Source organism: Paramisgurnus dabryanus, chromosome 8 (assembly GCF_030506205.2).
Source record: "Paramisgurnus dabryanus chromosome 8, PD_genome_1.1, whole genome shotgun sequence".
Classification (NCBI taxonomy): domain Eukaryota; kingdom Metazoa; phylum Chordata; class Actinopteri; order Cypriniformes; family Cobitidae; genus Paramisgurnus; species Paramisgurnus dabryanus.
In genome coordinates this window covers 38,574,565-38,646,653 of record NC_133344.1, presented here as the reverse complement: position 1 = coordinate 38,646,653, position 72,089 = coordinate 38,574,565, and the positions used below count along the sequence as shown (strand labels likewise).

Sequence of the window (72,089 nt, the reverse complement as noted above, 5' to 3'; positions counted from 1 at the left end):
CCACCTCTTTTAGCCAGATGAGCGGGCGGGGAAAACTGCTTACGGTGGGTTCCTCAGAACCTCCGGGATGGAGGAACGAAAAAAGCCATAGCAGGATGCCCTCAGCAAGGGGCAGGCCGAGGTGCTGATGATGCAGAGGGCAGCTAGTCTCTGACGTGGCATAATGGCCTCATTCTGCTCTTGGGTGGCCAACTGTTGGATGACACTCTCAGCCGCGTCGCTGAAATGGCTGGTATGGGAAACTGGAGCATTCAGGAGATGATTCTTGTTGACCTCCTTCATGTCCAAGAGCCAGAGATACCATTCCTGGGCCACCAGAGTGGACATTGCATGTCTGACAGCTTGTGCGGTTACCGTGGTCTCTCTTAATGCCAGGTCAGTGGGCGCACAGTGTTCTTTGAAGGCCACTGGATTGTGACCTCCCCTGTGTCGATCTCTCAGTGCCTTAGCCTGGTGGACTCATGAGGGAAGGTGAGTCACATGGGATGCCAGCGTAACCCTTTAGCAGCTCAGTTGTCAAGAGACTTTTAACCATCAAGTCTCGAGTCAAGTTTCAAGTCACAGTTAATAAATCAGTCAAGTCAAGGGTCCACCCTAAGCAAGTCAAGTTGAGTCCTGATAAGTTTCAAGTCATGTCAAGTCACAGTACTAAAATAAATAGGGGTACATTTTTTTGATAGGTCTAAAATTAGCATTAGGGACAGAAATCGAATCAAATGAATAATAACACTGTGTTTATTGTATGAATTAAATATAATTATAATTGTTTAGAGCTACAGAATAGATTTTCTCTTTGTATTGGGTTGTGTGACACAGAATAAAGTGTCACAATCTCGGTCTGATCGACCACTTTGATTTGGGATTTGTTATGTGTCTGTGTGTTTTGACAGTTTTCACGTGCGCGTCTGTCACTTGGGTGCTCCTCCTCCTGCTTCATTCCTTTCACCTGCGCCCCACACCTGTTGTCAATTTTCTCTCCCACGGTTTGCTATTTAGTTCTCTTCCTCCCTTTGTTTCCCTGCGAGTTCGTTGTTATGTGCTTCGCCGCCCAGTCTTGTCCAGTTTTGTTTTTTGTTCTTTATTCTAGTTTTATTTTTGGTAGTTTATTTTTTCATCTGTGCGCTCTGCTGTGTCGTTCTGTGCTGCCTGGTGTGCTCTGTGTGTTCTCTCTGCCCTCAGGATTACTTCACCACGGGCTCTCGCTGCTTCTGACCTTCTCTCTGCCTCTTCAGTACTGTCTCTGTCCAGCGGTGTATGCTGACCATCTGTGGCGTGTTATACAAACTACTCAACTTGCTTTGCTGTCATCATCGCACCCTGTCATCGTACAGCCGTAACATCACTCTGTCATCGTACAGTGGAATCATCACCCTTTCTACGTACAGTGGAGCCTCTCTCAGTCTACACACAGCGAAGGTCACATCTTGTCATCGCCTCACAGAATTTTCACCCTGTCTTTGTGCGGCGGAAACTTCACCCTGTCTACGTACAGCGGACATCTCGTCTAGACTCTAAGCAGCGGGTTTTGCCCGACGATACTCTCACCCTGTCACCAAGCAGCGGAACTCTTACCCTTTCACCAAGCAGCGGAACACACATCCTGCTATCTACAGTAGCAGTGAAACTCTCACCTTGTCACCAAGCAGTGGAACTCTCACCCTGTCACCAAGCAGTGGATCTCTTTCTGTCTTCTATCAGCATTCTCATCTCTCTCTCCTTACTGTGCTATATAAAAGTCATATCTGCATTTGGATCTGTGTTTGTATTTCTTACCCTGACAGACAAACTCGCCAGTTATGGATCCAGCGGATGTGGACTCGGTCTGCAATGCTCTCGCACAACAAGGAGCTTGGCTGGGACAGCAGGATTCAGAGATCTCTTCCACCACTCATGAGGTCGAATGTCTCTCTGCTCGTCTCACTGAAATGAAGACCCAGTTGGAATGGATACGTTTGGGGTCTCTGGAATCTCGTCGCTCGATTGAGCCTGAACCTCACATCACTGATCCTCCCACTTACGATGGCGATCCAGGTTCGTGTCGCTCCTACCTCTCTCAATGCTCGTTAGTGTTTTCTCTGCAGCCATGGAGATATATGGCCGAAGATACGTGTGTGGCTTTTGTCATCACCCTACTGACCGGTAGGGCCAGAGAGTGGGCCCTGGCAGTTTGGGACGCGCGATCACTGTTTTGTCGATCGTTTGAGGATTTCAAGGCAGAAATGATGAGACTCTTCGATCGTTCAACGCAGGGGGAGGCGGCTGCAGCCCGACTGATCTGTCTGACTCAAGGTAACCGTTCTGTTACTGATTTCTCTGTTGAGTTTCAGACACTATCAGCAGTTTGTGGATGGAACGATGCAGCTCGTGCGCAGAGTTCCTGGAAGGATTAAGAGACGACATCCAAGATGAGAGTACCACACACAATATTCCTCGCACCATGGATTCTTTGGTGGAGCTTGCACTCAGAATTGAGAGCCGTATGGTGATTCGCCGCCAGCGCCGTTCCCTACGTCATCGGGTCTTTTCAGATGAGACGGTCGGTACACATGCACACCCTCCTCCTTCCTCTCCTGCTGTCCCCAGCGAGCCCATGTAACTGGGCAGGATGCGTCTCACACCTGAGGAGAGAGGAGATTAGTTAATGGTCTATGTCTGTACTGTGGAAAGTCTGGACATCTGGCTAAGAACTGTCTGTTAAAAGCCAATGCTCACTAGTAGTTCCGGGAGTTCTGGTGGGCACTGCTGTGTGTGAAATCTCACTGCTGTGTGTGAAATCTCCCCTCCGTCTTCTACTGATTTACCGGTCACTTTAACTTATGGTGGCATTGAACACTCCTCTAAGGCTCTTGTGGACTCCGAGCTGAAGGAAATGTTCTGGACTACAACACTGCTCGGGAGTGGGGCATTCCTGCTGTTGCACTCAAAGTACCTCTAGCTGTATGGACACTTAAGGGACAGCTGACTGCACAGGTCACTCACTGCACCCCACCCGTAAGTCTTTTTATTTCAGGCAATCACTGTGAGGAGATTGTGCTGTACCTCTTGCATGCCTCAATTATTTTGGGGCATGCTTAGTTGGCACAGCACAATTCTCTTGTGGATTAGAGGCGTAATGTTATTTTAAGTTGGTCCCCATCGTGTCACATGTAGGGGTGTGACGGTCATTATATAACCGTGAGACCGACGGTTATAGTTGAACACCGTCATTTCAACTCTATAACCGCCAAAACCGTGTTATTAAAATATATATTTTTTAAAATTTATCATAAAGAATTTTTAAATACTAATTAAAAACAACTGTTAACAGTCTGTGTTACACGCCCCCTCACGTTCTCACGCAGTGAAAAATACAGAGCGGAACAACACTGACAACGCGCTGACATACAGGACAGACCAGGTTACTTTTCGGTTACTTTTTAGATTTAACATATTAAACAAAGTCTCACCTTTCAAATCATCTCTTCCTTCTAGTTAATTTATAGCATCAAATAAACATGAATGACCATGAGAAGGAACGTTGTTTTAACCGCGGAAAGGCGTTAGTACACTCCGCTTTTCAAGTTCAAATCCTCCCATGCTAATCTACTAACTCTCTTGAATGCACATTCACTGCTAGTTGTCTTGCTGTTAATTTTAAAGAAACGTAGAGCAAGTAGCTAATCAGTGTCTAGTTTATTCAAACGCCGGGTGAGCACTGTGCAGCGCGTCTGCGGAGAGCGTTTGCTGCGCGTGGCCATTGTGCTTTTACACCGGCTGCGTTTAATAACAATCTCAAGTTCACATTACTTTCTTTTACCTGCATTTATGAGCAAAACCTCTTCAATACGCTTTTTATCCACATTGTTTTCGTGCTGTTCTGGTCCGTGTAATGACAGATATAGACACAATTACAGACATAAAAAGCCCAATGCCCAAATCTGTTTCTCTGAAGATTATTAAAATAGATGATAGATAGAGGATTAATTTATGCTGGGCAGAGAGTGACAGCGCAGTTTTCTGGCAACAGTGTGTTTTTTTTTAAATATTTCATTGCTTTCTGTTAAATTGTTCAAAGTTATTACTGTTTAAAACACACTTGGCATCACATTCATGATTTTATGGTAAAATGCCACTTTCCCGTCAATCCACGAGCATTTAAACGAGCAAAACGCCCCCCACCGACGGTTATGTGACGAACCATCACATTTGACTCCCGTCATAACCGTCATCACCAATTCTGAAACCGGCACACCCCTAGTCACATGTCTTATCTTGGTGCTGCTGTTTTGGGCTCTTCTTCTGTTTTTCCGGTTCCAGCGGCCGATCTTACCGGGGTCCTGGTGGAGTACGCAGATCTCTCTCAGGTGTTCAGTAAAGCCTGGGCCATTTCTCTTCCTCCCCACCAGTCATACGATTGTGCTATCGATCTCCTCCCAGGCACTTTTCCGCCTTAAGGTAGACTATTTTCTTTGTCTGCTCCTGAAAGAGAGGCTATGGATAGCCATCTCATCCAACCCTCTACCTCTCCAGCTGGAGCGGGGTTCCTTTTTGTTAAAAAGAAGGACGGCTCCTTGCGACCATGCAGTTATTACAGAGGTTTAAATTACATTACTGTTAAAAATAGGTACCCCCTACCTTTAATGTCAACAGCCTTTGAATTGCTGCAGGGAGCGTGTGTCTTCACCAAATTAGACCTACGCAATGCTTATCATCTTGTGCGTATAAGAGAGGGAGATGAATGGAAGACAGCATTTAATACTCCGTCCGGACATTTTGAATATTCCGTTTTACCGTTCGGGCTTTGTAAAGCCCCTTCTGTCTTCCAGGCTCTGGTTAACGATGTGTTGAGAGACATGATAAATAAATTTGTCTTTGTGTATCTAGATTATATTCTCATCTTTTCTCCCTCCTTACAGATACACACTCAGCACATCCGCAGGGTTTTACGACGCCTTCTTGATAACCAGTTATTTGTTAAGGCGGAGAAGTGCGATTTTCATAAGGAGCCTGTTTCATTCTTGGGTTTTGTTATTGCCTACGGAGAGATACGTCCTAACCCAGCTAAGATCATAGCGGTTGTCGAGTGGCCAGTCCCCGACTCTCTTAAGGAATCCAAAACCGCTTACAGCACTCACCTCCCCTAAGGAGAGTTTTTCCTGGAACCGATCCCTTTCTGGTCTGGACGGATCATAAAAACCTTGAGTATATCCTTTCAGCCAGGAGGTTGAACTCGCGACAGGCTCGCTGGGCGCTCTTCTTTGACCGGTTTAACTTTACCCTCTCGTAGGGAAGTGTGGTTGGTGCTCTCCACTAGGGAATCGAATAACAGGTGAGGGAGGCCGGACGAGGGGTGAAAGTGCCAGAGAAGTGCCCGGCGGGTCTGCTGTGGGTTCCGGTTGCGACCCGTTCCGAGGTCATCCGGTGGTGTCATGAGTCCAAGTTTGTCTGCCATCACGAATTTCGGAGATCGTTGGCTACCGTCTGTCAACGATTTTGGTGGCCCTCTATGGGTCAGGATGTCATTCAGTTTGTATTAACATGTCAGATATGCACACGCAGTAAAGCCTCTCATCAGTGGATGGGTCTCCTGCTTACACTGTGAAGAGATTACTAGATATGCGCCGTCGGGGTAGAGGTTTCCAATATCTACTTGACTGGGAGGGTTATGGTCTGGAGGAGAGTTGTTGGGTACCACCCCAGGACATCCTGGACCCTGGTCTGATCGAGAATCTCCGTCGGTAACGAGGTGAGCCCCCTCCTTGACTGCCAGGTGGCGGTCGTAGGGGGGATGTACTGTCATGATCTCCTGTGTCATGTTTTGTCCTGTGTTTTGTGTTTTGAAAGCTTTCACGTGCGGGTCTGTCACTCGGGTGCTCCTTCTCTTGCTTTATTTCTTTTACCTAAGTCCCACACCTGATGTTAATTTTTCTCTCCCATGGTTTGCTATTTAAGTTCTCTTCCCCCCTCTGTTCCTTGCGAGTTTGTTATGTTTTGTGCGTCGCCGTTTGAGTCGTGTCCAGTCTTGTTTTTATTTATTAGTCCAGTTTTCTTTTTATTAGTTTTTATTGTTATCTATGCGCTCTGCTGTCTCGCTTTGTGCTGCCTAGAGTGCTCTGTGTGTGTTCTCTGCCCTCAGGATTATTTTACCGTGGGCTCACTCTGCTTCGAACATTCTCTCCGCCTCTTCAGTACTGTTGCTGTCCAGCGGTGTAAGCTGACCCTCATCTGCGGAATCATCACCCTGTCTTCGTACAGCGGATTCATCACCTTGTCTCTGTACAGTGGAATCATCACCCTGTCTGCGTACAGTGGAAATTCTCTCTGTCTTTACCCAGCGGAGGTCACGCCCTGTCATCGCACCACGGAATCTTCATCCTGTCTACGTACAGCAGACACCACGTCTAGACTCTAAGCAGCGGGTATTTCACCCTGTCTTTGCCCGGCGGAACTCTCACCCTGTCACCAAGCAGTGGAAGTCTCACCCTGTCACCAAGCAGTGGATCTCTTCCTTTCTTCTATCAGCATTCTCCTCTCTCCTTATTTTAAATAAATATTTTTCATCTGCATTTGGATCTGTGTTTGTGTTTCTTACCCTGACACTCATTGCTACTCGTTGTTCTGGATTTACCAATAAATAAATACTTAATTTGTGTTAAAATGGTGATATTTGTTATTTAAAAGCAAAAATATATGGTTGATAATAAAAGCAAAATATTTAATTTACTTATTACCTAGGCAAAAGTATAACATTCAAATTCCAAACGAAACACCAGTGCAAATTTTATATCGTGTTTCATACCAAGTGAAGCATGATAAGATAAAATGTACAGCAATGAAGAAAGGAACATTACACCCATCATGTTAAAGCTATTAAAAAACATTAAAATGCAAAAAGAAACTTAATGTAAAATTAGATAAAGTAGTTAATGATATTGCACAAATACTCTTGATCTCTTCAAAGGTCTTCGCAAATTAGCGGTTTGTTATAAGACTCAGTTATACATCACGTCTCTTCTGATTGCACAGAAAAAAAATGAATCAAATGATGCGCGTTTGGGTCGGATTTTTATGAGGAATATGTGACCGTTTATGTATTAAAGCGGAGATATCAATCTGTGTTCTATGACGGATCACAGGCAAAGGACAATGTAAATTGTTAATTATTTTTCATTGCTTTTGCTTTGTACTGGAAGACATGTTAACCTTGGCATGACACAGCCACCGTACGAATTATAACGCGCTCCGAATGGGGGGGGGCTAGAAAGTAATATTCAGTTGGTTATCATATAGAATTTAACCGTTAGATGGGAGTAGATCCTACACAGTGTAGCTTTAAAGTTGTATTTCCTTAGAGAACGATTGAGATGTCTGAGATCTAAAATCATCCAAAGCCCAAAACCATCTTGTGTCCCTGCTGCCAAAAATACTCTTCTTCTTTTAATAGCTGCAAAACCAAGTCCTATTTAATTTGCCATACTGGAACTTGAAATAGGACTTGGTTTTGCTGACATATGAAACAAAGAAGAATATTTTTGGCAGTAGGAACACAATATGGTTTTGGTGCACACATGGATTTAAAAGTGCTCCATGTCCACAGTTAAAAATACTGCTAGATCTCCATTGTTTTGAACCTACTTTTATACCAGAGGTCCTTAACATCTTATTCAGACACATGGCTTCATGTATTATATCAAATATATATATCAAAAACCTGACTTGTTCTGCTAGAAAACCAAGACATTGGTTCAAAACAAACATCAAAGTAAATAAAAAATGGATCCCTGACACAAAATCAAGGAACTGCCATAGCCATTCCAGTTCCCTCACCTGAACCATACAGAAAATGACTAAAGAGAGCAGCAACAAATGAAGGGTCTGGAAAAATTCTGAATGGAGGAATAATCTAAGATCACCTGCCATGAATTCTTCAACCTCATCAGACATTATAAAAGATAACTCTGAGCTGCAGTGGTGGGCCGTCAGGACCAGCAGGGCCTTCTCTGCTGGCCCTATAAAAAAAATAGTATGTTTTTCTTTAGTATGCTATTTATTTTTTTTCATTGGTGTAATGTCCGCAAAATTCGTTAGTTTTGTTGAGGTTGAACCGGAGTACCCTCAAAAATTCACATAAAAATCAGTCTTAGTGAGTCTTAGTGAGTGACTGTGTTCTCTTTTTGGGACGGCGAGAATTATCAGGGGACACGATGAAAATTACTTGGAATTATTAGCGGAGCATGATGCTGACTTGCGACATCATCTTGCCACGGCCACAGTTTTTACAGGACCGTCAGGTAAAAATCAAAACGATATAATAAATGCAGTGTCAGAAGTGTTAAATGATCACATCAAAGAAGAAATTAAACAAACAAATTTTGTGGCAGTTATGGTGGATGAGACGACTGACTTCAGTAACACAGCGCAGGTCTCATGTCCTCGGGTATGTGACTGAAAAGTGAAGGTTTGTATCTGATAATAAGCCTTATTAAGGGCTTATGCACATTGTTATTGAGTGGTTCGTGTTGCACTAATAGTAGCCTGTAGCATGTGGATGTGACACTATGCACACAGTGTGCATAGGGGGATTACATGATACATGCAGTGAAATTTAGTCTGAGTTCAACCCACCCTTACCTAGCATACTGTTTTAGGCTAATTGTTGATCAGCTGTCATGTTGCGGAGTGCCTGTATGTGCGGCCGAATATGCGCATTATTTGCATATGGGTGCGGTAGCTGTAACAGATGAGTATGTATGTGGTTTACATGCTTACTGAAGGCCCTGACTGAAACCCCACGGCACGCCACTGCTGAGCTGGTGTTCTTGCAAATTGAGGAGGCAAATAGGATTAAATAAAGAGGTGCCCATATTTATGCCCAGTGAGTATTAGAGAAAATGATTTATTTCGTAATGTAATTTCTCCTTCACTTTCTATTGTTTTAAAGCTTAAAAGAAGAAACATCATAGATTATTTTTTATAGCTTTCTTTGCTCATATTTACCAAGGGTGCCCAAACTTTCGAGCCCCACTGTAAGTGTTTATCTTTTTCTTTAACTCTTTCCCCGCCATTAAGAGAAAACTCTGCCAATGACGAGTTTTTACAGCAATCCATATTTCCGTTATTACCCACCAGGTGGCGCTCTTACCCTATTTTCTAAAACCCTGTTAGCATCCACTTGAAAATGCAATCGTCATTCAAAATGTTGTATTTTTGAAGAGACCTAACCATATTTAAGAGGTGATAAAAAGAGAAAAAATTAAGATAGGAAGGAAGTTTTTTTAAAGTGCCCATCTTATGACTGTTAAATAGGTGTATGAGTTCCATAAAACATGTTTCAAAAGTTGTTTGCTTGGAATAGCTTGTAGGAAAAGATTGTTACCCATCTCTAGTAGCCTCTGTTTCAGTGCATTTCTGATTGTGCCGTTTTGAGGTGGTCATTACATATTTATGCGCTGCTGCCCCTTTGGCCACGCACCACTACTAACGTCATGTGCGCATGCGCAATTTTATCGCGAGCAGTACAGACTGCATTATTATTTTTAAATATTATATATTATTATTAACAGTTTATGTATTGCCAACAGACAAATCAAGCAAAAAAGTATCACAAAAAAGTACATTCCAGGAGAAGAAACTCATTACACATACTGATTCGAGTGTAAATTGTGATGTAGCAGCCTCAACAATACACTCGTTTTGCCCTGGACAACGCCAGCATATTCCCATTATAAAACATTTTTAAACATATTATTTTTGCAAATTACAGAAATTAAGACCTGGCGGGGGATGTATACTGCTTGTGGACAGCATGCTAATTGCTAGAAGCTAGCGGGAGGTCTGCCGTATCTTGGGAAAGTGATAGACACTCGGGGGTACGTTAGGCTCGTCGGAAAAGCCGGGTAGGTAAGGCCCGGTCTTGGTTAGTTTGGAAAAAGACTTTTAGTTTGGCAAAACACTATTACTTAGTTAGTTCATGTAGAATTGTAAAATAAAGCAGTTAAACATTTCTTTTAACTTTCGAAAACTACGGTAGCTGGTCACTGGCTTTGCAGGAGAAACCAACACGTAGCAAACTAACCAGCATAGCGGTTTGCCACCTTGTTGTTCTCAATGACAAATGACTGATAAAACACACACACAAGTTCACCCCCTCGACGTGCACCAATTCATGGGCGAGATGATGTCAGTTTTTTAATGCTGCTAACAATATCTATATAGCCTACTGTCTAAAAATTTATAATATTAACATTACTATACATTGTTTAAAAGGTATAACTTACGGGTTTAGCATCAGTGTATGGTCTCTTTATTGAGATACAGATGCTCTTGCATCAAATGTAGTATTTTGTGACAGAAGTCCAGATGACAACATGCAGAATATAAACGTGACTTCTTACCTTTGTGTTGGTATAATGAACACAAATCGAATTTTGTCTGTTTCAGATGTGTGAATAATCCATGAAAGTCCAATAAAATACATTCAATGACCATTTTTGTCCACAAATGCGTATAATCTGTGAAATATAGATAGTCTGCTGTTTACATCAGATTTCACATGAATATCTTGTAATAGAATATAATATAGCCTACAATCTGAGGACTATTTACGTCGTAACACACTGTATATGAGATTACACTTTAGGTTCCAATAAACACGCGTTAAAACTGTCTTTTTAAAAGTATAATACATAATATCCAAATAGCACTGTTATTTCAGTGAGACATGATGACAGTATAGAGGATATTAGCGAAGTGACTGCTCTCTAGCTACCTGGTGGGTGGAGACCTGGGTAGTGGGGTGGTGGGCGGGAAAATTCAAACTAAATGTGATGAAAACGCTAGTTAAGTCACAACGGAGCTGAATTTGAAACCGTGCAATCTGAGACTCAAGGCAGAGAACATTCAGAAACCCGTATCTCACTCAAAACACCCTGGATGGATTTTTTTCCAAGTTTGTATGCGTGTGGAAGCACCAGCGACACAAAAGAACACCCCAAAACCCAGGAAAAGTGAGTTTTTCATAATATTGGGCACTGTCAAAAAGATCACATCTCTAGCTGATGTGATCTCTGTTGGGTCTATTCTTTCATTTGATATATTGTATGTCTATATATTTAAAGAAGAACATTTTCTGGAAGGCATTAAACTTGTGTGAAAACTTATGAACATCATAAAAATGGTGGCACTGGCTGGCAACTTTTTTTTAAACGCTGGCAGGGAAAGAGTTAATGCCTGACAAATTCAACTGATTCAATGTCTCTGCATTGCTACCATAGGTGACATAAAATGACCAATAGCTTGTGCCGTTCCCTTAGTAGCACGAAAAGATCCTCCGCCTGTCTGATCTAGTTTAATAATTCTGTGTCCACTGGCTCGCTCTCTTTTATTTGCCCCAGCAGGTCAGCCTGGTATGCCTGAAGAAAACTCAGTGTGCAGGCATGCACCAGTCCAACCTGCCGCCATATGTTCTTTACCTTTTAAACTTGATGTTACTTGAGAGTTAGCAATAAGATTGTTAGAGGGTAGTTAAGGCAAATCATTTGGGCAATACTTGGGCCAAGCCAAAAAATATTATTTAATAAAATAGAAAGTCATTAAACATGATATTGCTGACTCTAAAAATGGCATTGTCCACTGTGATGCAAGCACTGCCTACAATACTGCGGCAAACGCTTCCACTATATGAGAAAAACAACAGCAGCATGACAAATTCACCACTTGTCACGAACCGCGTGAATAACTTAGTGTAATTGGAATCCAAATCACCAAATTTGACTTGGATTAGTTATGACAGGCAAGGCAAGGCAAGTTTATTTGTAAAGGTCATTCAAAGTGCTTTACATAGAAATGAGAAAACAATGTATAAGAGAGAAAAAGCATATAGAAATAAGAGACATAAAAAATCATACATGAGACTTTAAGACAGGGGTCGGCAACAGGCGGCCCGCGGGCCAAAAGTGGCCCGCCAGTAATATTTTATGGCCCGTCGGATTAATTTGAAATCCGTTTTTTTTTTTTTAATCACACTTTTTTATTTTAAAATAACAGTTTACAAAAATGGCCCCGTGTATCATTCCTTCATTCGTTTTTTCAAATCAAAACCAAAAAATAGAAAGAAAGAAAAACGACTTGTTTTTCTATTATTTATTTCCTGAACTAAAATCAAACGACTTGTTTTCTGAATGTGCGCTCAGATCAAAAATAACAAAAATGAATGAAAACGGGTTCGGACAAATTTTAATTGAACACCTTAGCAGACATATACCAATGAAATATATTTAAACAGATCAGGTAGCCTACTTACAGATTACATTTTAATAAGGGTTTGAATAAGGGTTTGAATAGAAACCTTTCCGGTAAGTCTCATTCGCTTACAGTCCGACTTTTGAACTTTTTTCATTATTATTTATTCGCGTATAACACACTGACAAATAATATGTATTACCTGCTAAAAAAATATTTGCGTCGTGGACAAGTTGCCACCGGCTCGCAAGAATGTCCTGAAAAAAATGCGTATAATAGCTAGTTTAATCTTAACCGGCCGCTCTTTCTCGTTCTCTTTCTCTACCAGCGCATCCGCGATCATAACTGTCATTAGATTTTGAACATACTTCTAAAACACAATCAATCAAATAATTGCAGAGGTTTGACTTCATGAATCATTTGCAAATTTACCTCGTAAATCATGTCAATGCGTCACGCGTGAAGACGTTAAACTCCGTGACATTGCAAATTACTGAAAAGTAATTGCAGGCATTTAGAAACCACTACACAAAATATGATAAAATAAACTCTTTTACTGCAGTAATATTTTAACTATTACACTTTTAACGTAGGAATCTACTGTTCTGTTCTGTTACTTGAACTTGGGGCTCAAACCCGACCTTAGGTTCCACAGCAAGTCAGGTTCGTTTACCGTTAATTATTAAGACTAAATGGGCAGGTAAATTCGTTAAAAAATGAAAGTAATCCGCCAAAATATGGTTTTCATGTCTATTAAAATAAAGCCATTATTAATTTTCCTAACGCATAGTTCTTTGATCTTTACCTCCTTTTAAAAATAAATTTGGCAAAGGAGGATTTTCAGCAATTTGTTTGAACAGCAACTCTGCAACCAATGGTTTCGGTTTGAGTGAGAGGCTTTGTCCAATTTAATTTATTATTTATATTTCATTATTTTTTCTGTGACATTTTTTCTCTGCTAACAATACAATGTTAAAATAATATTTATATTGGCACGAACACAATTTTTGTATAACATTTATAATTGTTATAGGCTACTTCATCTCTCTTTTTTCGTTAGAGACATTGAATTTGAGATTCTGGGAACGAGATCTAACGTTAAGTTTTGCGGACCCGTCAGGTCGGGAAATAAAGCGGGTGAAAACAGAGTGTATTTTAAGCGGTTTACTGAATAGAACCTTGTCGGAGCTGGACAAAAAGCGGAGACCTCCTTAAACCTAGGTGTGTATGTGTGTGTCCCGGATAAATATTAATAAAAAAAGGAATACAGTTCAAAAGTCGGACTGTAAGAGTCTTTCATGAGAGCATAAATGCCTGTAATGTTACCACTAATAGTACTTGATCTGTTTAAAATGATTTCATTTATATATTATGCCTATAAAGGTGTTAAATAAAAAAATTGTCTAATCCAGTAATTAATTTTTTATCTGAGCACACAATCAGAAAACCCGTGGTGGTTAATTTTTTCATTTTTGTTTTTAATTAAAAAAACGATTGAACGAATGATACACAGACCCATAACCATGTTTTTAGCCATTTTTAATGCCGTCTTTCGTATTTTAAATAGGAAATAAAGACAATGTTTCTTGACAAAAGATCAGATAGCCTATACTAGACTAATTCAAAATAAGACGTAAGTGTGCCAACAGCAGTTGGCCCGCCATCTACTGGCTAAAAAAAATATTGGCCCGCGGCCAAAGTTACTTGCCGACCCCTGCTTTAAGATATCAATTAAAAGAAAATAAATGTGATTTTAATAAAAACAGTTTATATGTGTAAAAAAAGAATAAAACAGGAATAAAAGTATAAAAACAAGAGAAATAAAAAGATTTAAAATAGTGCATATAAAATATAGTGCAATTAGTTTGGACGCAGCATAGTGCTCATTCAGTAAATGCATAGCTAAACAAATGTGTTTTGAGTCCAGATTTGAATGTGACTACTGTTTGAGCACATCTGATCTCCTCTGGAAGCTGGTTCCAGCTGCGACTGGCATAATAGCTAAAAGCTGACTCTCCTTGCTTTGAGTTTTTTCTAGCTGATGTGATCTTAATGATCTGAGTGCTCTGTTGGGTTTATTTTCAATGAGTGTATCTGCAATGTATTGAGGTCCTAGTCCATTGAGTGATTTATAAATCATTAATAATACTTTAAAATCGATCCTAAATGAAACTGGGAGCCAGTGTACAGTGTTGCCAGGTTTGCGGTTTTCCCGCACAATTGGGCTATTTTGAAAATACACTTGTGGGAAAAAATATTGCTATTGAAAAGCAATAGTAAAGAGTTGTAATCTCGCAGTTTTCAACTGTGATTGGACAAATGTAAAAATTGGGCTAGTTTTCATTCCTTTTGGCCGGGTTTTAAGTTGTCATTGGGCTGGTAATTTTTTGTGGACCTGGCAACCCTGCCAGTGTATGATATGTTCATATTTTCTGGTTCTGCTCAGAATCCTGGCAGCAGCATTCTGAATGAGCTGGAGCTGTCCAATGGTCTTTTTGGGAAGGCCAGTGAGGAGGCCATTACAATAATCCACCCTGCTGGTGAAGAAAGCATGCACAAGTTTCTCTAAGTCTTGTCTGGAAACAAAGCATCTAATTCTTGCAATATTTTTGAGATGATAATATGCTAATTAAGTTATTGCTTTGACATGACTACTGAATAGGGATGTAACGATTAATCGTGTGTCCCATTAAAATGTCTGTCTGAAACCGAATCTGAATCGCAAGGCTGCGATTATGTGTTTCATGCACAGCTTGTGCGTGTACTATGGCATTTGGTCAGTAGGAAGTCCTTATCAATCTATAACATTATGAGTCGGGGTCGTTTATAATGTGAATTTTAAAAAAGCAACACTCGTTAAACAAAATCATTCAAAATATTCTTTATTATCACGAAAATACTTTAAAGTCGCCATGAAACGGAAGTAGCGATTGCCTTATTTTCCCCGTGGTGACGTATATCCGAATGAAACGGCTTTTGAGATGAAATAAGGCAGGGCTGGATTTGAATTTGTCCATCGAGATCTGATTGGATCGTTTGAAGTTGGGTCGTGTTGCTAATTGCTAATCACTGCGATCTTCTCCCGGACCCCGCCCACCTGCCATACTTTTGACCGGAAGTGAAGAGAGATCGTTTTGAGGAGGGGAGGAGATTTGCATTTTTGATTAAAGATTATGAGCACACACGAATTTTTAAAAAATAATGAAGCTCACAGATAAGTCATTTGTTAATAATACCACAATATTAAAAATACATATATAGTTTTTCATTTCAATTTCATTGCGACTTTAAACAATTTGAAGAGCAGCGATATAAATACTCCTGTAGACATTTCCTGGAATAGCGTTTGTAACGCTACTTCTTCTGTGGCACAAGGGGAGTTTCTGCATGAGAGCGCCCCCTGGCGTTCGGATGTGCTGGGATTTCACCATAATTCATTCAAATTCATTCATTGAGAAAACGCGCATTTGCACGGTTAACGGTTACATCCCTACTACTGAAAATAAGGTCCGACTCCAGAATCACACCAAGATTCCTGACTTGATTTTTAGTTGTTTGACCCCTAGCGCCAAGGTATGCATTCACCTTGAGAACTTCATCTTTGTTTCCAAACGCAATGACTTCAGTTTTCTCTTTGTTTAACTGAAGAAAGTTTTGGCACATCCAACTGTTAACTTCATCAATGCAGTTGGAGCATATACAGGTTAAACAGGAGTGGTGCAAGAATTGAGCCTTGCGGGACTCATGGATGTCATGGATGTCCACTCAGATTTTTGGCCACCTATACTCACATAATAACCTCTCCCTTCTAAGTATGACCTGAACCATTTTAGGACCATCCCAGAAAGCCCAACCCAGTTTTCCAGCCTGTCAAGAAGTACGTTGTGATCGACAGTGTCAAAAGCAGCACTGAGGTCAAGTAGCACCAGCACTGATAGTTTGCCTGTGTCTGTATTGAGGCAAATATAATTTATTACCTTTAGCGCTGTCTCTTTTTTAATGATCTTGCCTATGAAAGGAAGATTTGAGATTGGTCTGTAGTTGCTCAACACAGTGTTATCCAGGTTGCTCTTTTTCAGGAGGGGCTTAACAACTGCAGAGATAAGTGATGAATTTAACACTTCTAGGAGATCTGCTTCTAAACAATTAAATACACTTTTAAAAAATATGTTGGGGGTGTGTCAAGTGTGTAGGTTGATGTTTTAAGGTGCTGTATTGTTTCTTCCAAAATTTTACCATCAACTGCTTCAAAATCAGACATCGTAACTACTTTCTGATTTTGTGGTCTGATTTGTCTGACCCCGGTGCAGCTCAAGGATGTGCTGATCACCTTTCTGATATTATTGATTTTCTCAGAGAAGAAGGAAGCAAACTCACTGCATTTGCTGTCTGAGACCATTTCACTTTGAATGTGACTTGGGGGATTTGTTAGTCTCTCTATAGTAGCAGATATTTACTGTATGAAACTTAACACAATAACAAGATAATGTCGCTAGAGTAGAAGTGTGATATAGCTCTGATCTTCAAAGTGATTAGGGCATAAGGATAATCACTTCCGAATGAGGCTACTAGACTGATTAATGAGCTAGGGAACTTATTGAGACACTCAGAAAGTGTTTAAAACAGCTTTTGTGCCTGTGGATGTATGTCCGCTCTGGTGACAGCTTTTTCCTGTCGGATATGACCGTATGGCTCAAGTGTTTAAGAAACCTCCCTCACTAATTCTAAAATGACCAGTAGGTGGCAGAATGATACAAATGGTGAAGCAATTACTGTTATGATATGAGTTGAATATTGCACGGCTGGGAAGGGCTCTTAGCCAACCAGATTCGAGAACCAGAAAGAACTGTTGTATAAATAAATGTAAATAATAACCCAAATTAATGCATTATTTTTTATTTATTGTAAGTAATACAAGCTGTTAAACTGAATTAACATTATTTATTAAGTGCAATAAGTCAATGTCATTTCTTATTAGGCAGTACACAATGTGGGTCCAGAATGTGGCAATGATGAAGATGATCAGTGATAGTCCATTGTGCCCAGTGCTGACTCGGCCTGCACTGCAGAGCTTACCACAGCCTGTGGAGAGCAGAACTTATGGGTCAGACAATTGTGACCTGTTAATCAATCAATTTAGCAGTGTAGAGACAGTGTATACAATGTGATTTTAAAGTTTGCCCAGGCAGTAATGTTGAATCTCTTCCAGTCATTTTGTCACTCTAACAAGCCAAAAGCATTTATATTTGTGCTAGCATTCTTTTTTATTCCATGGCAATGTTTTTTTGTTTGGTTGTCAATTGTTGTTTACTTAGTTACTTTTTTAGAATTACTATTTCCCAATCATATGTTTCTTTGTATTTTGCTCTGGTTTTAACAAAATTATGTAGCATTTTGGGGCAAATATGCAAAATAGTAAAGCAAAACTTGAAGCTAAAATAGCAAATATCTCCAAGGCTACAGTAAATTTTCCAGGTGTACTGACATAAGCTAGGAAAAATGTGATCCATACAGCACAGAATATGAGCATACTGAATGTGATGAATTTAGCTTCATTAAAGTTATCAGGGAGCTTACGAGCCAGAAAAGCTAAAATAAAACACAAGACTGAAAGCAAGCCAATATAGGCAAGAACAGCCCAGAAACCAACAGCTGAACCTAAATGACATTCTAGAATGATCTTATCTTTGTAATAATGCATGTTCTTATATGGGAAAGGAGGTGATATTGTTAGCCAAAGCACACAAATTAGGACCTGTATTAATGTAAGGATAACAACACTTAGTCTTTGTTGAGGAGGCCCAAACCATTTCATGACATTACTTCCTGGAAGTGTGGCCTTGAATGCCATTAACACCACTATTGTTTTCCCCAGAACACAGGAGATACAGAGGACAAAAGTGATCCCAAACGCTGTGTGACGCAACATACAGGACAACTCAGTGGGCCGACCAATGAAAGTAAGTGAACAGAGAAAACACAGAGTCAATGAGAAGAGCAACAGAAAGCTCAGCTCTGAATTGTTGGCTCTTACAATAGGTGTTTCTTTATGAAGATAAAACACAAAAGATACAATTGATGAAAATAATGCTCCAATGAGAGAACAAAGAGAAAGCACAATCCCCATGATTTCTGTATAGGAAAGGAATTCAATCACTTTTAAAACACATCTGTTTTTGCTTTCATTTGACCAATACTCCAAATCACAAGGAAAGCAGTCACTAGAATCTGTAAAGGAATTAAACAAATATAAATACGAAGCACATTTCAAGGTCTCTGACCATTGTACAGTATTAAAGCATGAGCTAGTACTTATTACCTGTGTCATTACTGATTTCTCCAAGTGCACATTGAATACAGTCATAACAGCAGATAGGTCTTCCTTTCTGTGCAGCCTTCCTAGTGCCTGGAGGACAACTCTCAGTGCACACAGACACAGGCAGCTGTGAAAAGAGAAGTGCCATGTAAGGCCCAAATAATGATTTCAAGCCATGTCAATTGCTTGACCTTAAAGCGATAGTTTGTCCAGTCAGTTTTTATATATTTTTGTCATATTGCCAAGTCATTTACCATGCACTCATAATTTGCCATCTTAAATTTATTTTTTGATGTACCTGTCTGCTGTTCTCAGCCCATACCACAAGTTCCTGATTAATTTTAAGACGTTTCTCTGGAGGCAGTGAGTGGTCATACCCACCAACCAGTTTATACTGCATACTTCCATCTTTAGCAGGCTGCCAGTTGACCAGATCATATTTCGCTACAGGATCCCCACTTGCATCAAAAAATATTTTCTCACCTGTTTTGGCAGTGAAACTGACATCTCTCATATACTCCAGCAGCTGAAAATAAACACAAACATAATTGGTTTCAGTTTGACTTTTATCTTTTAATTGTCTGTCTTCTTAATTACCTTTCTTGGTGTGAGCACCTCTACTTTGCTGCTGTTAGTGGAGGAATTGACATCTTTAATCAAATTATGCAGTGCATGTGCGACAGCATAAGTTGCCGTGTATACTTTATTTGCTATGCGCATCTCTAATGCATCAGTATATTCATTTTGCACTTCTGCTAAGCGTTCTGAGCCAGTACAGCCACCTGCGCTACCTCCGGTGTTTCTGAAAGAGCACTGAAAAGCTGTTTCCCAGAAATCTTTCAAAAGTTCATTTTTTGGTTCTTGATCAGGGTGCACAGTCAAAAGAAACTCTCGCAGGCCGTCGAGCTTGACATTCGCTACAGCAAAGCCCACCGCTCCCGTGAGGAAACTGTATTCCTTTGTTTCTGCAATAATTCGAGAAGTGATCCAGGATTCGCTACCGACCCACTGGAGCCCAGTGACATTCTGTCGTGCAATTAATTGCAGGAGTGGGATAAAATCTCCAGCAGATGTAAAAGATACCACCACCTTGGCCGTTGCTCTTTTAATCACATCCAGCGTCTTTAGGAGCTGCTCTTGTGGATCCGTTCTTAATACGGTCGCTGAGTATTCAACACAAATCCCCAATTGTTGTGCTGTCTTTTCAAATGTTGAGATTCCATAGGTACCATAATCATTGCGACTGCTGATCATTCCAACCCAAGTCCAGCCAAAGTGCTTGACAAGCTGAGCCAGTGCTCTGCTTTGATAATAATCACTGGCTATCGTTCTGAAGAAGGATGAAAACCTTTTTCTGTCACTCAAGCATGCACATGAGGCAAAATGACTGATCTACAAAAACAAAACAAAAAGAATAAAAAAATCAAGTATTTAGAAAATGTTTACTTGTTATATTTATACCAATTGTTTTCATAATTATATTTTTCTGTACTTGTACATTCAGGGCATCTAGCAGTTGTTCATTATGCATTGATTTATCATGACAACATGTGGCAAATAAATAAGAAAGTTCTTACCACAGGAAAACTGAAAGGGCTTAGTAAAGAGGCGATGGCAATGCTGGGAGAGGAGTTTGACTCTCCAACAATGGCTTGAACAAATGGTGGTCTAGAACAGGACTGATTGTGCGAAGTCCCTTTAAAGCCATTTATCAAAGCCATGCTCGACAAAATAGCCTGATTTATTGTCCCACATGCATCATATATTTTATAGCCCAAAGTGACACCAGGCAACAGCTGTGTGCTGTTGTTTATCTCCTCTATGGCAAAAATCAGTGTCTGAGCCACCTGAAACTCACGTAAGTTAAAGCTGTGACAATAAACATCAGTCAAGTGTTAACTTCATTCTGCAAATAATCATTATAGTATTATTATAGTACCACTTTTAAAGTGATAGTTTACCCAAAATTGAAAATTCTGTCATTTACTGACCCTCAAGTTGTTCTTAACCTCTATACATTTCTTTGTGCTACCAATAATTTATCCACCTTTATAAATAAAGTTATTTAGATTTACTTTTTTTACTTTTACAGTAATTTTACTGATTTCACCTTCTGTACATGGGTTACAGTCATAACAACATATAGGTTTTTATTTCTGCACAGCCTTTTTAGTTCCAGGATGACATCTCTCACTGCACACAGACAAAGACAATTTCAACAAATATTGCAGCTTGCTAATTTTAGAAATACCTGTTTATTCATACAGTTCAAGTTCATTTATATAGAGAGCAAATTTAAAAACAGCCGAAAGACTGAACAAAGTGCTGAACATAAAAAACAAACCGTAAATGCATTTAAAAAAAAAAAAAAAACATGAACACATCCTCTCTTTGAGTGAACCAAAGAAATGACAGCTAAACAAAGACCAACTACAGTATAATACAAATGGAATGATAATAGGTCAGCACTAACAAAATTGTTTTTAAAAGAGACTTAAAAAATGGATAAAGAAGGGCCCTACCAAAGCTACGAAAGCTTGATCCCCTTTTAATCTAGACTTTCAAAGACATTTTACATGCAAAATTATCCAGAACATACGGTAGCAGTTTTCTCTTTTTAAAGTCACTCACAATTTTTACCTGTTTAAAATGTATTGCCCACAAAATTAAAGTCATAATTACAACTACATTTTCCATTCCACTGAAAATAAGCATCATACACTCCAAAAGTAACAATTTCCTATTATAGAAGTCAATGGTGCTCCAGGTCTTCTTGGTTTCAAACAAGTTGCAGAACAAAGAAATTCATGCAGGCATGGAACAACTTGATGATAGGTAAATAATGACAGAATTTTCCTTTTTGAGTGAACTTTCCCAGTAGTAGTATTCATAATACTACAGTATTCATAATGCAACGTTATTCTCATACAGACCTGACACATGTAGGTGGTTCTGGTTTGAAAGTGAAAGGATGCAACTTTTGCACAACAATTCTATGCATTGACAAAATTGCCCCAATGTTGATTTCTCTTTCTGCAGAAAGGAGTGGTGGGAATGGCTGGCTAAGCATTTTGCAGACTTCTGCTGTGACTGGGATGCAAGCACCATATAGCAGCAGTAGCAGGAGTGTCTTCTTTGCCATGTCCATGTGAATGTAGAGCAGGAGCCTTTGTGGCAGGACAGGAAATGATCTGCCCTTTATCGAGTTTTGAAATTCCATTTGGGATCAGCGTCATTATACTAGTTTGCATTTTTTGTTTTATATTGTTTTATAGAAAATATTGAACCACCTAAAGACCAATCGAAGCTGAACTACAAAATACTGAATTTCCAGCACAATCTTCCTGCAGCAATGCTGCTGTTTGTTTTTTTGGGAACCTGAGTTTAGTTAAAATTATTATCAAGGTTGGTTGTGTGTTGTTGTACCTCTGTCAGGGTGTGGTGTTGGATGAAGGCGAGATGAAGACCGAGGAGATAATGTAATGATACTTTTAAAAATTTAACAAAGACTGGAACTTTAAGAGTAACATCACAGTAACATAAAACACAGAAATACTGACCAACGAAGTGAGGATGAACAAACAAAGTATATCTAAGGTGAGTGATGAGGATTGCTGGCAGGTGTGATGATTACATCACATATTAAACAAAACGTGTCAGGGCCCACGCATACTTGTAAGCACACATTAGACTTAATTCTGTCACTCAGACTCAATATTAATGACATCGAAATATCACCCCAGAACGAAGCCGTTTCAGACCATTGCCTTGTGTCATACACAATACTTCTAGATAGGACCGCTAATTCTACAACATGCTACAGATTAGCCAGAACAATAATTTCCACCACTAAAGATAGCTTTATTAGCACTCTTCCAGACCTGTCTCAAATGAAACATGTAGCAGATAACTGTGAAGATCTGGATATTATAATAGAAAACCTGAACAACGTTTGCTCTAGCACGATGGATGCCGTTGTTCCCAATCGAAAAAAGAGAATCAAAGAAAAAAAGCCGGCTCCATGGTATGACCATCATACTGCAGCCCTTAAAAAAGTAGCTAGAAAAATGGAAAGAAACTACCGAAACACAAAGTTAGAGGTATGGCGTTCAGCATGGAAAGAGAGTGTTCAACACTACAGACAGGCTATTAAATCCGCCAGATCTACCTATCTCAGTACGCTTATTAAAGAAAATCATAACAACCCTTGTTTCCTCTTTAGCACAGTTGCGAAACTGACTAGAAACAAAGAACAAACAAAAACCAATAGTAAACTCCAACACAATAGTAACGACTGCATGAACTTCTTTACTAACAAAATTATGTTTATTAGGGGAAACATAGAAACTACACAAGCAGCCACCACTCTACCCAATAGTACATTTACCACTAGATTATCATACGAAAATCTTGAGTCATTTAAACCTACTACAATAGAAGAGCTCTCTAAATTAGTAACGTCATCTAAATCATCGTCCTGTATATTAGACTCCGTTCCCACAAAATTACTAAAAGAGGTATTTCATACTTCCTGCTTCGCTACAGTTTGGACGCTCTTGCTTACTGCTCTGCGCTTTGCTCTATTGCTTTTTATATTTGATCTTATAATTTTAACTTCAGCAAATCAGCATAGTGCTCAAACAACCAAGCTTGGCATCAACGTTAAACTTTCGGGACTGGAGGATTACAAAAAAGTGGAATTTTTTATCTGTCTAGCCTCCCACCGCCATTAGCTTACATTCCAGAAGGAAAAACACAGCTGCCTTCATTCAAAAGGATAAGAAAAAGAAATGCTTCATCAAAAATCTACTTGCTGCACAAACTGCCACAGACTTTTACAAAGGATTGCTGTTCTTGAAACAAAGTTACTTACAGGACTACCAAACCAGACGAAACACACAACAGAGCTTCGTCATCATGGACGCCCTCAGCATACAGCCGGTGAGTCCCATAAATCTAATGATCAACACACTAATCAATGGTACAAACAGGGAGCAAGACCCAAAATCACTCGAGAAATCAGACTGTCACGAGCATCACATTTTGCCGCAGTAGCTTCCTCTACCCCAGATACAGCTATGACAAGGATTGCAAACACTGACTTTCTACCACCACCTATACATCTTGAGAACAGATTTGAAATATTAATGAATATGAGTGAGGAATCCCCAAATGTGATACATGTGATTGAACACTGATCAAATCAGCCAGCAGCTAACACTGATGCTAACGGCCGCTCAAGATCGAGCAGACAGCGGCACTCAGCTCAAAGCACATCCGAGCCCAGAACTCTGATATTGGGCGACTCACTTATCAGAAACATTATCAACAGGTACTCAACTACGTGCTGCCTTCCACAAGCAACTGTTTCTGATGTAAACAGGGAACTTCAAAACATTCTGATGAAACATAAGACTGTAAATCGAGTTGTCATTCATGTGGGGAAGAATGATATTCACAAAGAGCAATCTGAACTCCTTAAGAGGGATTTCAACAAACTTTTTGAAACACTTAGAACAGTGAAAGTTCAGCCGTTCATTAGTGGACCACTTCCAGCAAAAGGAACAAATAGGTTTTCACGGTTGCTTGGACTTAATACATGGCTGCAAAAAACCTGCAACATTAAGGGACTGAACTTTATCAACAACTTCAATCTTTTCTGGAATCAGAGACAACTATTTAAACAGGATGGCATCCACCCAAACAGACTAGGTGCAAGAGTGCTAAAGGACAATATCTATTTCTCCCTTCATCATCCTTCATCAGTGTGTACCAATCCACTGAACCTGAATGGCACACACACACCTGGACAGAGCATGAATGACCACAGGACTTCTTTTCAGCACCTGAATGGACATGACATCGAGATATCCCACAAGGACAGAGATAACACCACGCAGCCACAACAACCACTGCTCATGGACACAATCTCAGCTGAGTCCTGCCCATAGAGCTCACCACAGTCAGACTGTGTCAGATTAGAACTGCTCCAAGATTCAGCACCCAAGGACGACTTTCTGGAAAACAGCCATGGTAACCAGGATAACATATCACAGCCTCCGGTCACATCAGAGCAACAGGACTCCTCCTCACTAGATGTGTCATTCCTCTCTCCAGCATCCCCGCTTTTGACCTTCTCTGGAAAAATGGAGGAACTGGTTTATGCTGGAACTAAACTATCCCACTCTATTGCTGCAAGCCCCCAGCTTTCGACCAGAAAACGGCAAGCCCCACAACCATCAAAGCCAGTGGGCCCAGTTCCCCCGCCTCGTCCTGTTAGAGCTCTTCGGTCTCAGACACAACGCCAAGACACACACCCTCCTCCATCTGCTGTAGGTGTGTCACAGGTAGGGGTGGACCCAGATGTTAATAAGGTCACGCCCCTTTTTCCACCTCGAGGAGGTTCCCAAAGCCACCCCAATGACCAGACACACAAGGTAAGCATAATATTTAAATGCACTTTATTTAAATTACTTAAAATAATAAATAGGGGAGGGAGGAAGGGGAACTTAAAATAACGACCTCTTCAGGCTCTCGTTTTCTTCACAGGCTGGGTTTCACACAGTTCCTTTTCATGTCGCTCACTCTCTCTCTCTTTCTCCTTCTCCACAGGCGACGGCTGGGACACAGAGACACAGTCATTTGGACTTGGTTTACTCTCACCTCTCTGCTGGACACAACGTACAGTAAGTACGTGTTTCACACAGTTCCTTTTCGTGTCGCTCACTCTCTCGCTCTCTTTCTCCACAGGCAGCAGCTGGGACACAACAGGCACAGTTACTTAGACTTGGTTTGCTCTCACCTCTCTGCTGGACAACGCGTACAGTAAGTACGGGTTTCACACAGTTCCTTTCCGTGTCGCTCACTCTCTCTCTCTCTTTCTCCCAGACAACGGCTGGGACACAGAGGCACAGTTACTTAGACTTGGTTTACTCTCTCGCCTAGGGCGTGCTCACGACATATATTGGGTGACCACACTGAGACTAGCAGCCCCTTTGTTCTCCCTCGACGAGGCGTATGAAGGCGGGGGTTTTGTCTGACAAGACACACAGCAATACACAGCACCACGTCAAAGTGAAAGTTCCACAGCACCAAGACTCACCCACCATAATCCAGTGCACACTTAGGACGCCCGCCTTTCTCCACTTCGCCGGGGTCTGTTCGGCGATGGTTAATACGGCCCAGTCGGTAAATGCGTCGCCGTGGCTAGCCCCCGCCAATGTTCCTTAGGCTCACCCACCACGCTAATTTTAGGGGTAGGGCCGTCCTCCTTCTCTCGGAGATAATCACTACAACCACAGGTTATTTACACAGTGCGTCTTCAGCTCAGTATTTTATACTCACGGATGCTGTAAACCTTGATTCCAACTGTCCTCCGTTCTGATTCACACAGCGATCGCCTCGTCACACAACACAGGGCGTCTCTTCCCCTAACAGGGTTATACAGCAATATCATGCGTCTCAATATTTTCCAGACAGACTTTCTTTTCAAATATTATAAACAGCAACATAAATAACAAACGCACTTTTTTTGCTACTATAGAGAGACTAACAACCCCCCCCAAGTCACATTCCTAGTGAAATGCTCTCAGACAGCAAATGCAGTGAGTTTGCTAACTTCTTCTCTGAGAAAATCAATAATATCAGAAAGGTGATCAGCACATCCTTGAGCTGCGCCGGGGTCAGACAAGTCAGACCACAACATCAGAAAGTAGTCACAATGTCTTATTTCGAAGCAGCTGATGGTAGAATTTTGGAAGAAACAGTACAGCATCTTAAAACATCAACCTGCGCCCTTGACACACTCCCAACATCTTTTTTCAAAAGTGTCTTAAACTGTTTAGAAGCAGATCTCCTAGAAGTGGTAAATTCATCCCTTATCTCTGGGACTTTTCCAAAGTCCCTTAAAACTGCAGTTGTTAAGCCCCTCCTGAAAAAGAGCAACCTGGATAACACTGTATTGAGCAACTACAGACCAATCTCAAATCTTCCTTTCATAGGCAAGATTATTGAAAAAGTTGTTTTCAATCAGATGAACAAATTCTTAATTTCTAATGGTTACTTTGACATTTTTCAATCTGGTTTCCGACCGCACCACAGTACAGAGACAGCGCTCATAAAGATAATAAATGATATTCGCCTCAATAAAGACACAGGCAAACTATCAATGCTGGTGCTACTCGACCTCAGTGCTGCTTTTGACACTGTCGATCACAACATACTTCTTGACCGGCTGGAAAACTGGGTCGGGCTTTCTGGGATGGTCCTAAAATGGTTCAGGTCATACTTAGAAGGGAGAGGTTATTATGTAAGTATAGGTGGCCATAAATCTGAGTGGACATCCATGACATGCGGAGTCCCGCAAGGCTCAATTCTAGCGCCACTCCTGTTCAACCTGTATATGCTCCCACTGAGCCAAATAATGAGAGAAAACCAAATTGCCTATCACAGTTATGCAGATGACACTCAGATCTACTTAGCTCTATCCCCTAACGACTACAGCCCCATTGACTCCCTGTGCAAATGCATTGATGAAGTTAACAGTTGGATGTGCCAAAACTTTCTTCAGTTAAACAAAGAGAAAACTGAAGTCATTGCGTTTGGAAACAAAGATGAAGTGCTCAAGGTGAATGCATACCTTGACGCTAGGGGTCAAACAACTAAAAATCAAGTCAGGAATCTTGGTGTGATTCTGGAGTCTGACCTTAGTTTCAGTAGTCATGTCAAAGCAATAACTAAATCAGCATATTATCATCTCAAAAATATTGCAAGAATTAGATGCTTTGTTTCCAGACAAGACTTAGAGAAACTTGTGCATGCTTTCATCACCAGCAGGGTGGATTATTGTAATGGCCTCCTCACTGGCCTCCCCAAAAAGACCATTAGACAGCTCCAGCTCATTCGGAACGCTGCTGCCAGGATTCTGAGCAGAACCAGAAAATAAGAACATATCACACCAGTCCTCAGGTCTCTACACTGGCTACCAGTTACATTTAGGATTGATTTTAAAGTATTATTAATGGTATATAAATCACTCAATGGACTAGGACCTCAATACATTACTGATATGCTCATTGAATATAAACCCAACAGATCACTCAGATCATTAGGATCACATCAGCTAGAAATTCCAAGGGTTCACTCAAAGCAAGGAGAGTCAGCTTTTAGCTAGTATGCCAGTCGCAGCTGGAACCAGCTTCCAGAAGAGATCAGATGTGTTCCAACAGTAGTCACATTCAAATCCAGACTCAAAACACATCTGTTTAGCTATGCATTTACTGAATGAGCACTATGCTGCGTCCGAACTGATTGCACTATATTTTATATGCACTATTTTAATTCTTTTTATTTCTCTTAATTTTATTCTTATTTTTAACTGTTTTATACTTTTATTCCTGTTTTATTCTTTTTCACACTTTAAACAATTTTTATTAAAATCACATTTATTTTATTTTAATTGATATTTTAAATTCATGTATCTTTGATTTTTGTTTTCTCATTTCAATGTAAAGCACTTTGAATGACCTCTGTGTATGAAATGTGCTATACAAATAAACTTGCCTTGCCTTGCCTTGCCTAGTGTCAGACACGGTACTAAATATCTTTAACTCATCGCTAAAATTAGGATACGTTCCAACAGCTTTCAAACTAGCAGTTATTAGACCGCTCATTAAAAAAACCAAACCTTGACCAGGGAGATCTTAATAACTTTACACCAATCTCAAATCTACCTTTTCTTTCTAAAATATTAGAAAATGTTGTGGCAAGCCAGCTACACACATTCATAGCGAATAATAATACATATGAAAAGTTCCAATCAGGATTCATGCCCCACCATAGCACAGAAACAGCGCTGCTAAGAGTTACAAATGACCTCCTATTAACATCCGATCGTGATGAAATCTCAATCCTTATATTACTAGACCTTAGTGCAGCCTTTGACACAATAGATCACAGAATCCTACTCAATAGACTAGAAAACTATGTTGGCATCAGTGGTCAGGCGTTAGCCTGGTTTAGATCGTATCTAACCAATCGATATCACTTTTTTTATGTAAATGAGGAAGAGTCCTATCACTCCCCCGTTAAATTTGGTGTACCTCAGGGATCAGTTCTAGGCCCTATCCTATTCGCGTTATATATGTTACCTCTAGGAGACATTATCAGGAAACATAACATAAGTTTTCACTGCTATGCGGATGATACCCAGCTTTACATCTCGTCACATCCTAGCGAAACCCACCAGTTTGCTAAGCTAACAGACTGCATTAGTGATATTAGCAGTGTTGGGAAAGTTACTTCCAATGTGTAATACATTATATATTACAAATTACTGTCATTTGAAAGTAATTAGTTACATTACAATATTACTGACTCTAAACTGTAATGAGTTACACTACTTTTGCGTTACTTTTGAGTTACTTTCATCAAAATAACAGAAGTATGACTAGGCAATATAAAATGTTAAAATGTAGTTTATTGATGCTTATAAATCTAGAAGTTATGTGTTGGCCCTCGAGCTTTGAATAGGCACAGTGAAGACCTATGGCAAAAAACAGTAACAATGACTGTCAGAGTCATAAACATGGACAAATGACCTGGTAAAAGTCTGGTAAATGATGGTAGACATACCAAACACAATAAAGCTAGAGCCCATTATAATGCAACCTATAGACTAATAACATGGCAAGACACGCAACCTCTTTTCATTTCTATTATTTAATTCACTTTAATTCAGATTCACAGCACAAACCTGGCATGCACTGGGTTGACACAACTTATCAAAAAGTGCTATTGGAGGATCAGGCCTCAAGGAATACAGCTCATTTCAGTACAATATAAGGATTACATGTAGACTAACATATAAAACATAGACAAACAGAAGAACACTGCTTTTTGCCAAACAATGAATATAGGCTCCCATACAAAGGCTGGTAAAAACTTTAAACAGTGATGTTTAAATGTACTATTTAAATAACCATGTGTTAGGAATCACACAACACAGGAATCCCAGCGCAGAGGTTTTTAATTCCAAAATGTATAATAGAGAACACTCAATGTATCAGATGAAAATGTATAGAGCTAGCGGGCACAAACACACTAAGACGAACTTGCAAAGAACAGAGGAAACGAGGGGAATTTAAATCAAACCGGATGGGCAAATAATAAGGATCAGGTGTGGGACGCCGGTGAGAAGAGTTGGAGATGATGAGGTCACCAGGTGGAAGGCGCGCACGTGTGGAGCTGTCAAAACACAAACACAACACAACACATGGTGAAACAAAGACAAAGCGGCCAATAAGACCGAAATCATGACAGGACTCCCCCCCACGACCGCCACCGGGCGGTCCATGAGGAGGATCACCCCATCACCGGCGGAGATCCTCTATCAGCCCAGGGTCCAGGATGTCCCGGGCCGGTACCCAACACCTCTCCTCCGGACCATAGCCCTCCCAGTCTACGAGGTATTGAAATCCCCTACCCCGGCGACGCACATCTAGTAGGGACTTAACTGTAAAAACGGGAGCACCATCTACCAGCTGAGGAGTGGGAGGGGCGGGGGCAGAGGGAACAGGGTTAAGGTGGGAAAAATGAACCGGTTTAAGTTTGGAAACATGGAAAACCGGGTGAACCCGACCGAGTGCTGGGGGCAATCTGAGCCGAACCGTCACAGGATTGATAACCTTCACTATGCTGTATGGCCCAAGGAATCGTGGAGCCAGCTTGCGAGAGGGCTCACGGAGAGGTAAATCCTTGGACGAAAGCCATACTTTCTGCCCACAGATAAAACGGGGCGCGGTTCTACGGTGACGATCGGCCGCGGCTTTGGTTCGTCTGGAAACCTGACGTAATGTAAATCTAGCTCTCCTCCAGGTGCGTTTGCAACGACGGACGAAAGCTAGCGCAGACGGAACCACCGCATCAGGTTCTTGGGACGGGAATAAAGGAGGCTGAAACCCCATTTACGCCTCAAAAGGGGACATGTTGAGAGAAGAACCAGGGAGAGAATTATGGGCGTATTCAGCCCAGGGTAACTGTTGGCACCAGGAGCTCGGATATTGCGATGTCAGACAGCGGAGAGCTCTACCTAAATCTTGGTTAGCCCGTTCACATTGCCCGTTGGTCTGAGGATGATACCCCGAAGACACGCTAGCTGTGGAGCCTATTTGTCTACAAAATTCCTGCCAGAAACGAGAAATAAACTGGGGACCCCTTTCTGAAACAACGTCTGTGGGCAGACCATGTAAGCGAAAGACGTGTTCGATCATAACCTGGGCAGTTTCCTTAGCAGTGGGTAATTTGGGCAAAGGGACAAAGTGAGCCGCCTTGGAGAAGCGGTCGACAATGGTCAAAACTACAGTGTCTCCCTTAGAACTAGGCAAATTGGTTACAAAATCGATTGCGATATGTGACCAAGGACGAGAGGGAATGGGTAATGGTTTAAGCAGACCAATAGGGGCTTGATGAGAGGCCTTATTACGGGCACAAACCTGACAGGCTAACACAAACTGTCTGACATCAGGACCCATAGAGGGCCACCAAAAACGCTGACGTACGGTAGCCAACGTTCTCCGAACCCCCGGATGACAAACAAACTTGGACTCGTGACCCCATCGGATGACCTCGGAGAGAAGCGCATTCGGAACCCACAATCGACCCGCTGGGCACCCTTCTGGCACTTCCCCCTCCCGGCCGGCCCGTCTCACCCGTTGTTCTATTCCCCAGCGCAGGGCACTCACCACCCGCCCCTCCGGGAGGATGGTTTCGTCCCCAGCGGAACCGGGGCTTTCGAACAAACGAGAGAGAGCATCGGGCTTTGTATTCTTGGAACCGGGCCGGTACGAAAGGGTGAAGTTAAATCTGTCAAAGAAGAGCGCCCAACGAGCCTGACGAGAAGATAACCTCCTGGCTGAACGGATGTATTCGAGGTTCTTATGATCCGTCCAGACCAGGAAGGGCTCCGAGGTCCCCTCTAACCAGTGACGCCACTCACCCAAAGCCAGTCTGACCGCCAGCAGCTCCCGATTGCCTATGTCATAATTTCGCTCTGCTGGGTTTAACCGATGGGAGAAGAGGGCACAGGGATGCACCTTGCCATCCTTAGCAGACCGCTTAGACAAAACGGCGCCTACCCCGACATCCGAAGCATCCACCTCCACGATAAATTGAGCAGCCGGATCTGGAATAGAGAGAACAGGAGCAGAGATAAACCGGGACTTTAAATGATCAAAGGCCTCCTGAGCACTGGAATTCCAGACAAACCTCTCCTTAGTGGAAGTGAGAGCTGTAAGAGGTTGAGCAATCTGACCATAATTTCTGATAAATCGCCGGTAAAAATTGGCGAAACCCAGAAATCTTAATAAATCCTTACGGGAGTCAGGGACTGGCCATTCGGCCACCGCTTTGATCTTGGCTGGGTCGGGACGGATCTCACCGGGGGCAACAACAAAACCCAGGAACGAAACTGACTGACGATGGAATTCGCACTTCTCCACCTTGACATACAGCTTATTTTCTAACAACCGGCGTAAGACTCGGCAGACATGTTGAGTGTGTTCCTGCATAGAGGGGGAAAAGATGAGAATATCATCTATGTACACAAAGACAAACTTGTTAATCATGTCTCTCAGCACATCATTGACCAGAGTTTGGAAGACAGAGGGGGCGTTACAAAGGCCGAACGGCAGAACGCAGTACTCAAAGTGTCCGGTAGGGGTGTTAAAGGCTGTCTTCCATTCATCTCCCTCTCTTATACGCACCAGATGATAGGCGTTGCGTAAATCTAGCTTAGTAAAGAACTGCGCCCCCTGCAGGAGCTCAAATGCAGGAAACATTAAAGGAAGGGGGTACCTATTCTTAACAGTAATGTCATTTAAACCCCTATAATCAATACAAGGGCGCAGGGAGCCGTCTTTCTTGCCAACAAAGAAAAACCCCGCCCCTGGGGGCGAGGTGGAGGGACGGATGAGACCGGCACGCAGGGCATCATTAATATACTGGTCCATAGCCTCCCTCTCAGGACCTGATAAAGAATAAAGTCTACCCTTAGGCGGAGAAGTGCCGGGGAGGAGATCAATAGCACAATCATATGGCCGGTGAGGAGGAAGGGAGGTGGCCCGGGCTTTACTAAACACCTGAGCAATATCCGCATACTCCGCCGGGACTCCGGTCAAATCGACCGCCGGAACCTGAGGAAGAGAAAGAACAGAACCAGAAACAGCAGAACCAAGACAAGACACATGACAAGACTGAGACCAAGACAAAATTACACTATGCTGCCAATCAACGTGAGGATTGTGTTGCGCTAACCAACCATGCCCTAAAATAATGGGAGATAGAGAAGCATGAAGAATATGCAACACAATCTCTTCACGATGATTACCAGACACAGAGAGACTCACAGGGGGAGTGCAATGTGTGATCCGCGCCATCTGCTGCCCCTTAAGGGACCAGACATTAGGGGTGTGCATTGGCACTGCCCTCACAATTCAATTCAATTACGATTCACCAGGTAACGATTCAATTCGATTCTACGATGCATTGCGATGCATCAGAATTCTACTGTACACAACAAGGCAAATTTTTAATAAGTCAAGTAGTAAACTCAAGTTCAACTATTCTCAACAAAAACGAAAGCTGACCAGGGCTTGCAAAATTTTAAAATCCCTGGTAGCCCTTCGGGCAGACACTCTTTAATTTTTGGTAGCCCGAAATGAATATAAGTAGCCAGAATAAAAAATACACTGTTTAATGTAGAATATTGATAAATCCTGGATTTCCATGTAAGCCAAATATTCCTGCCCATCCCAGCTAACAATTTGGTTCCCAAAACGTTCCCCTATTTTCCAAGGATTTTGGTTAGCCAGGAATGTTTTCTATAAGAAAATAAACATTCCCCTAATGTTATTTTTAGGTTATTTTAACGTTCCCCTAACGTTAGACTAATTTAATTGTTATATTACTGAAATATTATATGAATGTATTATAACACAGGTAATTTTTTATAAAAAATACCTCAACACATCACACATTGTATTTAGATAACATGGTATTTTATCAAATATATAAACAACCGGTGACTTTAACACAATATAGAAGACTTAAAGCAGATATTTATTAAAAAGGAATAAACATAATTCCCTTTATGTTCCCCTAATGTTAGACTCTGAGGTAAAACGAAATGACAGACACACATTCTATTCGCTTTAGGTAAACATATATTACCACTGCTGTTTAGTCACCTATCAGCTTGTAACATCATACTCTCAATAGCCTGGACGTAAATCACTCAAACATATTTTCCTTCTCACATATTTAAGTTACTAACTGAAGAAAGAAAAAAATATGATAAAACAATGAGGTAAAAATGAAATGACGTTATTCTATTAAATGACTTGAGTTCGCGCAAGCAGGTGCTCGTGAAGAATCTAGCCGGTAGAAGCGCGTGCAGAGGGTCGCGCGCATATATCAGACGTGCACATTAGAGGATGAGTTTATTTATGCTTTCACTTCATTTCCTGACAGTTTCACTTGGTACGTGAGGATAATGACTGACAAGAGGACACCGAAATACATACACTATAATTACCTAACTAAATCTGAGACAAAGCAAAAACATTTAAATATTATTTCCTTCCCAAGATAGCCTGACAGGCAGGGTGGAGATACATTTTGGTACCCCGACAGGAATCCACAATAGAAACGAGATGTCGGGCTAGCGATTTTGCGAGCCCTGCCCGAGATGAGAATTTTACACACAGCGTAAGTCTTGTTCCCCATTAACTTCATAGAATCCGAAATGTGCCCATATGTCCACTTTCCATGGAAAAGGGTGCGGTTTTATTTACCAGTCTATCACGGTCATCTCCAGAAAAAAACAGTGACATAATCGATTATGGCATTTGCTGCATCGATGCTGAATCGTGCATGTGCGCATTGCGATGCATTGCCGAATCGATTATTGTTGACACCCCTACCAGACATCCAAAGGGGATTGGAGAGGGACAGCCGGGAGATCCCAGGAGCGAACCAGAGCTTCATTAATGAAGTTGCCCTCTGCACCAGAGTTGAGAAGGGCGGTGGACGGATGATCACGCCCAGCGAAGGACAGCATGACGGGGAGCTGGGTGCTGGAAACAGGGGAGAGTTTAGAAGATGTAGCGCCCACCAGGACTCCCGAACTCACTGGTGGGCAGCGGCTTTTAACGGGCAGGTCCTTGCAAAATGTCCGGGTTTCCCGCAGTAGAGGCAGAGGGCATTCTGCAGCCGCCTCTCTCTCTCTCTCTGTGACAGGCGCATGCGCCCCAGTTGCATGGGTTCCGACTTGACAGGTGGAGACGTCGGGGCAGAGGGAGAAGTGGAAGTCTCACCCATAAGCACTCGCTGGCGCAGAGAGCGACGCTGACTACGAAGGATCCTCCGGGCTTCGATCCGGAGAGCCAGATCAATAATGGCTTCGAGAGTGGGGGGAAGATCGTGCATGGCGATCTCATCCTGAAGATCATCTGACAACCCCTCAACAAACTGCGCTCGAAGAGCCGCTTCGTTCCAGTGGCAGGCAGCCGCTAGGGTCTTAAACTCTATGGCGTACTCGGTGACAGAGTGTCTTCCCTGAACCAGGCATGCCAACCGAGCCGCAGCGGCGTCCCCGCGAACGGAGCGGTCAAATAGCTTTTCCATCTCCTCGCGAAACTCATAGAAGGATCGGCAGCAAGGATCGCCGGCATCCCAAACGGCTGTAGCCCACTCACGAGCCCTCCCAACCAGCAGGGTAATCACGTACGCAATCCGGGTGCGCTCAGAAGCATAGCGACGTGGCTGAAGGGCAAAGACCAGGGAGCATTGTGACAAAAACGCTCGGCAGGAGGCGGGATCGCCATCATACGGTGGTTGGGCTGTGGCATGAGGCTCCGTCTCTAACTGCTGACTGGTATGAGAGGTGTTCTGCCAAACCTGGTCAAGACGGGAGGAAAGGTCAGCCATGCGAGTAGATAAATCCTCGACCTCTTGAGACGTGGTGGTGAGACGGGCCGAGTGTTGGCCCAACCAAGAACCTTGCTGGGCGAGAGCAGATCGGAGGGCGTCAACCTCCGCGGGATCCATATTGGCAAGTTCGTCCTGTTAGGAATCACACAACACAGGAATCCCAGCGCAGAGGTTTTTAATTCCAAAATGTATAATAGAGAACACTCAATGTATCAGATGAAAATGTATATAAGAGAAAACACTTGGTGAATATGTATAATAGATAACTCTCAGTGTCCGTGTGTGTGATGAATAGAGGGAGAGAGAAACACTAGCGAGGCGGACCACAGCGATCTCCTCTGGATAGTCTCAATGTGGGAAACACAGCTGGGCTGTAGGACATCCACAGAACTGTAAACACAGAGATGTAATCCTGGCGGGCAAACAGAGAGATTCCTGGCGGGCAGAGAGAGAGAGAGGCGGTCAGAGTCTTCAGCAGAGTCTGTGCTGGACAGCGCACAGCGTCAGTCCGAATCTTACGCAGAATTACGCGCCCGAGAGCGCACTGTGGCTGGACAGCGCTAGATGTAGACAGGCGCTCGGAGAATCCACAGACAGAGTGTACACAGAGGCTTGACGGTAGACACACCACTCGGGAGAGACTGACAGCGGGGCGGGGATCTACAGGGCAAAGGCAGCAGAGAGCACGGTGAATAATCCAAAAATGGAAGCTTGACAAGACAAGAGCTAGACAAGACAAGAACTAGACAGAGCTAGCGGGCACGAACACACTAAGACAAACTTGCAAAGAACAGAGGAAACGAGGGGAATTTAAATCAAACCGGATGGGCAAATAATAAGGATCAGGTGTGGGACGCCGGTGAGAAGAGTTGGAGATGATGAGGTCACCAGGTGGAAGGCGCGCACGTGTGGAGCTGTCAAAACACAAACACAACACAACACATGGTGAAACAAAGACAAAGCGGCCAATAAGACCGAAATCATGACACCATGTTTAAGTCTACACTTTGTTACGTTGTAGTTTAGGTTGCTGTTTGTAATAAAACTGTAGATAGCATAGGAATAGCCTAGCAATCTATTATGTATATGGACTGTAACCATAGCAACGTTAGCTTACCTTGTCATTGCTGGTGTGGTGAAATGGATTTTACTGGCAAGATTTCTAAAAGTCTCTTTACTTCTGAGGTTCAAGCAGCACAGGAGACCAATAGAAACTTTCTGTTGCTTTTACTTAGTGCTCTCATTCGCAGAATTTTGCGAGTGTGGCGCTACCGGACCTGATTGCGAACACTTTAGTAAATGCTTATACAGCCGCGGACTTCCCAGATTCGGCTCTTTAAGAAACGCGTCAAATACAAAATTAAAGTAAAAATGAACATGCTGCCTACAGCACCTGGAAACAGACATACGCTACGTCCCAAACCACCTACTTCCATACTATAATGTAGGCAAAGAGTACGAGAAATAGTGCTTTTCGCCTACTATATAGTATGGAAGTATGCTGTTTGGAACGCAGCCATTACTATTTTACACGCAGCTTTTTCCTGTGTGGATGCTGGTCGCGCGCATTGGTCAAAAATAAAAAAATAAAAATAACAGGTCTATTTTTGAAATGCATTGCTGTAACGCGCTCGTTACTAAGACTGTAACGAGTAAAATATTACCAAAATGTTATTAGTAATGCGTTATATTACTGCGTTACAGCAAAAACTAATATATTACTGTAATATATTATATTTTGTAATGCATTACTCCCAACACTGGATATTAGGGATTGGATGGCACATAACTTTCTTATGCTAAACTCCAATAAGATTGAGATACTAATTATTGAACCAAATCGCTCCAAACATAATATGTCAGATTACAAGTTGCCCATAGATGGCTGCACGGTGGTGCCATCCTTCATGGTTAAGAATTTAGGTGTTATGTTTGACAGCAATCTATCTTTCGATAGTCATATCTCCAACGTCTGCCGCACAGCATTCTTCCATCTTAGAAATATCTCAAAAATACGCCATATGCTGTCTGCATCAGATGCAGAAAAGCTTATCCATGCTTTTTTGACCTCTAGAATAGACTATTGTAACTCGTTACTCGGGGGATGCAATGCAAATCAGGTAAACAAGCTACAGCTGGTTCAAAACGCCGCCACAAGAGTGCTTACTCGATCTAAAAAGTTTGACCACATTAATCCAATTCTGGCATCTTTACACTGGCTACCAGTTAAATATCGCATACAATTTAAAATATTACTAATCACCTACAAAGCCTTAAATGGCCTAGCGCCCTAGTATATTAAAGAACTACTATCAGAATACAATCCACCACGTAAACTGCGATCACAAAATTCTGGTTACTTAATTATCCCTAGAATATCAAAAGTGTCTAAAGGTGCTAGATCCTTTTCCTACTTGGCCCCTAAGCTCTGGAATGATTTACCAAAAAATGTTTGAGTATCAGACACAGTCGAGCAATTTAAATCTAAACTTAAGACATTCTACTTTTACAAAGCATTCACATAGAATGTTCAGTAAATGTACTTTTCCCGCAGTAGTTATTTTGTCTAGAACAAAGCACTCACATACCTCATATGGGTAATTTACTCTTGCCGCAATAGTTAGCCTGTCTGGAACTGAGCTGAATTAAACCACTATAATGTATGACACTTGCATTACATGCAAACGGCCCCTACGCTAATAGAATTCTGTTTTTGTCTCCCTGTCTTGTCCTCGACCCGAGGACAATGAGACAAACAGACCCAGTTCCTGTAGCTGTGAAGGTCATCGCACCACTGATCTACTGGCTGTCCTTCAACGTGATGCCCAGCCGATGCGCGACCAATGACCACCGGCTGAACCAGTTTAATCCGCTTACCCGCTTTCTATCCCTACCGTGTTTATATATATAAATATATATTAATTTCTCCCTAGGGTTTTTTGTCCTTCTAGGAGTTTTTCCCACCGGGTTTTCTCCTAAGGGGGTTTTTTAGTTCCAGGGAGAATCAGCCAACTTTGGCTTAACTTAGCACTTTACTGTATACGTTACAGCAGGGATTCCCAAAGTGTGGTACGCGCACCCCCAGGGGTACGCGAGCTGCCACCAGGGGGTGCGCGAGAGGAAAAATGTAATGGCGGTCTGTTTCTTTAAGTGGGATTTTTCCATACAATAAATAAATAAAAAAATGAACAGTAAACATTTCCTTTGTAATCGCTTTTATTTTAAATAAAAAACTTTAATTTATTAGTTTTTGATAGAAACGTAGAAGACAGCTGCTGTCTTTTTCTACGCACTGCTCTTCTGTTATGCACTGCAGCCGCTATATGCGTGCCAACTCGTTTCATTCATTCCATATATATTATAAATATGCTTAACTGACTGGGAAACTGTCATGTGGGACGTCTTATGATAAAGTTGTTAGTCACGAAGGAGGAGAGGGACCAAGAGAGAGAGACTTTTTTATGGCAAAAATAGAAATAATGAAATGTGACGAGACATGGGCACAGGATACGCGAGCAATGTGTTTTCATGTATGGTAACGAGACCGCCAATGATTTATATAATAAAATACATAAATACTTACTGTAGAGAACTTATTAAAAGCTTTCATTTAATTTTGTTTGAAACTTGAGCTTTTATAATGAATCTGCAAACTATTATACACCTTTTGTGCGAACAGTAAAGGCTTTCGTTAATGTGTTTGATGGGTCTGCACGGTCACGCACTGGTAAACATGAGGAAACCTCTCATATGTCATCTATTAGCTGACGGCAGTAAGTGTACGTTTTTTACCATAGTAAACTCGAATGGCGTCTAAATATTACAGTGGTTAAACGCATACACGGGGGCGCGCATCATCTACGCTGAGCGTAGTTTCAGATGGTGCAATAGGCGTAAATATTTTTCACAATGTTGGACGTAGCTAAGCCCGACGTAGGACTATTACACCCAACTTCTTAACGTCCGGCTAGTGCAACCGGCCCTTGGTTATTTGCGCATGATTAAACATGAGTATTTATGGTGAGAAAATAAAGCTTTTTTGGATTTTTTTTAAATGGGGATTGGGGGTGCGCCAACACGGTTGGGACATAGAAGGGGGTGCGCAGGAAAAAAAGTTTGGGAACCCCTGCGTTACAGTATTAATACGCTCGCTTGTACGGTTTATCCGTAGCCGCTATATTCTACTTCTTATTCTATCTATTGATTTTCAGTGTTCTCTTCTACATCAACTTATGTAAAGCTGCTTTGCAACAATTAACAATTGTGAAAAGCGCTATATAAATAAAATTGAATTGAATTACAAATGAAGATCAGGTGAGGTAGAGTAATGGATCATGTGAAATAAAGTCCAGATAGTGATAACAGGGAAAAACATGAGGGTGGGTCTGTGACAGTACTCCCCTCCCGGAAGGCGCGTCCTCGCGCCTGGAAAAGGAACAAAGTGCTACCTGGGGGGTACATCCTGGAGGCTGGGACTGGATAAAGAAGTCTCTAGGATGATCCAGATGGACTGGGGTTAACCTGGTGCTGCTCGTACTAGTTGCCACAGAGGTGCGGGCAGTTCGGGTAGCACTGAGGTGCGGGCAGGATAGGAGGCACCGGCAGGACAGGAGGCCAGGTAGAGAGTTCAGGGAGCCCGACAAAGGCCATCTAGGGCCAGGCAGAGGGTTCATAGAGTTCGGGAAAAGCCACTTTTGGCCAGGCAGAGAGTTCAGGGCGCTCGTTTGAGCCAGGTGAAACCGGCGACTCGGGTGAACCAGGTGAAACCGGCGACTCGGGTGAACCAGGTGAAACCAGCGACTTGGGTGAACCAGGTGAAACCGGCAACTCAGGTGAACCAGGTGAAACCGGCAACTCAGGTGAACCAGGTGATACCGGTGACTCAGGTGAACCAGATGAAACAGGCGACTCAGTTGAACCAGGTAAGCCAGGTAATTTAGGCGATTCAGGTAAACCAGGTGGTTCAGGCGATTCAGGTAAATCAGGCGAATTCAGGCTTGAGTGTACTCACATGAAACTGAAGAGCAGTAAGAAGACCACGTACAGCAGAGGGCAATGGCAAACATGGGAAGCACTGAACTCAAAGGATATACCTCCTATGCAAGAGGGACCACGAGACCATACCCAACTGGACTCAGGATTCCGGCCGCCCGCACAGACATCATTTGAGAATCCTCCAGACTAGACACAATTCTTGGATTCATCTCACGGGGAACAAATACGGGCGTGGAGGTCTTCTCACAGGTAACAGAGGAGCGAGTCTTCAGCTCTTGGGGGAGAGATAAGCGAGTCCTCGGCTCGCAGGGGGTCAGAGGAGCAAGTCTTCATCTCGCGGGGGACAGATAAGAGAGTCTTCGTCTCGCAGGGAACAGATGAGCGAGTCTGCGGCTCACAGGGAACAGAAGCAGGAATGTGATGGCCATCTGATGAAGTGGTTTACAGATTTCAGAGGAACAAACAGGGTACTTGTGAAGGTCAGTAGAGGTGGAAGACACTGGGTGATAGTTTTGGTGAACTGGAGTGTGGTTTCGGTTTGGGACTGGATCATTAACATTCAATTTGTCCTCAGCAACAATATCAATCTCGACATTAGAGCTGTTTAATTGGAGAACATAATTTAAAGCTCAACTGTAGTTTTCTGAGTTAATTCTTAGCAAAAACCCATATGTTCTTTCAAAAGAATGTGCTCATTCATGTGTAATTACTTCCACATACCAATCAAAGTATTCTCGTTAGTGTAGAATCTGCTATTTAAAATACATACGGGTGAGTCGCTCGACTGGCTGAATCCATGTTGTGCCTCAATCTTTGAAATACATTCGCAGACGAGGGACATTCCTGAAATCGCGCTTTCAGACTACACTCACGCTGGCCGCTAGCTGAAGCCTCCTGAGGTTGCATGTGTAGGCGGTATACGTCATCAAGACATTCTTATTTCGAAATATTAACAATTATAAAGCTGACAATTATTCTTAGTTAATTGTAAATTGATGTAATATGCTTATGACTTGCAAATGTAATGCTCAGTTAACTTAGATAAACCAGGCTTGATGACGTATGCAGCCTGCATATGTGACCTGTGAAGACTGAAATCCTTTGGATTTTACAACAGTCGCACACCTTGATGATCCCGCAATCTAATGCTTTGATTTGAGGCAGATTTGAAAGTCTATTAAAGACCTATTCTCGGGGACATTAAAACAAGTCGCCAAGGAAGCGAAAAAGATATTTAAAATGACAACGCGACAGGAAAAACAACAAGACCAAAGTCAATATTGGAGTAATGTTAGTTTTCCAAGATTATGAGGCTCAAGGGACGCCGAAGTTGCCTGCTCTCTATCTTGTCCACAGGTAATTCAGCATATTCGTTCAAATCTATACCGTCTATTGTGTAAACTCCAAGTTGTATAGTTCTTTGGCTAACTATAACATGGTTATGCATAACTCTTGCTAGTGTAAATACGCATGTGGTTTAATGTGTTCGAACAGCCACACGCCATCTCTCTGCCCATTTATGTAATCTGAGGTACTGAGATAAACATTTTACATCTTTTCTGACCTCTAGCACGAACACACGGTGTACAGCGCTATTTTTAGCATTTCATTGATAAAACTAAAGCAGCTGATCTGCGCGTCTTTTGGTTGTTTCATTTTACAAGAGTGTGAAAGTTGCGTGATATTTTTTGATCAATATCTGAGAAAGCTCTTACACATACACGGACAAAACATTGTGTAACAATCTCTTAAAACCCAAGCATTGGACTCTGACATAATATTAGGTCCCGTCCATTTAAACCCGTCATTACTCCCGCTCATGTTTAAATGACAGGAGAGAGACTCTATTTAAATACCAAGTGTAAACGTGATGTGTCTCTCTCCTCTACTTGTGATCCGGTCGACGAGAACACATCTTAATACCAAGTGTAACAGCCCCTGGGATATTTTTCCTCTCACCGATGAAAAAGGAGTGTCTAATCTACATTTAGGGTTGCTTTTTGTATGTGACATATAAAGCGGACATATCATGACAATCTGACTTTTTTCATGGTTAACATAAATCTATGTGCTATGATGGATCACAGGCAAATGACACTGTAAATTGTTCATTATTTTTCATTGCTTTTGCTTTGTACTGGAAGCCATATTTCAGATGAGACGTTAAACCGAGGTCCTGACTCTCTGTGGTCATTAAAAATCCCAGGATGTCATTCGAAAAGAGTAGGGGTGTGCCCCGGCATCCTGGCCAAACTTGCCCATTGGCCTACTAATCATCCCTCATACTAATTGGCTATATCACTCCGTCTCCTCTCCACTAATAAGCTGGTGTGTGGTGGGCGTTCTGGCGCAATATGGCTGCCGTCGCATCATCCAGGTGGATACTGCACATTGGTGGTGGTCGAGGAGATTTCCCCATTCATATGTAAAGCGCTTTGAGTACTGAGAAAAGCGCTATATAAATGTAACGAATTATTCATATTAACCTTTGCATGACATGGCCACCGTACGTGTTAAAACATGCTCTGAATGGGGGGTTAGAAAGTAATATTAAGTTGGTTGTCATATAGAATTTCACAGCTAGATGGGCGTCTCTTTGAGGTGGTTTTTGTTTTTGATCCTTCCCTCTGGACATCCGGTTTGTGACGTCACGCTGAACAGATCGTGCATCGTAGCTCCGTCGAGTTCATCATCTAAAAGCTTTTATTTTACCATCTTATTCCTATTTATATAATATAACTTATTAGTTTTACATAGGAATACTTTACCGTGACAATTATTGAGCAGTACTACCACGTGAAACTATTTATCACTAATAAACAGTTAGCATATAGCCCGCTAGCATCCACACGGTGGAGGCTGAAGCTAGCATTTTCCGATCTAATGGCGGATTCATCTGATATATGCTTTTCTGACCTATCCTCACCTGAGCGGGAAGCTGTGGAGGAGTTGTTTCCCGGTTTTAGCAGATCCAAGGCGAGGTACAGCGCCCACTTCACCCTGCCTTCCGACGTCCACAAGCGAGCAACAAACATGCATTCCACGCGATGCAGCTTCACGGCCGTGAACGACATGAAAGCGATCGGGAAGCTGTGGAGGAACCGCTGCCCGGCCTTCGCAGATTCGGCAAGCCAAACATCACCCTGGCCCCAGACGTTCGCAGGCGACCGAGGCGTGTCACAACCAAACACCCCACACGATGCAGCTCCGGGGACCGCGTTCGGGTAAACGAAGACGCCATCGCCCAGCATGAAAGCGGTAAGACTCCGCTTGTTATTGTAACATGTACTACTTGCCACATGTATAGTTTAGCTTCTGCTGTTAACATAGAGGGGTTTACATGCACTAAGTGTATTGAAGTATTAAGGTTAACTGAGAAGGTTGCTGAACTAGAATCGCGCATCCGAACGCTAGTTGAGGATATCAAAACCGCTAATGTTACTGTCGCAAATAATCTATCGAGCGAAAAGACTAATGGCTCGGTTCCGACATCAGATGCTAATATAAATATTACAAATACTGTATCGAGCGCGCATAGTGTTTATCAAAATACACATGGCTCGGTTCCGTCATCGGAGTCAAGTCGGCAGTCAAACTGGGTGACTGTTAGGCGGCATAGTCATATAAGGCGTCCTTCTAAGACCCATAACGTAACGACAATTTCTAACAGATTCGATCCCCTAAGGAGTATACCAGCTGAAACACCTTTTAAAAGTGCCCTGGTCATTGGAGATTCTATACTCAGGAACACTAACATTGAGGCACCAAACACCATAGTCGACTGTATACCGGGAGCCAGAACGTCTGACATTAGATCCAAACTTAAAGTGCTGGCTAATGCTAAGCGGAAGTTTTCTAAGATTGTTATTCACGCCGGCACGAATGACACTAGGCTCCGCCAGTCGGAAATCACCAAAGATAATATTAAGGAGATGTGTGAAATTGCAAAAACAATGTCAGACAATGTAATATGCTCTGGTCCCCTCCCCGCCTACCGGGGAGATGAAACACATAGTAGATTAGTGTCTCTCAATGGATGGATGTCAAAGTGGTGCCCTCAGCATAACGTAGGGTTTATAGACAATTGGAAGCATTTCTGGGGAAGACCATTTCTCCTAACCCGAGATGGCCTTCATCCGTCATCGGAAGGAAGTGCTATACTCACTAAAAATCTGATCAATAGTCTTAATTCTGATATAGTCTGACTATCCAGGGCCCAGGTCAGGAAACAGACGGATCGGCTTAACCGTCCATCTGTTAGCTGCCATGATATGTCAAGACCACTTATATCCCAGCACTTCGAGTCAATCTTACCGAAATATCAGCACATTTCAACTGTATCTGTTCCCCGAACAAATAAATACAGGGCACCGCTTGTTACATCTGGTACAAATCTGATTCAAATAAAATTAGAAAACAATACATTAACAGATGAATCTCGAATCTTAAAATTCGGCCTTCTTAACATTAGATCGCTTACCAATAAAGAACCTATTGTCAATGAAATAATTACAGACCAAAACTTAGATGTACTCTGTTTAACAGAAACCTGGCTTAAACCAGACGACTACATTAGTTTAAATGAATCCACCCCACAAGACTATTATTATAAACACGAACCTCGATTAAAGGGGAGAGGGGGTGGTGTAGCTACAATATACAACACAATGTTTAAAGTAAACCAAAAATCTGAGCTAAAATTTAAATCATTTGAAGTAATGTTGTTAAATATGGAAATAACTGATCGTAACCACAAACAGCTTTCTTTTGCTTTAGCGACAATCTATAGACCACCGGGCCACCATGCAGATTTCCTTAATGAAATAGCAGATTTCCTATCTGAGCTTGTAGTCACTGTAGATAAAGCTCTTATTGTTGGTGATTTTAATGTCCATGTGGACAACCCAAAAGACGCATTAGGACGTGCGTTTATAGATGTTCTAAATTCTCTCAATATTAGACAAAACGTGACAGGGCCAACGCATACTCGTAATCACACATTAGACTTAATTCTGTCACTCGGACTCAATATTAATGACGTCGAAATATCACCTCAGAGTGATGCAGTTTCTGACCATTACCTTGTGTCATACACTGTACTTCTAGATAGGATCACTCAATCTACAACATGCTACCGACTAGCCAGAACAATAATTTCCACCACTAAAGATAGCTTTATTAGCACTCTTCCAAACCTGTCCCAAATGAAACATGTAGCAGATAACTGTGACGATCTAGATATTGAAATAGAAAACCTAAACAATGTCTGTTCTAACACATTGGATGCCGTTGCTCCCATTCGAAAAAAGAGATTCAAAGAAAAACCGCCAGCTCCATGGTATGACCATCACACAGCAGCCCTTAAAAAGGCAGCTAGAAAAATGGAAAGAAATTATAGAAGCACAAAGTTAGAAGTATGGCGCGCAGCATGGAAACAGAGTGTTAAACACTACAGACAGGCTATTAAAACCACCAGATCTACATATCTTAGCAAGGTTATAAATGAGAATCATAATAACCCTCGTTTCCTCTTTAGCACAGTTGCGAAACTGACTAGAAACAAAGAACAAACAGAAACCAATAGTAAACTTCAACACAATAGTAACGACTTCATGAACTTCTTTTCTAACAAAATTTCGGCTATTAGGGAAAACATCGTAGCTACCCAGGCAGCCACCACTCTACCCATTAGTTCACTTAACACTAGACTACCATACGAACATCTTGATTCATTTAAACCTACTACAATAGATGAGCTCTCTAAACTAGTCACATCATCCAAATCATCGTCCTGTATATTAGACCCCGTTCCCACAAAACTACTTAAAGAAGTATTCCCTGTAGTGTCAACCCCGGTTCTAAATATCTTTAACTCATCGCTAGAAATAGGATACGTTCCAACATCTTTCAAACTAGCAGTTATTAAACCGCTGATTAAAAAACCACAGCTTGACCAAGGAGAACTTAATAACTTTAGACCAATCTCAAATCTCCCTTTTCTTTCGAAAATATTAGAAAAGGTAGTGGCAAGCCAGTTACGCACATTCTTGACAAATAATAGTACATATGAAAAGTTCCAATCAGGATTCAGGCCCCACCATAGCACAGAGACAGCGTTGCTTAGAGTTACAAATGACCTCCTATTAACATCCGATCGTGGTGAAATCTCAATTCTTATATTACTAGACCTTAGTGCAGCATTTGACACAATAGACCACAGAATCCTACTCAATAGACTAGAAAACTATGTTGGTATCAGTGGTCAGGCGCTAGCCTGGTTTAGGTCATATCTAACCAATCGCTATCACTTTGTTTATGTAAATGAGGAAGAGTCATATCACTCCCTGGTTAAATACGGTGTACCGCAGGGATCAGTTTTAGGTCCTATCCTGTTCTCGTTATACATGTTACCCCTAGGAGACATTATCAGGAAACATAACATAAGTTTTCACTGCTATGCGGATGATACCCAGCTTTACATCTCCTCGCATCCCAGCGAAACACACACGTTTTCTAGGCTAAAAGACTGCATTAGCGATGTTAGTGACTGGATGGCACATAACTTTCTTAAGCTCAACTCCAATAAGACAGAGGTACTTATTATTGAACCAAATCGCTACAAACATAATATGTCAGATTACAAATTGCACATAGATGGCTGTACTGTGGTGCCATCTTCCACGGTTAGGAACTTAGGTGTGATGTTCGACAGCAACTTATCCTTTGATAGTCATATCGCCAACGTCTGCCGCACAGCATTCTTCCATCTTAGAAATATCTCAAAAATACGCCATATACTGTCTACATCTGACGCAGAGAAGCTTATTCATGCTTTTATGACCTCTAGAATAGACTATTGTAACTCGCTACTCGGGGGATGCCATTCAAATCAGGTCAACAAGCTTCAGCTAGTTCAAAACGCTTCTGCAAGGGTACTTACTCGATCTAAGAAGTATGACCACATAAGCCCAATTCTGGCATCTTTACACTGGCTACCAGTTAAATATCGCATCCAATTTAAAATATCACTAATCACCTACAAAGCTTTAAATGGCTTAGCACCCTCATATCTTAGAGAATTACTATCAGAATACAATCCATCACGCACACTACGGTCGCAAAATTCTGGCCTATTGATTATCCCTAGACTATCAAAAGTGTCTAAAAGTGGAAGATCCTTTTCCTACTTAGCCCCTAAGCTCTGGAATGATTTACCAACCGATGTCCGAGAATCAGACACAGTCGATCATTTTAAATCTAGACTTAAAACTTTTCTCTTCAACAAAGCATTCACATAATTTGTCTAGTAAAGGTTCTTAACTCGCAATAGTTATTTGCACGGAACAAAGCACTCACGGTCATAACACAGACCAACCAAATAAATAAATAAAAACCTTTTCTGCATGAACACTTAAAATGAATTGCATTAAATAGTTTGCCACCGTTTGCCACTGAACCTGCATTAACGACGACAGTGGGGCTTCCGGCCTTAGTCAAACGGTTTGGCACGTATGGTCGGGTTGCGATTTTGGTGCTTTCGTGTGTCTTGTGAATAGTATGCCATACAGACCCGTTTGCCACTGAACCTGCATTAACGACGACAGTGGGGCCTCCAGCCTTAGTCAAACGGGTTGGTATGTATGGTCGGGTTGCGTTTTTCGCGCTTTCGTGTGTCTTGTGAATAGTATGCCATACATACCCGTTTGCCACTGAACCTGCATTAACGACGACAGTGAGGCCTCCAGCCTTAGTCAAACGGGTTGGCACGTATGGTCGGGTTGCGATTTTGGCGCTATCGTAAGTCTTATGAATAGTATGCCATACAGACCCGTTTGCCACTGAACCTGCATTAACGACGACAGTGGGGCCTCCAGCCTTAGTCAAACGGGTTGGTATGTATGGTCGGGTTGCGTTTTTCGCGCTTTCGTGTGTCTTGTGAATAGTATGCCATACAGACCCGTTTGCCACTGAACCTGCATTAACGACGACAGTGGGGCCTCCAGCCTTAGTCAAACGGGTTGGCACGTATGGTCGGGTTGCGATTTTGGCACTATCGTAAGTCTTATGAATAGTATGCCATACAGACCCGTTTGCCACTGAACCTGCATTAACGACGACAGTGGGGCTTCCGGCCTTAGTCAAACGGGTTAACACGTATGGTCGGGTTGCGATGTTTTTGGCGTTTTATCCTGGTCCTGTAAATGGTATACAATATAGACCCGTTTGCCACTGAACCTGCATTAACGACGACAGTGGGGCTTTAGGCCTTAGTCAAACGGGTCGTCAGGTTTCATTTTCTCTTAAAGATCGGAAGGTGACCCTTATTTACCATATATACCCTCGCATTGGGCCCCCAATTTGCTAAATCCTCAACTGTGGATAACATAATTATGCCGCAATATTTAGTCTGTCTGGAACTAAGCTGAGTTAAACCACATCACTGTGTGACACTTCAATACATATGAACGGCCGCTACGCTAATACGATTTTGTTTTTCTCTCCCTGTCTCGTCCTCGACCCGAGGACGAGACAAACAGACCCAGTCCCGGTAGATGTGAAAGTCGGCACACCTCTGATCTACTGGCTGTCCTTCAACGTTATGCCCAGCTGATACCTGACCAACGATCACCGGCAGAACCGCTTAATCTCCGCTAAATCTCCATTTCCGTTCTCCCAAGGGTTTTTCCCTCCTAGGACTTATTTTTCCTCGGATAAAAGCCCGGGGTTTTTTTTTCTCCTAGGGGGTTTTTCACCCCGGGGAGGCAGCCTTTTTGGGCTTTACCTAGCTTCCTCTTCTATACGTTGCTTTAGTAATACGTGCAATTATAATATTGAGTCATAGCCGCAGCAAATTTAACTGCTCATGCTATCATGTATTTTGTTGTGCTATCTGTCGTTTTCTGTGCTTTTCACTGCTTCTATTTATGTAAAGCTGCTTTGAAACAATTGACTTTTGTGAAAAGCGCTATATAAATAAAATTGAATTGAATTGAGTAGAAACTACACAGTGGAGCTTTAAGAAATCTATAAAGGAGATTTCACATAGATCGGGTGAAACCATAATGTGAAGATCACCCTGTAATGTTTGGAAACAGGAAACCTGTGTATATCTGAGGTGAGTGGTGAGGATTGCTGGCAGGTGTTATGATTATGTAATGTGAGAAAGGGACAGCACTCACAGTTCAAGCTTCAAAATAGCGTTTAATCGCCCACACTTGTTGGCGATTAAACGCTATTTTGAAGCTTGAACTGTGAGTGCTGTCCCTTTCTCACATTACATGACATTATTCACATTGAGGGATTCAGCACCCAGTTTAATTGACCCCATTATTAATAAGTGTGAGCGTGTTGTTGCATAGAAGGTGTTATGCTTACAAATGAAGATCAGGTGAGGGAGAGTGAGGGATCATGGGAAATGAAGTCCAGATAGTGATAAAGGAGAAAAACATGAGGGCACAGAGAATGGGGCTATGACAACCTCATTGTTGTAACATCTTTTATTTCTTCTTGTCTTTTGTGAAGTAGTTTGTCAACCACTTATTTTTCTGAGTCAGATCTTTCTAATGATTCTCCAGCCCTGAGTGCAGTAATGACCCCTTGTGCAACATTATGAAAAATACCATTGTAGTGTTCAAATAAATATGAAGGAAACTTTCATAAATAATCTGCATAACTCAATATAGATGAGCTAAGGTAAAAATCTCTCCTTATCTGTATTATCACTATAGTATCTATACATTGCCTTTCAGTAGGTTTATGAGGGCACTTTGCCCATCAAAATGTTTTTTGTTTGTTGTTTTTTGTTTGTTTTTAATAATATACTATAGTGTCACCAGGTGACTATGGGAGGGCGGGAACCAAAAGTGACGGAGAAAGGTTCCGCGAAGATGGTTTCCGCCCGGGCCCGATTTTTAATCAGTTTTGCTTCCTGGTTTCCCTGCCAACGCTGATGACGAGGGAATGAGCAGCAGGGGTGGCAAATTAAATGGAGCAACCTGTGATTGGAGGTGAGGGTGAAAGCAAGCCATATAAAAAGGGCCAAGGAAGCACAAAGAGGAGGTTGGTTTTCGGGTGGGAGTCCCTTTATGCCTTGGGCAAATGCAAACACATGCCCCGTCCCTGGAGGAGCCGAAGGGCGCCGTTGATCCGCTACAAACACTTATGGTGTAAGGAAAGAGTGCGGCTGCCAGAAGAGGCGAGAAGGACGGGGCTGTGGAACTAGTTAAAGGGACACTACACCGGTGCTGGTGGTATACTTTGTGTACGCTGTGTTGCTGCTTTGCAGACGGACCACGCTGGTTGGATCGCTCTCCTGGGGAAGAGAGAAAGAGACAATCAGCTGACGAAGGAATATTGTGGAGTTTCAGTGAGAAAGAGTGGACACAGAGCCATCAAGAACGCAGTGAACCGAGGTTATTGGAAACAAAGCGTGAGTAACCGTGGTGGTACTTATCTGTACATAACTTGTATGAAGAGTTGTCCTGGTGTGTGCTTTTTGCGTTTCTTGAGGTCCCTGGCCCCACTGGAGAGGAAAGCGTGGGTGAGCCGCGGGTTGACCGGAAGCACGGACGACGCACCGTTCACCAGTAAGTCAGTGGCCCTGTGGGAAAAAGGAAGTGCAGGTGAGCCAGGGGAGTGATAACCAACACACCGGGCCTGTGAACATCACATATCTCTCCCTCACTTGTGATTCAGTTGTTACCCAACCATCCTCTCGAGGCCGTCGTAGTCAGGTGGCAAGGACGATCTAAAATTCACGTGAAATTGTATAAGAGTGCTGTGGGTGAGTCTCACTGATTGATGGTGTTTACGCTTTACTTGCTGTGTATATGCTGTGCTTGTAGCGTTCAAACTGCCGAGCCTCCGACGAGTCACGAGAAGACGACATCCGTTGTGGCCTGAGTCTTACAGAGAGAGAGAAAACCAAGCCCTGTGCCCGGGGTGTGACAACGAGAAGCTTCGTTTGTACACAGAACAGACAGTGGTAGAACACAGTGAGTAGCATCAAGTGTGTACCGTGCGGATTGCGGGTCGTAACGGTGTGTGTACTGACCTCGTCAACAGAAGCTTGTGGTGAACGGAGCCTCGACGAAAGTTCGCCCCAGCTCGGGACCCCGGTCGTGGAAGAAGGAGGGGGAGTTTGGGAAGCGTTCGGCTCCGGTCATCGGACTCACCAGTCCCTACGACGCCCGGACAGCCATACTGGAAGGGCGAAGGAATACGGTACACTGACACTGTAGCAAAATCCACTGTATGTAGCAACTATCTACCTGAAACCAGTGAAGCTTTGTGTGGGAACGAGGATCCCCCGGCACTGTGAGTAACGCCACCTGTGAAATAAACCTGTTCTGTGCTTATAGCAACTACCTACCTGAAACCAGTGAAGCTTCGTGTGGGAACGAGGATCCCCCGGCACTGTGAGTAACGTAACCTGTGAAATAAACCTGTTCTGTGCTTATAGCAACTACCTACCTGGAACCAGTGAAGCTTTGTGTGGGAACGAGGATCCCCCGGCCCTGCGAGTAACGCAACCTGTGAAATAAACCTGTTTTGTGCTTATAGCAACTACCTACCTGAAACCAGTGAAGCTTTGTGTGGGAACGAGGATTCCCCCGGCGCTGTGAGTAATGCAACCTGTGAAATAAACCTGTGCTGTGCTTATAGCAACTACCTACCTGAACTAGTGGAGCTCTGTGTGGGAACGAGGATCCCCCGGCATTGTGAGTAACGCCACCTGTGAACTAAACCTGTACTGTGCTTACAGCAACTACCTACCTGAACCAGTGAAGCTCTGTGTGGGAACGAGGATCCCCCGGCACTGTGAGTAACACAATCTGTGGGATAAACCGGTGCTGTGATTATAGCAACTACCTACCTGCATCAGTGAAGCTCTGTGTGGGAACGAGGATCCCCCGGCACTGTGAGTAACACAATCTGTGGGATAAACCGGTGCTGTGATTATAGCAACTACCTACCTGCATCAGTGAAGCTCTGTGTGGGAACGAGGATCCCCCAGTACTGTGAGTAGCAAAGGAGTACTTACCCTGGTCTGACGGTGTTTGATTCTGCCTCCAGGAGAAGCGGAGCGCGCCACGGATTGCTGGGCCAGAGCCCCGGTCCCCAGTCTTTTCCCCAAGTGTCCCTGGAGGCAAAGAAGAGCCATATTAGTTTTAAGTTTCCCTTTTTCCCTTCCCCTTTTTCCCTTTTTAAATATTTAATAAAGTGTGTTTTAATAGTAGTATACTCGTCTGTCTGGTCATTGGGGTGGTCTTGGGAAACTCCTCGAGGTGGAAGAGTTAAGAGGGGTGTGACCCTTTAGTCTATTTGGGTCCGCCTCGGGGTGTGACAATAGCATTTAGAAATTAAGATGCTACAGCTCAACAGCAACAAGGAATTTTTCAGGCAAACTGACAAAAGCTGGAAAAAAGCAATATGTCATGGGGGGGACAAGAGCCGGAACTATAGGCCGGGAAGTTGTTGTCCGAGGCAGCACTTCCGGTGTAACACAAAGCCGGTTCTGAGGGATAAGCGGAGGCATGAAGAATACGCTGAGAACGAACGTTAATGAGGTTGATCGCTGACAGCTGTGAGAGGAAAAATGAAGGCAGGCGATTGGATTGGGAGGGGATAAAAGAAGCCAATACAGGCGAGAACGGTTTTTTTTGTTGTCTTGAGAGGATGAGGCAGGATCGGGAGATACGCAGTGGAGGAGGAGAGATAGAGTCATCTTGAGATAAGTGATTGGCTATTCCTTGTCTTATTGGTTCCGTAAAAGACCATCTTGTCGATATACTGCTGAAGTCTATGACATGCTGTCTGTTTATTTTCTGAGGAAGAATGTGAGGATATGACACCACAGTGAGAGCTTGTTTGTACCATTGTATGGAGAGTTTATTGGGTGGGACTGGGACTGGTGCTGTGCTGCACTCTGCCTTAATAATTGAGTGTGTTGTAGTGTACACAAGTGTGGGACGCTGCGGAGTGCACGGGCGTCTAGCCAAAAGCCTGCTAAAGCTGTGAAGTATATTTAATTCTCTCCTGAATACAGTAAAGAGCCTGTTAAAGCTGTAAAGTATATTTAACTCTCTCACTTCCACCAGAATGTAGTAAAGAGCCTGCTTGGGTGGTAAAGGATATTTACCTCTCTTATCTCCACCTGAATACAGTGAAGAGCCTGCTAAAGCTGTGGAGTATATTTAACTCTCTCACTTCCACCTGAATATAAAGAGCCTGCTTAAGTTGTGAAGAATATTTACCTCTCTTATCTCCACCTGAACACAGTGAAGAGCCTGCTAAAGCTGTGAAGTGTATTTACCTCTCTTATCTCTACCTGAATACAGTGAAGAGCCTGCTAAAGCTGTGGAGTATATTTACCTCTCTTATCTCTACCTGAATACAGTAAAGAGCCTGCTAAAGCTGTGGAGTATATTTAACGCTCTTACTTCCACCTGAATATAAAGAGCCTGCTTAAGTTGTGAAGTGTATTTACCTCTCTCTCCCTTCCACCTGAATACAGTGAAGAGCCTGCTAAAGCTGTGAAGTGTATTTACCTCTCTTATCTCTACCTGAATACAGTGAAGAGCCTGCTAAAGCTGTGGAGTATATTTAACTCTCTCATTTCCACCTGAATATAAAGAGCCTGCTTAAGTTGTGAAGAATATTTACCTCTCTTATCTCCACCTGAATACAGTGAAGAGCCTGCTAAAGCTGTGAAGTGTATTTACCTCTCTTATCTCTACCTGAATACAGTGAAGAGCCTGCTAAAGCTGTGGAGTATATTTACCTCTCTTATCTCTACCTGAATACAGTAAAGAGCCTGCTAAAGCTGTGGAGTATATTTAACGCTCTTACTTCCACCTGAATATAAAGAGCCTGCTGAAGTTGTGAAGTGTATTTACCTCTCTCTCCCTTCCACCTGAATACAGTGAAGAGCCTGCTAAAGCTGTGAAGTGTATTTACCTCTCTTATCTCTACCTGAATACAGCAGTGGGGAACCTTCAGGGCCTTCTACGCCTTCAGAGAAGGCCTTAAAAAATTTATAAAAAGATTTTTTATAAATAAATAATAAATAATATAGTATTCAATAAAAATATGTTTTTACATTTTTAAATTTCTATTTAATTAAATTTAATACAATACATGTAATATATTTTCTCTCATCTATGTTCTAACGTTAAGCTTACTGTCAGGTTCATGTCATGAAAACATCTAATCCAATCAGAATCGTCTGTCTCTATTAAGGCCCGGTTATCTGGCTCATTCATTGGTTAGGACTTCATGAATCCCAGGGAAGGCCAAGCTATGTGTTTTGGTGTGGAGAGTGACGGGCAAATTGACCAATCACGTTTTGATTTCAAGTGGGCGGGTAAAAAACAAAGCATTGTAAGCCTTCATGAAGTCCTAAGCATGCAACAAACTGGATGCGAGCTGCTGTAAAACACCAAAAACGAAGATCATAGACCGTTAATATTAATACAGTCTAATGGCCCGAATCTCTGCGGTGAGAGTGGTTGAGGTAAATGGCGGAAAACGTGATTGACGTTGTGGCTAGCTTGATAGGGGTGAGGTAAAAACGAAATTACTTAAGCGCGTACTCGTGAAGAGCACTGCCGGGAGAAGCGCGTGCAGAGGAGAATGACGCGAACACGAGAAAAATAAAGGGTTTAATTATACTTTTACTTCCTGACAGTTTCACTTGTTACGTGAGGATAGTAATGACTGACAGACGACGCCGAATTACATACAATATAATTTCCTAACTAAATCTGAGAGAATGCGGAAACATACAAATATGTTTTTTCCCACCATATACCCGATGGGCAGGGCGGAGATACATTTTTCGACATGAATTCGCTATAGCCCCGGGACCTCGGGGCTCGGGTTAGCGATTTTGCGAGCCCTGGATATCTTATAACAACAGTTATAAGCCACAAGGAGGTGCACTGAGAACGCAGGGTGCTATATTTCCCCTTATGAAAAGACTAACAAGGTATCCTACAGCTAAATATATATTTCCAAAAAATAAAAAAATAAATTAAAGAACATAATTTAAGCTTGTTAAATGCAAATTTACAGAGCCCCTGTCATTACAGAGCAGCAGAGTCTGTATTTGTGTTTATCAGTTAGATTAAAGTAATTTTAAACTTTAAAACTGCATTTAAAGGCAGACAATGCCCATTCTGTAATTTAACTTTGCGTGCTCAGAATTTTTACACGTTCATTGTATGATTTAACGAAATACGAGTATTATGGATGTAGAGGCATTTGCACTTCATTGCATATTTTGAAGGCCCAGCTGAAGTACCCACGGTTCGCCACTGGAATATAGTAAAGAGCCTGCTAAAGCTGTGAAGTATATTTAACTCTCTCACTTCCACCTGAATATAGTAAAGAGCCTGCTTAAGTTGTGAAGTATATTTACCTCTCTTATCTCCACCTGAACACAGTAAAGAGCCTGCTAAAGCTGTGGAGTATATTTAACGCTCTTACTTCCACCTGAATAAAAAGAGCCTGCTTAAGTTGTGAAGTGTATTTACCTCTCTCTCCCTTCCACCTGAATACAGTGAAGAGCCTGCTAAAGCTGTGAAGTGTATTTACCTCTCTTATCTCTACCTGAATACAGTGAAGAGCCTGCTAAAGCTGTGGAGTATATTTAACTCTCTCATTTCCACCTGAATATAAAGAGCCTGCTTAAGTTGTGAAGAATATTTACCTCTCTTATCTCCACCTGAATACAGTGAAGAGCCTGCTAAAGCTGTGGAGTATATTTACCTCTCTTATCTCTACCTGAATACAGTAAAGAGCCTGCTAAAGCTGTGGAGTATATTTAACGCTCTTACTTCCACCTGAATATAAAGAGCCTGCTGAAGTTGTGAAGTGTATTTACCTCTCTCTCCCTTCCACCTGAATACAGTGAAGAGCCTGCTAAAGCTGTGAAGTGTATTTACCTCTCTTATCTCTACCTGAATACAGTAAAGAGCCTGCTGAAGTTGTGAAGTGTATTTACCTCTCTCTCCCTTCCACCTGAATACAGTGAAGAGCCTGCTAAAGCTGTGAAGTGTATTTACCTCTCTTATCTCTACCTGAATACATTAAAGAGCCTGCTAAAGCTGTGAAGTGTATTTACCTCTCTTATCTCCACCTGAATATAGCGAAGAGCCTGCTAAAGCTGTGAATTGTATTGACCTCTCTCTCTCCCTTCCACCTGAATACAGTGAAAAGCCTGCTAAAGCTGTGAAGTGTATTTACTTCTCTCTCACTTCCTCCTGAATATAGTAAAGAGCCTGCTTAAGTTGTGAAGTATATTTACCTCTCTTATCTCCACCTGAATACAGTGCTAAAGCTGTGAAGTGTATTTACCTCTCTTATCTCCACCTGAATACAGTGAAGAGCCTGCTAAAGCTGTGAAGTATATTTACCTCTCTTATCGCTACCTGAATACAGTAAAGAGCCTGCTAAAGCTGTGAAGTATATTTACCTCTCTCTCACTTCCACCTGAATATAGTAAAGAGCCTGCTTAAGTTGTGAAGTATATTTACCTCTCTTATCTCCACCTGAATACAGTGCTAAAGCTGTGAAGTGTATTTACCTCTCTTATCTCCACCTGAATACAGTTAAGAGCCTGCTAAAGCTATGAAGTGTATTTACCTCTCTCTCCCTTCCACCTGAATACAGTGAAGAGCCTGCTAAAGCTGTGAAGTATATTTACCTCTCTTATTGCTACCTGAATACAGTAAAGAGCCTGCTAAAGCTGTGAAGTATATTTAACTCTCTCTCACTTCCACCTGAATATAGTAAAGAGCCTGCTTAAGTTGTGAAGTATATTTACCTCTCTTATCTCCACCTGAATACAGTGCTAAAGCTGTGAAGTGTATTTACCTCTCTTATCGCTACCTGAATACAGTGAAGAGCCTGCTAAAGCTGTGAAGTGTATTTAACTCTCTCACTTCCACCTGAATAAAGTAAAGAGCCTGCCTAAGTTGTGAAGTATATTTACCTCTCTTATCTCCACCTGAATACATTGAAGAGCCTGCTAAAGCTGTGAAGTGTATTTACCTCTTTCTCCCTTCCACCTGAATACAGTGAAGAGCCTGCTAAAGCTGTGAAGTGTATTTACCTCTCTCTCCCTTTCACCTAATACAGTGAGCGCCTGCTAAAGCTGTGAAGTGTATTTACCTCTCTCCTAAATAAAGTGAAGAGCCTGCTAAAGCTGTGAAGTGCATTTACCTCTCTCCTGAATACAGTAAAGAGCCTGCTAAAGCTGTGAAGTATATTAAACTCTCTCACTTCCACCTGAATATAGCAAAGCGCCTGCTAAGCTGTGGAGTATATCTACCTCTCCCACCTCCACCTGAATGCAGTAAAGAGCCTGCTAAAGCTGTGAAGTATACTCACCTCGCTCCCTTCTACCTGAATACAGTGAAGAGCCTGCTAAAGCTAGGAATTGTATTTACCTCTCTCCTGAATAAAGTAAAGAGCCTGCTAAAGCTGTGAAGTGTATTTACCTCTCTCTCCCTTACACCTGAGTACAGTAAGTAGCCTGCTAAAGCTTTGAAGTATATTTACCTCTCTCCCTTCTATTTGAGTACAGTGAAGAGCCTGCTAAAGCTGCGAAGTGTATTTACCTCTGTCCTGAATACAGTAAAGAGCCTGCTAAAGCTGTGAAGTATATTTACCTTTGAGAAAGATACTTACCCTTTTCCCGCTGTCCAGGTTCAGTGAAGAGCCTGTTACGCTGAGAAGTATACTTATTTCTCTCTCTCTGTCTGAGTCCATTGCAGAGCCCAAAATCTGTGAAGTCCCACTGAGCCACTAAACTATCCAGCTGTCAATCTGGAGAAGGAGTTACCTGGGTCATACTCGGCCACGTTTGGTAAAGGGAACTGGAGCCCAGCCCTAGACCTTGGGAGAGGAAGCTTGAACTGTTTAAGGGACATTTATTTTAGATACATAAATAAACTTGTTACTTGTTTCATTCTTGTTGTCTGCCTATTTTTGTGGTGCGGGGTAGCTCCTCAAGGTGGTGTGGTAATTTGGGGTTGTTGGTTGGCAGATAGTGCCACCATCCCAGATCGGCACAATCTTACAAGTGGCGTAATTGGCAGGATTTCCACATTGAGTTGAGCACCCGTATTCTGAAAGATGGCAGACGAAGAAGCACCTGCGGCTAGACCCCAAGTTATGCCGGTCTTCCTTGGGCGCAAAAGTTTGGAGGGCCTGGATCAGATTTGAGTCTACATGAGTGGAAAATCCAGACTGAATTCTTGGCTGATTTACAAGGGTTGAGTGAACAACAGAAGCTGTAGTTTGTGCTGGGGTCCCTTGAGGGGGGAGGCCAAGAGGGAGGTCCAAGCCGCATCTGAAGTGACCCGAGCCAATGCAAAGGCCGTCTTTGACTTTCTGACGGAATTGTATGGGGATGCCACCCGGTGGCTGCTCTCCGGGCCCAGTTTTTCAACTTCCAGCAAGGTCCCTGGCAGAATCTCCGTGCGTATTCTTTACGACTCCGAGAGCAGTATACTTGCCTAAAAGAATGACGTGACCATGGTCTGGGGGACGAAGATACCTTGTTGCGGGATCAATTTCTCTTGGGGCTTCACGATGGGCCTATCCGCCAGAACCTACGTTTACAACCCTGCCAAGACCCTACATTGTCCTTTGAGACTCTTCGTCGAGAGGCTTGCACAGGAGGCTGATCATACAGAGATTACTGACCCGCCAGCTTGCATGGCCACTAGTGAAACCTGTACCCCTGTGGCTTTAGGATCAGCTGACTGGAAACAGGAGTTATGTGCAGAGCTGATGAAAGATGTAAAGGAACAGATGACGAATTCTCTAAGACCCTCCTGAATGTATTTCCTAGATGTTGGCTTGGTGAAATGGCCCGCCCCGTGAACGGTCTTACTCGGATGGGAGCCGAGAGCAGGGACGCCACCTGGGGCGACCGAACCATGCCAAGTTCCAGTGGGACGATCAAGGACGGCCAATCTGTAACAGTTGTGGGGAGTCGGGGCACATGAGTCGCCAGTGTGGCCCTCGGCGTGGTTCACAAGGGGATTTTTAGGTTTACCGGCCACCTGTGGGTCAAGTGGGCAGGACCCATTCAATTGACCCCCCTTCCCCGCCTGCCTCCAGGGACCAATTGATCAGGTGTTGTCCCACTGTTGAAATTCTAGATAACGACAAAATAGTCCAATGTTTGGTCGACACGGGTTCCAAAGTTACTCTGTTCTCCGAAAGTTTGTCCAAGGAGCTGGATATCGATGCCAGGAGGCCGAAGTGCCTTGGCTCACTATCCAGGGGGCAAAGGGCTCGATATTCCTTACGTGGGATACATGGTAGTGGACTTCCATATTCAAGGGGTCCGGGTACAAAAGAAGGGCGTTATCATCGTCCGAGACCAGTGTTTGGGAGCCCACCGGGCCCTTCTGGGGATGAATGTTATCTCGGAGTGTTGGGAAAAGTTGTTTCGAAGTCGGTCGACTCCAGGCCCCCCTTCGGGGTAAGGACGGGAGTGTGAGCGCATTATTGCCGACTGCCGTAGGGTACATACCGCTAAGGTAAGAGGGGACAGAGAAGATGTCGTTCAAGTGGCTTGCCGGTATGCTCTCACTGTCCCGGCGTGGAGTGAGGCCATTATTTGGGCCCGGTTGCCAGCTCGTCCAGATTGAACAGATGACTGGGTCCTTGTGGAGCCGCACCGGGATTGCCAGACTGTGGAGGTCACCCAAGGGCTCGCTGTAGTCTGTCGGGGGTGGGTGTCCGTACAAGTGCGAAATACCAACTCTTACCCAGTTAACCTCTGTCGCCATCAACAACTGGCCCGAGTTACATCAGTGGGGCCACAATAGATGAGGGAGAGTAGAGATGTATATTTCAGTAGAGTGGATGCCACAGTGGTGAAGGTGGCTATTACCCAGGAGGAGCAGAGGCCGGGTCCGAGTAGGGATAGAGTGCCGGACCATCTGGCAGGGGAGTCCTTGTGGGGAGAAGGATTAGAGGAGGACCAGCGGTGGCAACTTCAGGATCTTCTGAGCAGGTGGCAGCACGTGTTTTCCACTCACGATGAGGATTATGGTTGGACTAACGTGGTGAGACACCAGATCCCCACATGCGTTGCGGCACCGAGCCGGGAGTGGTATCGGCCAGTACCACCGAACTTGTACTCGGAAGTCCGTAATTTGTAGAGGGGAATGTTGGAAGGAGGTATCGTTCGTGAGAGCAGTAGCCCCTGGGCAGCCCCAATTGTTTTAGTACAGAAGAAGAATGGAGCCTGGAGGTTCTGCATCGATTATCGGAAATTGAACCAGGTGACTAAGAAAGATGCGTTTTCACTTCCGCATATTGAGGACTCTCTTACCAGCTTAACCCAGGCTGCTTGGTACTCCACATTGGACTTAGCCAGTGGGTACTGGCAGGTCCAGGTAGAGGAGGCGGACCGAGAGAAAACTGCCTTTACCACCCTCTTTAGGCTCTTTGAATGGGACCTGATGCCGTTTGGGCTCTGCAACGCCCCCACAACCTTTCAGCGGCTAATGCAGCGGTGTCTGTGAGGCCAACTGGTGGACACAACATTGGTCTACCTGGACGATGTTATTGTCTTCTCCCCTGATTCTTCAACACAATCCCCCTCAGTGACCTGGAGCCCAGCATGTGAGGCAGCATTCCAGAACCTTAAGCAGTTGTTGCAGGCCCCGATTCTCACCTATGCTGACTTCTCTCAGCAATTCATCCCTTACACCAATGCAAGATACTTGGGGTTGGGAGCAGTGTTGGCCCAGCGGCAGCAGGGAGTGAAAAAAGTGATTGCTTACGTGAGCCGGAGTCTCTATCCAGAAGAGAGAAATGACTCTAATTACAGCTCCTTTAAAATCGAGCTTCTGGCAATGAAGTGGGCAATGAGAGAAATTTAAAGATTACCTGTGGGGGGCTAAGGTGTTGGTGGTGACCCCCTGGTGCATCTACACACAGCTAAGTTGGGGGCGGTCGAACAGCGCCGTGTGGCCCAATTGGCCAATTACGATTACCAGTTGCAGTATTGGCCTGGTCGGGAGCATACGTACGCAGACGTGCTTTCCAGGCTTACAGGCGTTAGTGGACCCGGAAGGAGGTGAGAGCTCCCTTAGTTCCGATACGAGAGCAGGGACGCCACCTGGGGTGACCTAACCATGCCAAGTTCCAGTGGGACGATCAAGGACGGCCAATCTGTAACAGTTGTGGGGAGTCGGGGCATATGAGTCGCCAGTGTGGCCCTTGGCGTGGTTCACAAGGGGATTTTTAGGTTTTCCGGCCACCTGTGGGTCAAGTGGTCAGGACCCATTCAATTGACCCCCCTTCCCCGCCTGCCTCCAGGGATCAATTGGTCAGGTGTTGTCCCACGGTTGAAATTCAAGATAACGACAAAAGAGTCCAATGTTTGGTCGACACGGGTTCCAAAGTTACTCTGTTCTCCGAAAGTTTGTCCAAGGAGCTGGATATCAATGCCAGGAGGCCGAAGTGCCTTGGCTCACTATCCGGGGGGCAAAGGGCTCGATATTCCTTACGTGGGATACATGGTAGTGGACTTCCATATTGAAGTGGTCCGGGTATAAAAGAAGGGCATTATCGTCCGAGACCAGTGTTTGGGAGCCCATCGGGCCCTTTTGGGGATGAATGTTATCTCGGAGTGTTGGGAAAAGTTGTCAGAACATCTTGGCGGCCACCGATCTGTTTACAAAGTATGCTTGGGCCCTCCCCACTCTCGACCAGACGGCGGTTACTACTGCCACTGCGCTCTGGGAAACTGTGTTCCAGCCCTTCAGATGCCCCGAGATCCTTCATTCTGACCAGGGTCCAAACTTTGAGTCGAATGGGCGAGTTATGGATCAAAAGAGTGAACAGCTGAGAGGAATAAACGGCTGTACGATCGGACAGCCCGAGATGCCCCCTTGTTGCCAGGGGAACGGGTACTGGTTCGTAATGTTCGATGACGCCGTGATTTGGCTGGAGGGAAGGATGGGACACGAACGTTATTACATCGCAACCTATTGCGGCCTTGTCCAAATTATTTGAGTCCCAGGCAGGAGGCTCCAACAGCCACGAAGACTCTAGTACCCCCAGTAGTGGGGTGGGCTGTGTTACCAGAGGAACCAGAACCAGGGGCAATCAGAGGAGCCTCCTTGTCCCCGCCCAGACGCTCCCAGCGAGATAATCGAGGATGACCATCGGTGAGATATGGCGAGTGGGATGTTGTTCCGGAGTTCTAGGGACTAGAACCTATTGGTGGGGGAGGATGTCATGGGGGACAAGAGCCGGAACTATAGGCCGTGAAGTTGTTGTCTGGCGGAGCACTTCTGGTGTAACACAAAGCCGGTTCCGGTGTAACACAAATCCGGTTATTGGGCTAAGCGGAGGCTAGAAGAATACGCTGGGAATGAACGTTAATGAGGTTGATTGCTGACAGCTGTGAGAGGAAAAATGTAGGCAGGCGATTGGATTGGGAGGGGGATAAAAGAAGCCAATGCGGGTGAGAACGTTTATTTTTTCGGTTGTCTTGAGAGGACGAGGCAGGATCGAGAGATATGCAGCGGAGATACACTGAGGGAAAGGCTGGAGGAGGAGAGATAGAGTAATCTTGAGAAAAGTGGCTATTCCTTGTCGTTTTGGTTCTGTAAAAGATCATTTTGTCGATATACTGCTGAAGTCTATGACATCCTGTCTGTTTATTTTCTGAACAGGGATGTGAGGATATGACACCACAGTGAGAGCTTGTTTGTACCATTGTATGGAGAGTTTATTGGGTGGGACTGTCGTCTGTGCTGCACTCTGCCTTAATAATTGAGGTTTCTGCATGTCGTGCTGAGTTTGAATTAACCTGTGTGGATTGAGTGAAGAGCCTGCTAAAGCTGTGAAGTATATTTACCAACAGCATATTTTTATCAAAGTATCTTTTAACATTTCATTTAAATAGAATAACATCCACACTGTCATAGAAGTGTTGAGGGTAAAATAATTTTTTTTTACTTACTGACTGTATTAGAAAAATTACCAAAAAGGGCATGTGCATAATAATTTGGAATACGGTCTATATAAAGGGTAAAATGATCAATTGCAGCATCGCAGGGTGAGCTTTCCAATTAGTGGCTGATGACTCGGTTGCCCCCCCATGGGTGTGGTGGCGCTGTTCGAGAGATCACCCAGATGTAGTGTTGTTTTTGGCGGCCTGTTTTAATTTTAGTTTTAGTCTAGTCTTTGTGTCAAGCTGACATTTTAGTTTTTATTAGTTTTAGTCAGTTCATACTCTTTTTAGTCTAGTCAAGTTTTAGTCGACTAAAAGTCTGGGCATTTTAGTCTTATTTTAGTCAGAATTATCCTTGACTATTTTCGTCTAGTTTTAGTCGACGAAAACTGGTGACATTTTTAGTCTAGTTTTAGTCAATGAAAATTGTATTTTAGTCTCTTTTTAGTAATGCAATTCTATTTAACCCAGTCAATATAGTATAAGTACCTAGCAGTAGTATAGACAAAACCAAAATTTTCTTTTAGCCAAACCCATTAAAAAAAGTTATCTTGTTATATTATACCTTATAGATATAAGAATACATCCATTTCAGACATGGAAGATGCTCTGATTGGAATTTACTTGATTTGAAGATATATATTTTACTTAATTTTATTTAACCTCTGAGTGAGTGACTTGACTAGGTAAAGAGTCTACATTAAAGTCTAATCAAAACAGAGTAGTCTAAGCAGAAACACACACACAGGGCCACTGCTGGTCAGATGGGTGCCATAAGCTGACTTTTACGGTGGTGCCCGTGCCACCTTTAGTTCAAAAACAACAACAAAATCACACCTATAGTAGGCTATGTGTGAGAATAGCACTTTATTAAAATGCTATAGCACTTTATTAAAATGCTATTGTTATCATTCATAAATGTATTTTGACAGCAACACAAACTAAAATTATACAAATATGCAATATAGTATATCTGTATTTGTTCAGCTAATGGCACTATAATGTGACAAAGCTAATTTTATGTGTCAGTATAAATCCAAGCAATTTTGGAGAATTACTAAATATCTTTCTTGTAAGTAAATTAAAAGCCAGCTTTAAGAAACATCAGATGTCTATTAACAAAAGCAAAAGTTTGTATGTATGGTTATGTTCTTAATAATACAGCTGTTTGATTGATTTAACACTCAAGCATTCAGTTAAGCAAGTTTAGTTAATTCAAATAATAAATAAGAACACAGACCCTTGTAGTTAGCATATAAGTTATAAAACAACGTCTTTAGCATATATATATTTACCATGCTTCAAAACACAAGGCAGCACATGTCATTTAAACGATTGAGGATGCAAACTGGTACATTGTTATATTATTTAAATCACACAGATGAGTTCGCGGTGCCAGCAGTCAACGCTATACATATTAACAGGCTTGTGAACTCACCTGAAAACGATGCACGGGTTTCATTTTGGACTTTTCGTTTCCATTTGAAGACTTGATGCGGCGGTGTATTCGCGGGCGGAGCTGGCCATCAAACGTTACATGTCGCGTGTTACTGCGCAAACGGATTGCGTATGATATCAAAGCATCGCGAGAACAGACTGCTCTGCATGCTTTCTAATCGCTCTCGCGGTACGTTTACGTATTTTTGCGGATCGATTTGCAGAGCGCCATTGAACACACATGATCATTTGCAGTCAGGTGGCGGGGTGCCAGGAGATGGCTAGACGAATATACATTTCGTCTCGTCTCGTTTTGGTCAACGAAAATGAAGACACATTTTAGCATAGTTTTTATTTAGTAAACCACTTTTAGTCTCGTTTTTATTCGTCAACGATATTGTATTATACATTTTATTATAGTTTTCGTCACATGACCAGCATTTACGTTGCGTCTCGTCTAGTTTTCGTCACGTGATAAAGGTTCGTTGACGAGGATATTTCGTCATACTTTTCGTTGACGAAAGCAACACTACCCAGATGGTAGCTGTGCTTTCCTGGGCCATTCAGAGCATCGGGATGGTTGGACCCCCCACCCGAGCCCAGCTTTCTGAGCCGGCTGGTACTTTGTGGTTGGCTTGGTTATGCCCGACCTCGGTACCTTTCTGGATGTGCATGATGGGTTAATGAGATTGAGGATCACCGTTGGCTGATTTTCATGTCTTTATTTTGTCCGCCCTCACCGCCCTCCTTGGTGGGGCAACCTTGGGCGTTCGGATTTCCCTCAGGTGGTGTGCATTCTGGCAGTGCTTTTGCACGCCGGCCATCTCCTGGTGGAATGGTCTGAGGCTCTTGTCCGGAGCATGTTGGGTCCTTGCTACTGTAGGGATTGGCATTGCAACCAGTCAGGCTGACCCCACCTCCAAGGGTGGTCACGACTCAGGGTGCAGGTACCGCACGCTAAGTGAAGGTAGTCACTGCGTCCGCCGTGGGTCACGCAATGCCCTTTACAGTAGTTCAGTTAAGCTTTTTCTGCCCATTGTGATATCCATTTGTGGGTCTCTCTTGCAGTTAGAGACAGTGTGCTGTGGTGGCAAAGGTCCCAAAGAAGCGGTCTGCTGTTACTGTCCTCCTCCTGCTGGATGGTGGGTGTAACTAGGTGCACCACCGCAGTTTGCACTGATTTCACAGAGAGAGTAGCTCCCTCCTGGGTCAAGTTTTTCAGTGTACGGACACAATTTATTCTGTCCTGCACACCTCCACTCTCACTGGTGCATCACATAGCAGAGACTTCTCTCCTATTGTGATAATGAGGATGGTGGGTGGTCCGATAGCCTATTGGGTATGGTCCACCATTCTGACCGCCCAAGGCCCCGAATTCCATAGTCCATTCGACCCCTTGACATGGTTTTGGAGTGACTTTCACTTCCTAACCAGTCTCAGTGGCTCATGGGACCATTCGGCTTGGCCGTGTCAGGTGCCACCCATTTCAACTGCACTCTTTTCTCCCCAGTGGAGAGAGCCCTGGGTTGCGGGTGAAGGTTGATGCCTTTCTTTGGAAGGGCACGATATAGCCTGTCTATGGTCAAAATGAAGTGTGGGTTTTTCAACCTGTACTTCGTGATGGCTAAATCAAGAGCACCATCAAGCTCTGTTGGGCATGAGGGACAATCTGTGAGCTGCTGAGAAGGTGGATAGACCAGCAAACCTGAGCAGTGGGGGCGCCGGTGGCTGCAGCCTTACCCACACACCTTCCCCTTAATAAGATTGGACCGTAAGATTAGCCTGAGGTGTTTTTAGACCTTTTCGAGAGGACAGTGGAGGAATGTGGTTGGCCGCCCGCAGACTGGCCAGTTTGTCTCATTCCCCTGCTTTCGGGGGAAGCCCAACTCGCTGCCCACAAGTTGCCCGTGCAAAGTCTAATGGGGTATCAGGACCTAAAGCTGGCAATTATCCAATGGGTCGGGATGGGACAAGAGCAACACTGGCAGCGATTCCGGTCACTTGACTCGCTGATAGTGCCCAACCTTTTGTCTTGGCACAACAGCTATGGGACGCCTTTCGCAGATGACTGAACCTAACGACCCTGATGATATACTGGACAAAGTAGTCCTAGAACAATTTATAGCACTTCTGCCATCACAAACAGCGCAGTGAGTCTAATGCCACCACCCAACGTCTTTAAATCAGGCCATCAAGCTGGTAGAGGACCAGCTCATTGTAACCCAATGGCTGGACATTTGGGACAAACAGCTATACTTGATCATCTAATGACCTATTTTTTTTTGGCCAGGCATTCACTGGAACTTGCGCAGGAGGTACGCGTCTTGTCGTGACTGTCAGTTGGTGAATCCATCGGCTGTACAACAGGGGCACTAAGCTATGCGAATTTACACCAGGAGATAAAGTGCTGGTATTGATCCCAACTTTTAGCTCAAAATTACTCGCAAAGTGGCAAAGACCCTTTGAGGTTACATGGCGTGTCAGAAATCTAAATTATGAGGTTGTTCGAATGGACAGGGGCAGTGCACATCAGATTTACCATCTCAATCTCCTTAAAAAATGGAGTGAGGTGGTATCAGTGTTGCTAGCGATGGTGGTGAGTGGAGAGGAAGATCTCGTGCCAGAAGTGAATACAAAAATTAAATCTCTCGCTCTGGCCCCGGGGGGAGAGCATCTCTCGCCCTCGCAACTCAATGATATAGCCAGGTTACAATCAGAATTTGCAGATGTGTTCTCACCTCTACCCGGTTGAACGAATCTTATTCAGCACCGTATTGAGACAGAACCGGGCGTAGTATTGCGCAGCCGGACATATCGCCTACCTGAACAAAAAAAGTTGTTCAGACTGAATTGGAAGTGATGCTAGATATGGAAGTAATATCATCTAATAATGGAGGGGGGCATATTTAGATGACATCATCATTTACAGTCATGATTAGCAGCGGCATATTCAGCATCTGCCAGCTGTCATGAGGGCACTAATGGGGGCCGGTTTAAAGGCCAATCCGAAGAAGTGTGTGATTTTGCCTGTGGAGGTCAGGTATCTGGGCCATGGGCAGGTGAGGACCTGCGACCTGCCCGAGGCCCAAGACCAAAAAGGAGGTGAGGCAGTTCCTTGGGATTGTGGGATATTATAGGTTGTACCAAAATATTCAGACCTCTCCAACCCACTTACTGACCTCACTAAAAAGGAAGCGCTAGATCCTGTCCAGTGGACGGAGCAGTCCCAGCAGGCTTTTACCCAAATAAATGCTGCCCTATGTGGTGGACCGCTTCTGCACTCCCCTGATTTTTCTATCCCTTTCTTGTTGCAGACCGACACAGCGGACAGGGGGCTGGGAGCTGTCCTCTCTCAGGAGATAGAGGGTGAGGACTGGCCGGTGCTGTACCTCAGTTGTAAGCTCTCAAAGAGAGAAACGATGTACAGCACCATTGAAAAGGAATGTTTGGCAATTAGGTGGGCTGTCCTCACCCTCCGCTATTATCTCCTTGGACAGGAAGACGAATACTCTCTGTTCGGACCACTCACCCCTGCAGTGGCTCCACCACATGAAGGACACCAACGCGCGGATCACCTGTTAGTGTCTGGCTTTACAGCCATTTAAATTCAAGGTGATCCACAGGCCAGGAGTACGGATGGTTGTAGCTGACTTTCTCTCCAGAAATGGAGGGGGGCTGCAGGCCAGAGGGCTACCCTGCCTGGGTCGGGCGTTGGGGGTATGTGATGGGGGCGTGGTTTAGTGAGGTCTGCAACAGGAGAGAGGATTAGAGGAAGAGCGGTCTGCAAGTAGGTCAAGTGCAAATGACCCTTACCTGTGTCTTGTTTGCAGTAATTGGCCTAGGGAGACTAAGCCACCATCTGACATACAGAGGAAAGAGAGAGAGATGGGCTGGGAAGTCGTTTGGGAAAACTGGCTGATTCCAGGACAACACAAGAATGCAGAGACTTTAAGTTGTTTATTTATTGTTTTTGAGTGAGCTAGTTTTGTGTAAATACCTGGCATATAATAAAAGTTCCAACCCTGAGAATCCTGTCTTCTTCCCTCGCTACAAAATAAACATATTTATCATAAAATTTTTAGTAATTAAAAAGATGTTATGCAAAAAAAGTTTTATTCCAAAGTACTTCAGCCTCTCTAACTTTTTAAATTTTTAACTTAAAATAATTTGGAAAATTAAGCTCAAAGTGTCTTCTCTTTAATGATACCATAGTTATGCTTATACTCTAAATGGTTTGGTAAAAACAAAAATTTTAGTGAAAGTAGGTCTTTTCATTTGGTTTGGGCTAGAGTGGGGGTGCTTTTCAAGGGGTTAAGTTGCTTCATTGTGCCACATTGCACCGGATGTATGATAGGGCCCCAAGTCTCTTTGCAGAGAGATTGAAAAATAAAGAGTTTGCGGTGCCTGCGCCGCGGTCGACCTCAGAGTGGTTAACGCTGCTGCCTGATTATCAGCATCATGGAATCTATCAACGACAGAGCAGAAAGCATCGCCAAAAACAAACCGGTGGATGATAGCGGAGCATCAAGAAATACTTGTATATCTTTCTCTTTAACTCTTTCCCCGCCATTTAGATAAAATGCTGCCAATTAAAAGCTTTTCTAGCAATCCATATTTCAGCTATTATCCACCAGGTTGAAAATGAAGATAGGATGTAAGTTTTTTTTATTAATGGGTCTGTTCTTTCATTTGATATATTGGATGTTTATATTTAAAGGAGAACATTTTCTGGAAGGCATTAAACTTGTGTGAAATCTTGTGAAAACATGAAAAATTGTGGTGCTGGCTGGCAACTTTTTAAAATAAAGTCTGACGGGGAAAGAGATAATGCCTGACAGATTCAACTGATTCAATATCTCTGCATTGCAACCATGGCTGACATGAACAGCTTGTGCTGTTGCCTTAGTAGCACAAAGAGATCCTTGCCATGTCTGATCTCATTTAATAATTCTGCGTCCACCGGCTCCCTCTCTTTTATTTTACTCCAGAAGGTCAGCCTGGTATGCCTGAAGGAAACTCAGTGTGCAGGCACCACCATCCCAACCTGTTGCCTTATATCCTTTACCTATTAAACTTGATGTTACTCGAGAGGTAGGACTATTAGAGGGTAGTGTTGGGGTTTTTAGGGAAGACACCACTTTTGGGGTTAAATAGTTAGCCAGTGAATGTTCGAATGTAAGGGATTATACCGTGACAAACTTCCATTAAACCTTGAATATTTGAACAGTCAGATGTTGTGCTTGTGAAATACTTGCAGAAATTTGTCTTTTGCATGATTTAGACACTTAATGCTGAAGATCCATGATACCGAAAAGCCATTGGCGCTGTGGTTGCACCCGTTTATTCAAAAACCTCTCATCAAATTTACTCATGGATGATGTGGTTTCAGTTTTCTCTGTTGCCCATTCAATGTTTAATTAATCAACGTCTTCATGGAAACTAACAATATCTAACTCCTCAGAGCTAGAACACTTCATTGTACTCACAGGCAGGGCAGAAAAGACGGCTGTGTGGGCTTCCTGCCCTGCCCCAGGGTATCTCAGATACCTCAGCTAGCTCCATTTGAGATCCCCAAGACACAAGGCGTCGCATTGCCTCAACAAATGAGTGTCTTTTATATTTTCAGTATGAGACAAAGAGAAAACAGCAAAATGTGGGCGGTAGAGAGGCGGTCCATACATGTTACTCGTTGACCCAAAATCCAGAGGCTTCCACGGGCTTGGCCTTTAGTGGCAGGTGCCACTGAGGACTAAATATCTGTATCTTTTTGTAAGCGGCAGCAGCAACCACGTAGGTTTTAACCAAAAGTTGAACAAATTATTAACAACCAATCACAGAACATATTACTGATCACATAGTAGTGTTGAAAGATTGAGGCAAAGATTGTTTTGTAAGTCATTTAATTCCCAGAGCTATGCATACAGAGATATAAATAAGAAATCAAGAGCATACTCAATGGGGCGGTTTCCCGGACAGGGATTAGACTAGTCCTAGACTTAAACACTTTTAAGAGCTCTCCAAACTGAAAATAACTTGCACTGACATATCTTAAAATACATCAGTGCCCTTTGTTTTACCTCAAAATGCACACAGGTAATGTTTTAGTAAGGCATGTTTGTTAAAACTAGTTATATTTCCTAATTAAACTAAGGCCTAGTCCTGGATTAAGCTAATCTTGGTCCGGCAAACCGCCCCAAAAAGTTTAGGCGAATCATTTGGGCCATACTTGGGCCAAGCCAAAAAATACTATTTAATAAAAAAGACAGTCATTAAACATGATATTGCTGACTGTAACAATGGCATTATCCACTGCAATGCCAGCACTGCCTATAATACGCACTAGGGGTGGGCGGATCGATCTAAATATCGATAGTATCGATGCCAACACTGGTATTGGTATCAGATCGATACAATTGTAATTGAATCGATACTTCAATTTAAATATCTCTCCTCTACGTTCATTATACTTTGCTTGTGTCTTCTACCTACCTACAATCCTAAGCAAACGCTGCCTTCTCAGCCTGGCCCACTTTGCTACTCCTCCCCCTCCTGCTGCTCTGCTGTGATTCGTTGTTGTGTCGTCGCGTGACTCACTGACACAACGCGCCGAGGAGCAGCGAACTGAGTGAGAGATCAGGATGGCCGAGAGGAAGAAAAGCGTTTTGTGGAGCTATTTTACGGCTCTAAATAACTAAATAATAATACTGTAACTTGATACGTGTAAAAAGTAATTGTGTGCACTTTATTTCATTTGCTTTTAAAACCAGAAAAATTGAGATTTTTGTTATTCTTTATTTAAAAAAAAAAGGTTGTAACAAATTAATTCTACAGTTTCTAATAACTAATAATTTTGTGGACTTCAATACTTTCATAAAAAAAGCCTAAAGAATTAATCATTCATTCACCTCAGAAATTATGACATACTGCTCTCCCCTACACAGAAGTATTTTTTAAGTAAAAAGTATCGGATTGGTATCGGAATCGGCAATACTGACCCTATATGTATTTGGTATCGGATCGATACCAAATTTTGCAGTATCGCCCACCACTAATACGCACCAAGCACTTCCACTATATGAGAAAAACAACAGCCGCATGACAAATCCACTACTTGCCCTCATGGGGTTTTGTAACATGAAA

General features: G+C 43.0%; 1 protein-coding gene across 1 annotated transcript; it reads right to left on the bottom strand.

Moving 5' to 3' along the window:
- Nucleotides 1-17,551: 17,551 nt before the first annotated feature.
- Nucleotides 17,552-21,755, bottom strand: LOC135770540 (extracellular calcium-sensing receptor-like). Its single transcript, XM_065280203.2, has 6 exons — nt 21,469-21,755; nt 20,113-20,404; nt 19,133-19,927; nt 18,834-19,061; nt 18,539-18,662; nt 17,552-18,447 (listed from the first exon to the last, which is right to left on the bottom strand). Exons 1-6 carry the CDS (start codon nt 21,753-21,755, stop codon nt 17,552-17,554), a joined length of 2,622 nt encoding a protein of 873 aa, XP_065136275.2.
- Between the last annotated feature and the right edge of the window lie 50,334 nt (nt 21,756-72,089).

Coding starts and splice junctions, on each gene's coding strand:
- LOC135770540 (XM_065280203.2), bottom strand. CDS start 21,755: ATGGAATTTCAAAACTCGATAAAGGGCAGATCATTTCCTGTCCTGCCA. Junction 18,663..18,833: donor GGGCTGAGAACAGCAGACAG/GTACATCAAAAA, acceptor CTCTTTTCACAG/CTGCCTGTGTCTGTGTGCAC. Junction 18,448..18,538: donor AGAAATCAGTAATGACACAG/GTAATAAGTACT, acceptor ATTCCTTTACAG/ATTCTAGTGACTGCTTTCCT.